This window comes from Meles meles, chromosome 15 (assembly GCF_922984935.1).
Source record: "Meles meles chromosome 15, mMelMel3.1 paternal haplotype, whole genome shotgun sequence".
Taxonomy (NCBI): Eukaryota; Metazoa; Chordata; class Mammalia; order Carnivora; family Mustelidae; genus Meles; species Meles meles.
In genome coordinates, this window is record NC_060080.1 from 1,856,609 (window position 1) to 1,913,011 (window position 56,403).

Consider the following 56,403-nt stretch of genomic DNA (forward strand, 5'->3'; position numbering starts at 1 on the left):
CTGGGGTTTTAGGACAGGCGACTGGGGGGCCACGGGGACTTCGGGGAAGTTTGTGAAAAATAAATACAAGCACGTTTAACACTGGAGAGGCTCAACTGTAGCGACAAAGGAAGGGGAAAGAAGAGGGTCTTGGAGAAGCTCACGTCCTTCCAGAACACGCCCGGCATCCTTGGGCGAGGTCGCTGTGCACACAGGCCCCAGGGCCCAGCCGCAGCGACAAGCCAGCCCCAGACCCTCTGGCCTGGGGTGTCGCCCGCAGCCGGGATCGCTCCCAGGGCCCTGGCCCCACTGCCTTCAAGAGGAGGCTTTGAAAAATCACGCCCTAAGGCAGAAAACTGAGAACAGAACAGGCAGAAATTCAGAAAAAGGCTCGTACTCCCAGGGACACGGACACGGGCCCCAGCTTCCTCCCAACTGAGCGGACAAGCGCAGACGCTCTGGGGCACCCTGTCCCCCAGCCCCCCCCCCGACCCAGCTCCTTCTCTACCCGCCCACGGGCCGCCTTTCCCTCCTCAGGCCCAGCCAATCTGACGGGAAGGACAGACAGCTGCGAAGTTTCAGCATCCTTGTCCAGGGCTGGGTGCAGGCACACACACGCGTGCACGTACACACACGCGCATACGGCTGGGGCAGGCACACACACACACACACAACCACTTGGGCATTTTTCAGACCGAGGATTTCCCCCGCAACTTCGTCAGCCTGTCAGGTCCAGGTAAGCAACCCGGCTCCGTCTCCGATTAGAGCAGGAATTATTTCTCCAGCAGCCAGGTGGAAGCGCTCTTGTTCAGGGAGGAATGTTCACACCTGGGGGAGGCCTGGTGGGCTGCCTGGAGGCAGAGGCAGAGGCAGAGGCGGGGGGGGGGGGGGGGGGGGTGGTGTTCTCACCAACTGAAAGAGCTTAAATTCCAGATTCCCAAAGGGAAGATTTCCAGCTTTTTTTTCTTAAAGATTTTATTCATTTGACAGAGAGAGACAGCGAGAGAAGGAACACAAGCAGGGGGAGTGGGAGAGGGAGAAGCTGGCTTCCCGCTGAGCAGGGAGCCCAATGCGGGGCTTGATCCCAGGACCCCGGGATCATGACCCAAACTGAAGGCAGACGGTTAGCGATGGGGCTACCCAGGCGCCCCGGCTTTTCAGCTTCTGCCGCTCATGTGCAGTGGGCTGTCGTGCGCCCCCCCAGACTCACACGGTGAAGGCCTAGACCCCGGGGGATGGTGTGAGGAGGCAGCGCCGCTGGGGGTGACGGGTTAGGGGAGGCCGCGAGGGCAGGGCCTGCGATGGGATTCCCATCTGAGAAGGGCAGTTCCAGAGCCACCGCCCCCTCGGCCACGTGAGGACGAGCAGGCAGTCCCCTGCGGGACCCCTGTCACCCAGCGCCCAGACCTGCAGGAAACCAAGGGGGCGGGCAAGCCCCAGCGTGGCGTCCTGCCCGGGCGGCTCACCGCCTGCCGCGGAGGCTTGCAGGCAAGTCGGGGCGGCTCCTGAGGGGCACAGAACGCGGAGGGCACCGGGGGCCGTGGGTTCTGCTCCAGAGCTGCGGCCTCCAAAGTCCGCGTGTAATCCTTTTTCTTTACATTTTTTTTTAAAGATTTTATTGTCAGAGAGCGAGCGAGAGCACAAGCCCGGGAGCAGCAGGCAGGAGCAGAGGGAGCAGCAGGCAGGAGCAGATCAGGGAACCCGAAGTGGGGTCCTGACCTGAGCCGGTGGCAGACGCTCCGCCAATGGAGCCCCCCCACCCGCACGTAATCCTGATGTGACTCTTTCTGGAAACTTTAGGATCGCCGTGGGGCTATGGGCTCAGTGGGCACAGGGCCCAGTGGCCAGGGCAGTGCACTGTGCCAATGGGTCTCTCGTCTCCCTAGACGGACCAGAAGCCCCCGTGCCGCCTGTGTGAGCTGTTTTAAAACCCGGGCAGACCAGCTCCCCAACAAAGCAGGAAAGGCTGGGTGGTTTCTTTTCCCAGGTGTGGAGCTCGGGACGCCTGTGCCCCGTCAATCCAGAACTTACGCCGTGGCTGCACGTGCCACGCTGGTCTGACTTCACACCCACAGGATCTGCACGATGCGGAGGGCACTGCCTGGGGTGTGGGCCCGGGCCCCGCCATGCGGCCCCTCCCAGCGTGACTGCTCGGTGGGCCCGTCCTCACACAGGCTGCCGCCCCAGCAGCAGCTGCCCAGGACCGTCGCGGGGAGCCACAGGGACCAGAGCTGGGCAGGCAGCGGGAGAGCACGTTCCCGCTGTGCAGAGACGTCCTACCTGCCGAGGACAGGTAAACCGGCCGGCATGCCAGAGCAAAGGCCGGAGCCAGTGGGGGACACTCCCGTCCCTTCACCCAGATGTGGTCCCTCGTGTCCGCCAGCCTCGCGCTCATGCTGGAAGCTCCCTCCCGCTGGGTGTGTCTCCTGCAGCTGGCATCATGCACGTTTTGTGGGCGAGACCAGGCGGGGGCCAACCGTGAGGGCTGAGCCTCGGGCGCGGACGTCCAGCTGGCCCGCAGGGGGCGCATCTCCTTCCAGCACCTTCTCACCAGCCAGGGTGCCACAGCCCCAGCCCTTGGCCCCCCGCTCCCCACCTCTGTTCCTGTCCCACTCACCCACGGCCCTGTTTCCACTGGTTTCCGCTGCCCCAAAGCTCTGGGCACCAACAGCACCCCCGCAGGCAGAGAGCTGCACCACCGTCAAGGACTTACTCTAGCTGCGATCGACCCTGTGCGACACGATTCCTCCGCAAACAAATGACTTCAGCCCAAGTTTTACGGTGGTAACAGGGGATACACTTACCCTCACCCACAAGGCAGCCCGCAGACGGCCTGGGGGCTGCCTTCCCCACTGGCGCGCCTGGGGCCCTCGCTGCCCTCGCACTTCTGTTAGCTTCCTCCTCCGTGACCGTCCAGTCCGCACCCCCCTCGGCACAGCCACCGCCAAGGAAGCTCAAGCTGCCTGCGGCTTATCCGCCCTTAATAATAGACAAATGCTTCAGGGGCGCCCAGGCGGCTGTCACTGGAGCATCTGCCGTGACCAGGTCATGATGCCAGGGTCCCGAGAAAGAGCCCTGTCCAGCTCACGCTCCGTGGGGAACCTGCCCGAGAGTCTCGCCCCCACGCTGTCTCTCAAATAAATAAATCTTCAAAAAATAAATAAAAATTTGAAAAGGACGCATTTGCAAAGTAACGTCCACGGAGATCTCGTGCAGTGAGCGGGCGTCTCTCCCAAGTGACAACCGCACGAACAAAGGCGGTGAGCAGGGCTGTTCTACTGGGGAGGCGGACCTCCGTGCTCCCCGGGAGGACTCAGGTCTGAGCCCTAACGGCGATGCCGTTACGAAGGATCCGTCCTCTGCAACATTCCCCTTGGACGAGCACCCAACCCCGCGGGAGTGCTGTCGTCAGAAGAGCCTCCCCGACTTCCCCGTCGGGGGTGGACACAGCCGGGTGGCCAGCCACCATCCTCCCGCTGCCTGCGCACGCCCCACTCCTAACACTGAGTTTGCGGGATCGTCGCGACTTGTGCCGTGGGCACATGGTCCCAAGACCCACGTGGAGGCAATGAAAAAGGCATTTTAATACGAAGATTTTTAATTCAATTTTAAAAAATCTTTAAAACAATCTGCCCTTCAAAACATGAAGTTGATTTGGGATTTTCTATTATTGTAACAAATTAGGCAAAACTGTATCTCAGAATTATTGAGGAAAAAGATAATGCAGTAGTTTTCCTATTAAAGTCAACATTTGCTTGTAGAAGAGTTAACAGGCAAATCAACCCAGAAATCCCCGTGAACAAATGCTAATGCGGATGAAATATAAATTTGTTACAGGACCGCGGTGACTAGGACCACAAGCCAAGAGTGTACGATTCTGGCAGCTACTGAATTTGGAGCAGGAAAGTGCCATCGGCAGCTCTGAGTATGCCCCCACTCACAGGACAGCTCACCCCGGCAGCACTGCCCACCCAGTTTCGGGAGACAGCGTCTTCTATCTGGCCAGTCCTGTCCTCTCCTGTGACACCTTCTCACGAGGCCGGCACCGCGCGGGCGGACACCTGCTTACAGTTCCAGAGCCGGTGGGAGGGAGCAGCCCCGGCTCACCCACGGGCGGGAGAGGACCCTCGTTCAGGCTGACCTGGAATCAGGGGAAGGGAACGTGGCTTGTCCACCGTCCCAGGGTCGCTGCCACTAACAATCACTTTCATAGTAAAGCTCCTTCGATAAACACCGGAGAGTCTTGCGAGGAAAGCGCACCAGCCCCACACCCACGGCGAAGAGGAGGAGGAGGGCCCTGCGCTGGGATTCGGGACCGGCGGAGGCGGACCGGCCCGAGCGCCGCTACGCCGACTGAGCCAGGAACTCCAGGTACTGGCCGCGGGCCTCCAGGTGGTCGGCGGGCCGCTTGTGCGCCGTCCACACGGGTTCGCCCGCGAACAGCCGCATGGCCTTCACGTAGTTCTGGAAAACAGACACGGTGCATGCGGACCCCGCCCCAAGACAAGCCGCCGGCCACGTGCCTGGTCCCCGCTGCACGCGCTCTCCCCGCAGGGCCGGGGGCGCCCGCTGCCGGCTCGGCGGGCCTCAAGCCCAGGCAGCGGGGCCCCTGCCGCAGGGGTCGGTGCGGACCCCCCCGCCCCCCCACGACCTGCCGTCTCGCAGCCCCGCGCCGCCCGGCCCGCCGCACGCCCCTCAGAGCAAAAATGCAGGGCGCCAGCGTGGCTCCGCGGTTAAGCATCCGCCTGCGGCTCGGGTCATGCTCCTGGGGTCCCAGATGGAGCCCAGGACGGGTCCCTGCTCAGCGGCGTCTGCGCCCTGTCCCTGCCGACTTCGGAACTCCCGCTCTGCGTCAAAGTCTGCAGGGACAGGTGGACATCGCTCACTCCCATTCCGGCTTTGGGACACGGGAGCAACGACCCCGCACGGGCGCTGGTCGCACGGGTGGGCGGCTCCGGCCCGGCACCCACGGCAGGAAGCGCCCCAGCTGCCGGCCGTCAGCGGGGCAGGAGCCAGCGGTGGGGACAGCAGCCCCGCCGGCCCCTTGCGGCAGAGCCCGGGGGCCCACAGTCCCACTGTGGCCCGCGCGGCCGCGTCCTCCCACCTGCTCGTCCGGCGAGAAGCGGTGGTAGATGCCGGCGGGGAGCGTGATCATGTCCCCCTTCTCCATGAAGATGCGGATCCAGCGGTCCTCTCTGTCGCGCACGTCGAAGTAGCCGCTGCCGTCCAGGATGTAGCGGATCTCGTCGTCCAGGTGCAGGTGCTCCTCGTAGAACACCCTGACCTGGGAGGACGGAGGGGCGGCTCACCCGCGGCTCACCAGCAGCGGGCACGGGCCAGGCCGCGGGCTGCAGCGGCTCGGAGGCCTGGCGCCGGGGCAGCGGCGACAGAACGAACAGGACGCGGCCGCGGAGGTCTCCACGGGCAACACCCGGGGCTGCTGGCGCCCCGACCCCCGGGGCCCGCAACGGAGCGGGCGCCCGCGGCGGCTCCCGTCCCGCCGCACGGCCGGTCTCCCGCGCCTCACACAGGGGCACGTGGCCGTCACGTGGCTCAGACGCATGCGCAGTCATGCCGGGTCTCCCGCACGCGCGCGGCCATCGCACAGGTCACGCGTCCTCCACAGATGACACCGCGTCACCATTTCCAGAAACACGCTCCCCTGTGCAAAGTGTTGTCTTCAGGAAGTCCTCATCCCCCGAAAGCCGAGCCCCCCTCAGCGGGCCGCCCCTGCCAGCTCCCCGCCCCGCGGGTACCGGAAGCTTCCGGACGGGACGCGGACGCGCCTCTGGAAGCCGCCAACCGTCGGAGAATCGCCACCTGCTGCAAGGCCGCCCACTCACACGCGTCCTGAGGCGGCAGGCTGTGGGGACGCGGGCGTCACCGGCCGGGCACACCGCACTGACCCGCGCTCGCGGCTGCCCCCGTCCCGGAACCGCCCGGCCACAGGCCTCTGACAGCACGACACGAACCGCAGCGGGTCACTCCCGGCCGGGCCGTCGCGGACCGGACAGAGCCCGACGCCCAACCCCAGCGGCGCAGAGCACCGAGGGCTACGGGCGCCCGAACCGATGCCGCGCGGGCAGCCCCGGGAGCAGCGCGGCAAGACAGGGAAGGGGAGGCGCCCGCAGCGCGGAGATGCTCGAAGTCGGCTGTTCCACGGAATCAGAAACGAGCTGAGACACGCGCGGGGCGGGGAAGGCGACCGTGCTGACCCGAGCCAGCCTCAGGCGGACAGACCTGCGGACCCGCCTCTCGCCCCGCCTCGGCAGGACCGTCGTCTGCGGAGACGCAGCCGCAGAGGCCGCAGCCAGGCTGAAAGGACCGGCTGCCGCCGAGGAGAGGGTGTGCGGGGGTGGCCGGGGCCGGGGCCCTCACGGCGGGACCGGAGGTGGCCAACACCGAGTGACGGGGGCCGGGAAGTCCTGTGGCGCCGACCGAAGGAGAGAAGGAGAGGCGACCGCTCGCACCAACCGTCTCTCCCTCACACGGAATTCACCGCCTCGTCCCTGAAGGGACCCGGGGAGTGACCCCCAGGCAGCAACGAGGGCCTGTCTGGGTGTCCAAGCGCCAGTGACGGGTACCAGGAAGGGTGGCTGATTCCAGGCCAGGTCAGGGGACGCGGGGCGCCGGTGGCTCCACAAGTCAAGTGGTGTTGAGGAAATGACGGCCACCTGCCCACAGGACAGAAACCCCTCAGAAAGGCTCCTACTTGCTACGTCTGGGACAATCCGAACATCAGCATTACTCACTGGCCTGCAGTCCGTGGCCGCCGCGAGTCAAGGAAGAAGCAGGAGCCCACACTGGGGTAAACAGAAGGGAACGGGCAGCCTCTCCCTGCAGACCGAGGCCAATTCAACACCGCGGGACAAGGTCACCACTCTGAGCTCCCGACAGTGCGGCTGGGCCAGGCAGGGTCTACCAAGGTTTACTGCAAATCTGAGAAGTCTGAGAGTGCAAGTCTGAGAAGAAACATGGTGTCCATAGACTCAAAATAATTCTCCACAGATTTCTTATCAGTTATGAGGGGGAGATGGAAGTTCACAAGGAAGAACCCGATCAACAAAACCTGACCAAGTTTCCTGTCAGCCAGGAAGGGTCCTGTGACACCACACGTCTCCCAGCAGCGCACACGAAGCAGACGCAACACCTTCTGCGTAGGGTTCCGGCCAAAACAAGGCTTGAATCTAATCTTGGAACCTAACACAGACATGACACATGAGATAGTAGAGGTTTGTTTCAGAGAAACACGAGAGAGAAGCCTGTACCAGCAGGTGTTTTCTTCCGGGGGGAGAAGCCACTCTGGGGACCAGGATGACGGCAAACACAGTTACTACCGTTAACAGCACACGGGTCTCTGCGATGCAGTAAGACAAAGTCATGCTGGGGCTCGTGGGCGGCTTAGCCCGCTCGGTCCGCTAGGCGTCCGACTCTCGATTTCGGCTCCGTTCACGATCCCAGGTTGTGAGAGAGCAGAACACAGGGTTCTGCGCTGACCGTGGAGCCTGCTTAGGACTCTCTCTCTCCCCCTCCCTCTTTTCCTCCCCATTCTCTTTCTCTATCGCGCGAGGGTGCGCACATGTGCACTAAAAAATAAAAAATTTAAATTAAAGACAAAATCACTGCTAAGAAGATGGGTAATCTAAAAGTCATGACAAAGCACACCATGCAAATCTGAGAGAATTCATGACCCGTGAGGGCACCCAGTGAGAAATGCCATCATCTCCTAAGTACCAAAACACTCATGGTCCGCCCGGCGGGCACCATCGGACGCAATCATAGCACGCGTGTGTCTGCCCCGCCCGTGTTCTCGCGCCACTTTTGTTCTCAGTCCAATCTGCTGGTGCACCTGCCGGTTTCCTTCCTCCAACACGCACACACAAGACATCCAAGCTGATGGAAGAACAGTCTGGGAGACTTTCCCTAGATCCAGCAGAGGACTGAAGTCAGAGGATAAAATGCCACCCTGAGCTCTGAAACAGGTGGACGCGGGCCCCCACGCAGGTCAATGGGTGCGACGCCAAGCGGTCCTCCTGGCAAACTGCGGCAGGCTGAATGTGTGCCAGCTCTGAAGTGCAAAACTCCCGGGAGCCCAGGATTAAGGGAAGCCCCACAGTTCTGTGGCTTTTGTATCTAGAAACCCCATCAGGTTCTCAGGATGAAGATCCCAGAAATATCCTTTCACGTTGCAGGCAATGGGAGGGGAAAAGCAGCCATTTTTAAAAACTCCCAGAACGTCCTGCACCAAAGGCCAGTACTGCCAGGGAAACAACTGCATCGGAGCCTTATCTGACTTGTGGGAAGACCCTCTCCAGTCCCCTCCAGCGTAAAGAGGGAAAGAAAAGGCCACAACAGAAGAACCAAGCCCACTGAAGACTGGCCTGAACAGTAACATCACAGAGCACTTCTCCTCCCCAACAGCTGACCGCATGACAGGGCTCCAGAAGGTAACAGTGACTTAAGGCTTTGAAAGAACATTCTGTGTGAGACAAAGAATCTACGGGAGGAAGAGCACTTAAAGAAACAAACACCCCAGGGGAGAAGAAAATCCAGGGAACCAGAAGAAACCAAACCCCTGGCACCAGCAACAGCAAATGGAACTCCCACCCAGATAACACAAACCCTCACAGTAAAGGCTGACTCACCTTGGTTCCTCTTAACAGACGCTACACTCTGGCTTTAACCAAAATGACAGGGCGCTAAAAGCTAAGAAAAAATCCATCTCTAGAGACAAAGCAAGCATGAGAACCAGACAGAGGTGTGACGCACATTATGGAAACTGAAGCTCAAGGTTACATAGGCAGTAAGTGCTGGAGCCAGAATTTAAAACTTTTATTTATTTGACACAGAGAGAAAGGGAGAGAAAAAAATTTTTATTTATTTGACACACAAGCAGGGGGAACAGCAGGAAGGAGGAGAGGGAGAAGCAGGCTCCTCACTGAGCAGGGAGCCCGATGCAATCATGACCTAAGCCGAAGGCAGACTCTTAACCAGCTGAGCCACCCAGGCATCCCAAGAAACCCACTTTAAAACAAAGACAAAATGAGTTAAAAGCAAACTTTTAGAGAAAGAAACATCATGTTAACGGTAATCAAAAGCAAGCTCTGGGAGCTACATTAATTTCAGGCAATGCAGACTTCAGAACAAGGGAAATCATCAGGGATAAAGACAGATACCATGTGATGACAAAACGGTCCAATCTTAAGAGGACATGAAAATCTCGACATGTATGCACCTAACAACAGACAACAAAATACACAAGACAAAAAGTAACAGAATGAGAAGAACACACGAATCCACTATTTTAGCTCGAGATTTCAACACCACCCACTGATAAACAAGTTCAGTTAGCAGAAAATCAGAATCGTTGCTGAGTAGCACCACCAGTCGACATCTGTGGAATGATTCAACCAGCGACGGCAGATACACAGTCTTCTCAAGCCTGCACGGTGTGTTCACTAAGATAAACTGTGCTCTGGCCCATGAAGTAGCCTCAGTGTATGTCCAAGGACTCAAGTCTCATAAAATATATCCTCTGATTACCGTGGAATTAAAATGGAAGGCAAGACTTTCCTCTGGGAAAGTCCCCATATAATTGGAAACTAACACATATCAAAAACTCACAGAGGTCAAAGAAATCAAAAAGGAAATTAATCTGGAAATATTCTGAACTGACTGAAAATGAAAATCATTTGAAATTTGTGTGGCGGCACTAGAGAAGTACTTGGAAGAAATGTACAGCACTGAGCACCTATGTTAAGAAAGAAGGCTGCAAGTCCATGACCTCGGCAACCACGTTAAGGAATGAGAAAACATATGGCTCAGTTAGGTGAGCATCTAACTCCTGACTGCAGCTCAGGCTGGGATCTCAGGGTAGGGAGATCAAGCCCTGCATCTGGCTTCCTTCTCGGTAGGGGGCCTGCTCGGGACTCTCTCCTCCTTGTCCTCTACTCCTCCTCCCCCCACCTGCATACTCTCTCAAATAGATAATTAAATCTTTTAAAAAAGGAAAAAGAAAAAACAAAGAGAAGCTTGTGTTTAATAGGAGTGAATGTAACAATTCCCCTCTTCAAAGAATTTAGAGCTCCCTTACCTTTTCTTCATAATCTGGTAGTTTATCCTTGCATATGGTTATTATGTCCATCCAGCAGTAGTTTCTCTCTTTTCGGATCTTTTCTAATTCTGGGTCATTCTCATATTTGTCAGCATCCAACTATTAGAGTCAAAACAACAAAAAGGAGGTCACATTAATGCAAACAAAGAAATGTCCTCTTACTGGATTTCCAGTACGATTCGACTGTAAGTTTATCATCCAGTCCTCTGTAAACTGCAAACTAACCTTCCTTCCCTTCCTTTCCCCATTTCTCTGGAGGGTTCCCCATTCCCTGTCACGGCGAAGGAGAGTGCAGTTGTACTTAATTCCTGCCTCCTTTTCCCCGGCAGTTTTCTGGGGGATTCCATATTCGCATTCGAGTCCCACTTCCAGGAGCCCAGGTAAAGCACCCATGACCAAGCCTGTCCAAGGTCACCAACCCCACGTCCATCCCAGTCCTGCTCCTCCAGCACGAATCCTCTGCGGGTCTCTGATCTCTCTGGGACATCTCTTTGATCAGCTGCTTCCCTGGGCTGGAAGCTCTGGAAGCCTGTCAATAAAACCCAAGTTCATTACACCGGGATGAGAGCCCTTCCATCATGTGGCCCCCGTTGCCTTTTCTACTCCTCTGTCCCTATCACCTGTTTAAAAAAAAACAAAAAAAAACTTCATTCTAGACCAAACAGAATTATTTGCTCCAAAAGAATCTTCACATCCCCACACCCTTGCTCCTGACAGCTCCCTACACCCAGAAAGCTCCATCATCGTCAGTCATCACAACCCTATCTACTCAAGGTCCCATTGAGTCAAAGGCAGACACTTAGTGACGGAGCCACCAAGGCACCCCTCAAGGTCCCATTCTAACATGTCTGTGACGAAGCACTTGCCAGGACCCAAGCCAGAGTTCACCTTACTCCTACTTCAAACTACTGGCGATGAACTGAGCTCACCTTGCATTATGCTGCGATAAAATGCACATTTTACCACAACTCCTGAACGGCAAACTTCAGAATATCTTAAAGCACTAGTCATCAACACATTAATTTCTACGCAGATGCCTCCCAAAGTTACCAAACCCACCTCGTGATACGCACAGGACTACCCCACACTAAAACCATCTATCTGCTGCGTCCCTACTGCTCGCTGCTCCCGGCACCGCGCCGCTACAGCTTCTGCTCTTGCTAAAAAAAAAAAAACTCTCCCATCCAGCCTCCCAGACCATCTTTTATAGTGGTGGCTGAGCCCCGCCCACACACAGGTGGCCAATCGGATTTCAACCTACCACAGTTAATATATGCACACCCCTCTGACTGAATACACTTATCTGGCCTGGCCCACCCCTATATCCGGGGTTTTTTTTAAGTAACTTCTTTTGCTAACCAGGCCCTTACAGTCCCTAAGAACAGATGCGCAAAAATCCTCCATTGGTTCCCACTGATCGAGAACAGCTAATATGAAGGAAGTATATAAAAATACACAGGACACAGAACCCAGAGAGTAAACATCATTTACTTATTTATGTTTAAGTATACGTCATGCCGCACACAGGGCTTGAACTCACGACCCTGAGATGGAGAGTTGGAGGCTCTGCCGACTGGGCCAGCTGGGCGCCCTGACTTATCCAGAGCAGAACTAGAAGGTCGCAGGAACTGGGTGTGACCCCGCGGAGAAACTGGAATATGTCCTTTAAAAGGTGGTATTTTATCCTTTGGATACATTCCCAAGTTGACCAAGATCTCATTCTGCAAAAAGATCCAAATCCCCAAAGCGCAGTAACGTAACTCTGTTTAGCTGCAGATAAACTGACTTTGTGAGAAAACAGAACGTGTTTCCCCGTCGCAGCAGGCACCGTGGACCATCAGAGCCTCAGAGATGGTCCCTGCCCGCAGGTACGTGTTTGGTCTTGGCCTGGGGAGAGAAATAATCCCTAAAACTAAGGAGGCGCCAAAGCAGAGCATTCCGTGGAGGCGTCTTCGGGGTCAGAAGGCGCCCGGCCTCCTGATCGCCCAGGGCCGCAAGCAGGAGCCCGGCGGCGGGCGGGGAGCGTCCACTGCGGACCCACTACAGACCGGCCCAAAGGCCTCATGGCAGGGCGGCCCCACGCTCCCACACCCGCCCCCTGCACCGCTGCCCCCGCCCGGCGCAAAAAGCGCGCGCCACTCGGGGCCCCGCACACTACCCCAGGCAGCCTGTCCCCGGCCTCCGGCACGGCAAGTGCACTAACAACGTACCCGGCGCGCCCCGGCGGCCCAGACCCCAATGCCGATCCCCCCTGACTGCCCAACTGCGGCCCTCGACGGCCCGCGGAGCGCGCGCACGGCGGTCTGGGCGGGCCACGGTGCTGCGCATGCGCACGGCGCGCCCAACGGCTGAAGCCCGGCTAGCGCAGAGGGCCCCGGGGTTGGCGACCCCCCCCGTCCTCCTACTGCGCATGCGCGCCGCTCCCAGGTCGCGATTCCCAGCGCCGCTACTGAGCATGTGCAGCATGCCCAGGGCGCCGCCGACCACCCGGCGCCCCCTACTGAGCATGCGCACTGGTCCCAGGTCGCGATTTCCCGGCGCCGCTATGGAGCAGGTCCCGCGTGCCCGGGGCGCCGCTAACCACCTGCCGCCCCCCTCCCCCGTTACTGAGCACGAGCAGTCCCTCTCCCTCACCCCCCGGCCCAGTCCCGGCCGCGGTCCCCACTCGCTGCAAGCTGGGGCGTGCAGGGAGCTCGCGACACCACATGGGGGGCCGCCCCCGCCCCCGCGTACCTTCCAATAAAGCACCCCGAGCCGGCGCAGCTGCTCCAGGCCGACCGGGCGGCTGGGCTCGGCGCGGTGGGGCCGCCTCGGGTCGTCGGCGGACTCGTCCATGTACCAGGCCTGCACCATGGCGAGCCGGGGCGCCTCGAGCACCCCCTGCGCACCCGCCCGGCCCCGTCCCTGAACCCGGCCCGCGGCGGCGGCGGACGGAGAGCGGGCGCGCCGCGCGGGGAGGGCCCTGATCCCAGGCCGCTGGGCGGGGCGGGGCGGGCCCGGCGGGGGAGGGGCGGCGGGACAGGGGGCGGCTGCGGGGAGGCGGGGGCCAGAGGTCACGGTGCCCGGAGCAAGCTGGTGCAACAACTTACGTGTTAGAGAAGGGAGATGACATGCCACCAGGGAACCCACGCGGCCCCTGTGGGGAGCAGCGGGACTTGAAGTCAGGTCCCGTCCCCACGGAGGACCCAGGGTCACTCGGGGGGGATGCCCCGTCCTCTCCTTCCCGCCCCCATGGGTGCAGTATCAAGACTGCCCCCCCCCGCCCCCGTTTGTAAACTGGCCAGCTCCTTCCCCACGTGACTTGTTATGTTCTAGGGGGAAAAACAAGCTTGCCCTTCCCAGTCCTTGAACCGATCCTCTGTTGAGCAGATTAGAAAAGTTTCGTTTCCTCAAAGCAGTCAGCCAGAAAAGATCCAATCACCTCACCATCAGGCACAGCCTCCAACAGGGAACCAGGTCACTCGGAAGCCCGCGGGATTGAACCTAGACCTAGGACAGCACATCTCCAGAGTGAACAGCCCACTCTGAACCCCGGGAACCACTGCCCACGAAGCCCAGGTAGATTTCGTGTCCGGTCTGCTGCTGCCGTCCCCCGTCTGGTGGGAGCCCACCTTTCCACGCGTCACCCGACCAGCTGCTGCTGGTCCCCCGGGGGACGCCTTCCACATCATGGCCCACTTCCTCCTGCACTTCAGATAAGACTGCATGATCTTACCTCTGGTGGGGATCCCAGCCCCCAGGAAAGCTTCAGGGTCACCCCTCCCCACAGACAGCTCTCACAAGATAACCCAGGACCCCCCAGTGCCGCACCCAGTCACTTATCTCTGTTCTTGTCCGCCCTTCCTGAAACGCTTCCTTCTCACTTCCCCCGCATGAAGTTCTACACACAGGTGAGGTTAGGTGGGGTGAGGTCTGGAGCCGATGACCAAGAAGAAATAGAAGAGTAGAAGAAGTTCATATCTTTCAGATAGGGAGACCTAGCTGAAGAAGCCTGCTGAGGCCATGCGCCCAGAAAAGTAAAGAAGGTCCATTACCAAATCCCCCCTGACGCCTGGGTGGCGTCCCACACAGGATTTGTCAGAGGTTCCCCTGTGTCAAAAGCGACCAGAGGCGTCCCTCAAGATACCGCTATTGATCACAACCCTGCCTTCCCCAGGAAGGCATACCTGCCGTAAAAGACCCTGGAGGGCTGCCGGCTCCCCTCTTCTTCCCCATGGCATCCTAGGCTGCTGATGGGTACTTGGTGAATGAACCAAAATACTGTGCCATGCCATCCTCTGTCCTGGAGACTGCATGCTGTCTTTCCATTTTAACCCATGGAAATACTAGGAAGGTTTTACAAGGGGAAATTACCCAATTTTGTAGTTTTAAGTAGTTTGTAGAAGACATGGACAAGAACAGTAAAGACTGAAATCCATCATGGTCTATGAGACATTCCAACACATGTGGTCCTTACAGCCAACTTCCCTAGGAAATGGTCCCCCGTTGCCTTTTAATTCAAGCGGGTACTGGTTTCAGCCGGTTCCCAGTGGAGGTCTCGTGGCCAGAAGTGGCTAAACCAGGGATGTGAAGGGGATCACATTAGATCAATCAGGAGGAAACCTCGCACAGCCATCCTGGTGACTTAGGTGGCTGTCCTGTGCCCAAGAGAGACAACTTTATATAAGAACAGGAATAAAGAGAGGGCATCAAGTTTCTGGGTCTTATTACCATTCCGGCCAGGGTACTAACTTCCAGTCAAAGGGCAGACTTTCTCCTCCCCATAGAGCAGCCATGGGCTAGAGGGTTCCAGCCTGAGCAGTCGACCTGCAAGTGTTCCGATAAGACGGCACTCGGTGAAAAGCCCTGAAGTGAGAGTAAGGGAAGCAGAGAGAAAGCACTCAGCAGTTTTGCCCCGGAGCTCAGAGTCCAAATGTAAAGACTCACAGCCCCACGTTCGGGCGCCAAATGTTGGAGTTCTAGAACGTAGGTGAGGTTCGGTGGGCTGAGGTCCGGAGCTGATGACCAAGAAAGAATTCTTGAGACATCTCTGTGCGAAATGGTGGTTTCTTAAAGCATGGGGACAGGACCCGTGGGCAGGAAGAGCTGCTGCCCGCTGTCCCGAGGAGTGGCTGATTGTGCACACAGGAGCTGGGTAGGTGAGGACAAAGGGGGTGTTCAGAAGGGCTGTCACGGTACAGAAGACCGTCAGGATACTGGAGGCCTGGCTACTGTCAAGCCGAGGCTGTTTTTCGCTCTAACGAGGCACTCGCACGACGACAGTTGGGAGTTTCCTGGTGGAATGCCACATCTCTCCTATCAGGCGACCGTGTCAATGAGCTCTGGGTTTAGAAGAAATTTAACTTCATTTCTATTTCCTCTCATCTCAGTCTCCTTCGGGTTTATGGAGGGGAGGGCGGTGTTAGGGCTTTAGGAACTGCGTTGTTTGTCTCTGGAAGTGTGGATAAGACAGCTTCTTTGTTGTTAATCACGAGGACATTTGTAATTCGAGGGAGACTCCTGTCTTGTAGGATTGTGATCTCCGCAAGTTAACTCTTTGTTTTTCTTCTAGGGCAGCTGGGGGTGCGTGAGGAATGTCTCACACGTGACCCAGGGGAGCGAGGGGCTGCGAGGTGCCGGCTTCTGCTTTGTCCCCAGCTGACCTCCAGCTCCCTCTTGGTTCCTCTCCTTGGCGTGGCCACAGAGCTGTGGAGTGTCCTGTCCTCTCCCCACACACACCCTAGGTGACCTCGTGTCGTCCAGGATACACAGTGACTTCCGCAGTCATCTCCAGCCTGGACCTCTTTGAGACCCGAGCCGGTGTCCAACTCGACATGGCCACACACGTGGTGAATTCGCGTGTCTGACCTAACTCAGCCGAAGCAGAACGCAACTCCCCACACGTCCAGATAGGTCTCCCAGCCCGTCCCGACCCTGTCAACAGCCGCACCAACCAACCAGTGCCCGAATCCCGAAGTCTAGGGGTTTTCTGTTTCCTCTCCCTCGCCCTCAACGCCCAGCCCAATCCAGCAACAGCGCAAATGTACACGCTTCATCTCTGCTCCTGCCCTGTTCTCCGGACTGGCAACAGGGACCCTACAGCGGAGCCCGCTCCCACCTCCGCCCCGCTGCAAGCCCTTCTCCGCATGGCACAGATTTAAAAATACAGATGGGGCACCAGGGTGACTCCATGTTGGGCGGCCAACTCCATCTCAGCTTGTCTCGATCTCAGGGTCGTGAGTTCAAGCCCTTCATTGGGCTCTATGGGGGTGTGGAGCCTAATTTTTAAAAAATTTAAATAATAAAAAGTAAATAAAAATACAAATAAGATCTTGTTACTTGTCTGCTCAACCTTCTTTCTTGACTGCCGTGGCTCCTGACCACCTCTCCAGCCCGTCTCCCTCCTGCCTGTTCTGTGCCCTCCGCGCACTCAGCGTCTGAACCTGCCGTCCCGCTCTGCGCGCTTCTGTTCCCGTCTTAGATCCCCCTTCCCTGCAGAGGCCTTCTCTGACTCCAGCCCTTCACCTCTGGGGAGGTCAGCGTGTGTCTTATTAGTCTTCCAAGGACCGGTGCCTGGCTCATCATAGGCAGTAAAAGAAAGTTTGCTGAACGAACATGGAAAGGATGGGAAGAGGACACAGCATCGAGTTCTCACGTTACTGCCACTGGCCTCCTAACTCAAACCAGACCTCGTGCCCTCGGAAGTAACAGCACTTGGGCTGGGTAATCTCGCAAAGGCTTCATGCCTGCCCAGCCTTCCAAGCCATGTGGGCACGACTTACCACCCACACTTTAGAGACGAGACAACGGGACACACACAGCTCAAGTGACTGCTGGTGGTCCGGGGGCCAGGAAGGAGCAGGGCTGGGTGTGAGGTGGGGAGCCGGCCCCAAAGCCTGCAAACGCTACCACTGCCGCACAGTGCGGGAAGGAGCGAGGCTGCTCTCCTTCGGTCGCGGTGACGGCTGGAATGGGAACAGGGACAGGGTCTCTAGCGCCTGCTGGGGCAGCGCACAGACAAGCAGGCTTCACCATCTGGGGGGCCTCCATCTTACTCAGATGCTTTTTCTAACTATTGGGGAGGACAGAGGGAGCTGTGTTATGTTGTTTAAGAAAAAAAAAAAAACCAAAAACACCACATACTTTGGAAAAACAAGACCATTGGGATGCCCCGAGGAACTGTTCCCCAGCCCAGCCCCTGCGGCCAGGACAGGTTCAGGCAGGCAGATCCAATCAAAAGGGCGCTCATTACATTCGTGTGACCATTGCTGGCCCACGGGATTCCTCCTTTGAAGGGAAATCCTTTGAAATTGAACTACTTCCAGGAGAACAGCCAGCAGCAGTCAAAAAATATGTTTTGCGACCAGAATTTATCACCCTCAGTAGGCAACTTGGGAAGAATCCGTTTAGATGTTCTGAAAGACATATGGTCCCCCTTGCCGCAGCCTTGGGCGTGCAGGCCGTCATCCATCCCGGCGCCATGCAGTGCTCCTGGCCAGGGGCCCCCGAGCCAGCAGGGCAGGGCAAGGGCAGAGCGGAAGGCCAGGCGCCCCGACACACGGCAGCATGAAGGATGTGGACGTGCACCTGTACCGGGTGGCAGACATCCGCTGCGAAGGCACTGGGAGTAGCTCTTTCCGGCTTTGCAGGCCAAGAGGCAAAGTCGAGAGAAATAGATCAGTCCTCTGGCAACAACCATTTTAAAGTGTAAAAGCCATTCTTAGTTCACAGAACATACACAAACAGGCATCAGGCTGGAACCTGCCGACCCCATTCTATCCCATTAATACTACTCGCATTGCATCTGGCCACCAAGCACTTTATGTCCCTGGCCTGGGGGGACAGCTCTGAATGGGTGTGGGATTGCGTGCTACTGAGGAGCTATGGAGCGAGCCTACCCTTAGCTCGCCAGCGACGGCCGAAGACACGCGTCTCCCGGGCCAGGCGCGAGCCCCAGCGTGGGGCTCCCCAGCAGGAGCCGCTGTCAGCACCTCTGACAGGTTCCCCAGACACCAGGTCCTGCCAGGGATGCGAAGAGACACCTGCGTGGTCCCCGAGTTGCGCTGTAGGCAAAGAACCCTGAGCTTAGGACCCAAGACCTTGATCACCCTGGGCAGGAAGCACACCTGTCCTTGCTCCAGGGAGACACTGCGTCTACCTCGCAAGGCCACCACGAGACAAACTTCCCAGAGAGGAGCGCTGGGACCTCACCTGTGCACATGCAGAGACGTCGGAGACCCACGGAGACGTGTCTCCCGTTCCAGCTCTCCGGAGACTTCTTCTGTTTCATTTGCATTCGGGGGATGGTCTTAGCAGTGTGGCCGACGGCTCACAGCCCTGCACGTCGGAAGTGTGGGCACGCGGCTCTTACTCTGCTCAGTGTCCCACACCGACTCAGGGGTCACTGGACCGCGTCCTTTCTGGAGCACGATTCCTGGCAGAACCCGTGTGGTCAGTCCAAGGTCCCCGTTTTCTTCCTCGCTATTGGCCAGGAGTGGTTCTCCCCGTCCAGAAGATGCCCTCAGTCTTCTGCCCATAACACAGAAGCTCATTTCTCCAACCCAGCAGGAAAGGCTTTAATCCCTTTGAATTTCTTCTTCTAAGAAGACCTCACCTGATTAGTTCAGGGTCACCAAAGATAATCTCCACTTTGATTAGCTGAGAGTCGAGTGGTTTGGGGCCTTAATTACATCTGTCAGTAATTTAACCAGCGGTCAGATGCACCGTTCCCCCTGCACTCAAGGATCGGACACACTGGGAGGTGGAAATCTCAAAATGCTGCCTGCCACGTGAGTTAGCCTACGTATTGTCCTTACTGCGGAGTGCCTGAGCAGAGACTGAAAACGGTTAAAACCAGTGTTCCTCTACTTTTATTTATTTACCTGAGTCCGTGCTTTAGATAGAAGCACAATGAGTGAATGTCACTGTTTCACTGGAGTTGGGTTAAGGGGCAGTAAAATGAACCCTACAAAGGCAGAAGGATCACCTTTAATCAAGCAGAACGGTTCCTGACGTTTCTAGGTAGGCCTTAGAACACGATCACAAACTCTTTTTCTGGAAGGGAGGGTTCTGCTCACAACTCGCAGCTGATATCACTGTCCTCAGTAAGGGCTGCTTGTTCAGCGCTCCCGTGTCCAGTCCAAGCCTGCATGCCTGGCTTCCACCCCGGTGCTGAGCACGGTCAGACTCCGCCGAGGCGGCCTCACGTAGTTCGTTCTTGAGAAGAAGTCTGCCCAACAGCTCGCTGGCTCAGCCCGGTGACCTGGTGGCCAGCTGGGCTTGCCGCTCCGTCCCACAGGTCTCCTCGCCACCATCACGCTCTGGTTGACCGTAGCAATGCTTTCGGCGCACTTCCCAGTCCGTCACAGAGAATGTTAACAACATGTCCGCTCAAAGGTCGAGATTTAATAAAACTGAGTTTTATGGCTTCATCCAGGATATACTTTTCTTTATTTAACAGAGAGAGAAAGAGAACGGGCACACGAGCAGAGGGAGGAGCAGGATCCCCACTGAGCAGGGAGCCCAACGCGGGGCTCGATCCCGGGACCCTGGGGTTGTGACCCGAGCCAAAGGCAGAGACCTACCTGACTGAGCCACTCAGTGGGTTAAAGCATCCAGGACATTCTTTTTTTTTTTTTTTAAAGATTTTATTTTATTTATTTGACAGACAGAGATCACAAGTAGGCAGAGAGGCAGGCAGAGAGAGAGGAGGAAGCAGGCTCCCTGCAGAGCAGAGAGCCCAACGCGGGGCTCGATCCCAGGACTCTGAGATCATGACCTGAGCCGAAGGCAGCGGCTTAACCCACTGAGCCACCCAGGCGCCGCCATCCAGGACATTCTTGAGGGAAGTTGCCTCGTTTTTGTCGCTGCATGTGTGTACAGAGCAGTGACCAGTGGCAGCGCTGAGCCAGGGTGAGTCGCGCACCGGCAACCCTCGCTGGCTTTGCCTCCTCGCCTGGGGCTCAGCACACGGGGGCCACACAGCATCCTAGTGCTATTCCAAAGCTCCTCTCCACGCTCGCACCCTCGCGCTCTAAAAAGGAAGCTCCCATCTCCAGTGCTCTGGGTGTGCAGGCTGCCAAGTGCGGCACACTAAGCAAACAAAACAGATGCGTCGGCTCGGGGAGTCCAGAAGACTAGGCGGAACTGCCTGGGGCCGGGCGGGACTCGGGGCCCCAGAGACTGGTTACAGCTCCCTCCTTCCCGCCTCCGTTCTTTCTTCTGTGCCTGGCTCAGTTCTCGTCTACCGCCACGAGCTTTCTGCAAGCACAGGAAACACGGCCAGCAGCGCTAAAACCATGCTTGCTTGGAATTCAAGAGAAAGGAGCTCTTGTATGTGGTATCTGGAGATCCGGTATCATGGAAGATTCCAGATGGCCCAGTTAGAACCACATGTCCACCCCTTGGATCTCTGTGGAGCCCGAGGTCCTCCTGGGACCTGTGTGGGCGGCCACCGGGGGAGGCCAAGCCTCACAGCCCCCATGGAGCCCTGGCCCTGGAGCAGGGAGAAAGCCAGGTTCCCACGCGATGCGGGGGCAGACAAGAGGCGGTGCTCGCTAAGTCAGCTGCCGGGCTTTCTCGGGCAGTGAGCGTGCAGGGCTCGGCACACTGCTCTGGGCACGGTCCCAGGCCTCGAGGCCGTCCTGGCTGCTGAAACCCCTCCCTGCGAGCCTGCCCGCACAGCTGATGTCTTCTACATGGCAAGCCTGGAGGGCTTTCTGGAAGCAGCGAGTGTTAAGGGAGAAAGGGCTTCGTCGGTAAGGGCCGGCAGCCGTGGCTGGAAGCAGCACAGGCCGGCACAGAAATGACTCTCTCAGGGCACGTGGGAAGAAAGAGCTGAGAATATGTACGCTGTGAGACACAAGGACTGTCTATAACTAGATGGAGGGTCAACACGAAGACCTCGGGAATGAAACCCAGTGGGACTGTCCCACATCCTCCAAGTCAAGAAAACCAGGCAGGTTCCCTGACAGACTTGACTACAATGGACACTCATGAAACTATTCTTTCTGTACATATATTTGAAAAATTCCAATGATATTTACAGAAAGTATGGTATTTTGAATTAAGAAACAAGCCATTTGTACATGAACTTTTCTTAACCGAAAAAAGGGAGTATGGGTCTGGATTTCTTTTCTTTCTTTCTTTCTTTTTTTTTTTTTTTAAGATTTATTTATTCATTTGACAGAGAAACACAGCGAGAGAGGGAACACAAGCATGGGGAATGGGAGAGGGAGAAGCAGGCTTCCCGCGGAGCAGGGAGCCCGATGCGGGGCTCCATCCCCGGACCCTGGGATCATGCTGAGCCAAAGGCAGACACTTAATGACTGAGCCACCCAGGCGCCCCTGGATCTGGATTTCTCAACCAGAGGAGCAGTGCTCAGACGTCACTGCCTGGAGGCCACAGTCAGCAAAACCTCGTTCACGCTAATTAAAGGAGAGCATGTCTCTCTGTCTCAATACATCTTGGAAATAAGACAGAAGACATTCATAGGACTCTTGGCTCTGCAACGCAGGCTTATTTGCAGCCTCTCAACGAATTATCCCCCATCCCTGTGCTTCCAAGATGAAAATAAAGCCGCATGTTCATTCCCGTGTGCGGACAGCTGGCTCGTGCTCCAGGTGTCTCCCTGTCCGGGATTGCACAGCCCCTGAACACCTGCTATTCCCCGGGTGTTGCACGTCACATACACTGAGAGAAATGATTAGGAAAAAGTGTTTTGAGGTCAAAAACTATAAGGAAACTGGAGAGCCTCAGTGGCTCAGTGGGTCAAACGTCCAACTCTTGATTTCAGCTCAGGTCAGGATCTCAGGGTCGTGCGATCGAGCCCCGTGTCAGGTCCCACACAGGGCATGGAGCCTGCTTGAGAGTCTCTCTCTCTCCCTCTGCCCCACCGTCAACCACTCGCCAACATTCTCTCTCTCTCTCCAATAAGTAAATAAGTAAAACATTATTTTAAAAACTTCAAGGAAACCTCCTGTGCCTGCCATCTCTCTTCTGAAGAGTGGTAAGGCTCAGAATGGAAGAAATGGTTTATGGGTCACAAAACTTCTCCCCATGGGGGGGGGTGCAGGCACTAATCCCGAAAATGTCCCACCCAACTTTCTTTAGCAAACACTGTCAAAGGCGCAGTGAATCGCCGAACAGTAATTAGCAGAGCTTTACTGGGTATATGCCAAGAAGAACCTTTCCAAACTGGGAGCACGTCACCAGAACAAGGACAGGGCTTAGGGAGTGAACACAGAGACTTCCCGACTCACAGTGAGTGGTTACGATATTAGCATTTTACAGAATTGATTAGTGGTTACCTCATATCAACTTTTGGGAAAGAGCATAGTTTCGCTCATGATTTCCGGGGGCATAAGAGAGAAATGACTCAGGTCAAGCCAGATTAATCTTTGTTTGCGTGACCCAACAAGCTTTGTCTGCTCGGGGAATGTTCAAAGCAGGTCTCTGTTTGCTTTTGACGTTAACGCCAGCATGCTGGGGGCAGGGACAGAAACACGAGAACCGCAAGCAACCACCACAAGCGTCAGGACTAAATCTTCTTAGTGACGAAACCCACAAGAATGTACGTCGTCGGTACCGGTATCTGGACTCCAAGGAAAGCGAACCTCACTCCGCTGGAAAATAAACTCTGACCGAACACGGGGCGGTGAGGAGCGCCTGACTCCCGCACACTTGAGCCGTTAGATGGCGAGTGTCCTGCACAATGGGGCTAAGGGTCCGAAGTCACTCCTGGAGGAGTTGGCGGGGGAGGGGGGGTGCTGGTCTCATCCCGGAGCCCGCCGAGTCCCCTCCCCCATCCCCCTCCATCCTCAACCTGCTGCCTCTGCCCTGCGCCCCCGTCCAGCGGAGAGCCTGAGCCTACCTTCCTGCACGCTCAGACCCTTCAGATCGATGCTTTAGCGATTCGTCCAGCAAATATTTACCGGGTACCTGCTCTGCGCCAGGACTTGCTCCAGGCCCTGGTTAGGCAACAGGGAGTCAACAGGGACCAAATTCCCTGCCTTCCCAGAACTTAAAACCCACTGCGGGAGACAGATGGAAAGGCCACATACGGTAGTCAGAGGGTGGCGGGTGGTAGGCAGGACTGTACTGTAGGGAAAGAGGAGCAACAGGTGACAGCTGTGTGTGTGTGTGTGTGCGCGTGTGTGTGCCTGTGTGCGGCAGTCAGAGAGGGAGATGGGAGGGGGACGGGGAAGCGCAGCTGCCCAGTGTGACCCGGCGCCAAGGAAGCTGGGACGTGGGAAGGAGCCCAAGTGTCTGGAGGCACCACCGGCCCAGCGGAGGGGACCGTAAACACAGGGCAGAGGCCCAGGGTCCTGTGCCACAGGCGTGCATCCGCACGGGGTCAGGAGAGAGAAGGCTGGGGGCGGGGTGCACGGGGGCGGCGGTTGGGTCAGAGGGTGCAGCGCTCGCCTTCGTCACAGAGGCTGGGGCATGGGTCGGGACCTCGTGTGTGTGTGCGCTGGGAATGACCAGATTCTGGATCCATCTTGCATGGAGGCCAGCCAGGTCAGATGACGCAGTGGCGGGAGGCGCGGCGCAGGGCGGCGGGGCGTTCTGGGTGCAGCCTGAGCTCCCGGGAGGACAGAGCCGAGGCGCGCTGCGGTGGAGGAGCCCGGGGGCTGCATGGATTTGAGGTGGGGCTGCGGCCGTGAGGCTGGGTTTGCAGAGGTCCAAGAGGAGAGCTGCGGGATGTGGGTAGAGCCCACACTGGGGACACAGCTGGCAGGAAGGTGCCCAAGTCTCGCAGAAGCTGGAGCGAGTATGAGCTCAACCTGATGAGTGCAGCTGGGAGGGTCAGGGGGTCGGGTTCCAGGGTTCCGAGCCAGCAGCGGCTCCCTGCCGTGGTCGGGAGGAGACCCAGGACCCCGCATTCCACCGCTGCCTGGCTTCCTCCTGCCTCCTGTCCCGCCCCAGCCCCAGTTTCGGTCTTCGTGGGCTCCGGGCTCCCTCCCAGCTGGCCACGAGTCCCCGCCCCGGCCAGTACGAGCTGCTCACGTTGCCGCCTGTCGGAGAGTGGCCGGCTGAGGGAGCAGCAGGGGCAGAAACCCAGGAACTCCACATCCACTCTCGGTCCTTAACGCTCAGTCTGTACACATTTAGATTAAACGCAGTATGTGAGTTGCTAAAAACCAGAACAGTAACTCCGGGCTTCCATGGTGCTCTCCATTCACATCCCCGATGTCTCCGAAAATGCTTTCGTGGAACCCCAGAGCGAGACAACACCTAATAGCTCCACAGACGATATAGCACTTGGGTCCAAACACCCGAACACTAGAACGGTCCCGCCCGAGCAACGTGATCATTTGAGAAGACGGTACCCTGAGTCAGGGCCGTCCGCGCGACTCAGGCCGGTGAGGACCTGCCTTCGGCGCCTGTCGTTCCTCAGAGCCCCACGTCGGGCTCGCCGCTCAGCGCGGAGTCTGCTGCTCCCCCTGCTTGTGCTCTCTCTGACAAATAAAGAAAATCTAAAAAGAGAGAGAGAGAGAGAACACACGAAAATCGAGAGACACACTAGTTACCGAGCCCTCTTGCAACCGCCACTGCAGACGAGTGGGCGGCGTGCATGCGGGGCCCGTGCGGGGCGAGTGTGCTGGCCTCCTGCCAGGCTGTCATCCAAGCACCCCCTCTCAAGAGGGTGAGTCATCGAAAGGACTGTGTGCTCTGATGTCTAGTGTGAGCCACCCACGGTGGCCATCTGGGCTGTTTCCCTTGGACTCTTAAGCCACCCGGGGGCGACTGTGAGTCCCCGGCAGCACGTCGGTTGCCTCATGCACACCTCCAGGGGGCCCGGGTTAACCGGGCTTACTTGGGTAAGGGGGTTCCCCTGCAGCCGTGCAGCGTGGGGGCGGGGGGCAAGGAAGGTTCCCTGGGTGTGGAAGAGTGGAAAGAGCATTTCAGAAGCTGCGGGGAGGCTGGTGCACGCGGGAAACCAGATGAAGCCAGACTCGAGGGCGGGGGAAGCAGAGGCTGGAGGTGAGGGGTTGGACAGGAGCCCTGGGGCCATGGAGCTTCCAAAAACCTAGCTCATCTGTACTGTTCTTTGTGCAGCGCAAGCACAGAAAGACCCCACGGCGCATCTTTGGACAGTGGGGATGTGCCAAAGACAAGCACGAGACGGCACTGCAGCTTTTACAAGGGCGAGACGCACGCGAACTGCAGAATCTTTTCGCTCCGATGCATCCCACCGCCGCCGTTCGTCGGAGGTACAGCAAGTGTCGGACGAGGCAGTCAGACATGGGTTGTAACAAGGAACGTAAGGACGGGGAGGAAGAAACGAAACGGTCATCCTTGGCAGGTGACAGGATCATAGACCCAGAGAAAAGAATGGGAGCGGTTTCAGGACAGGAAGACCCCCGAGTTGGCATCACAGAGTCAACGTTAGGAAAGACAGAGGCTCTTCCGTATACAAACAACGATCTGTCTTAGCAACAGCACTGAAACTTGAGCACACTAACTTGGAATAAACAGCAGTTTTTGTGTGGACCTGAGTTTTCAGCTCCTCCGGCCGAATACCAAGAGTGTGGCTGGGGATCTTGCGGTGAGAGCATGTTCGGTTTGTAGGAAACTGCCCAACCGTCTTCCCAGGAGGCCGCACCATGCAGCGTTCCCAGCAGCGGGCAGAGTTCATGCCGCTCGGCGTCCTCGCCAGCATCTGGTGTTGCGAGCGTTCTGGGTTGTGGCCTCTCTCACAGGCGTGCAGGGCTGTCTCACTGCGGTTTTAGCCTGCGTGTCCCCGACGGCGTGTGCTGGACCGTGTCTTATCCTGTGCTCCCTTGCCATCTTTGTACCTTCTTTGGTGAAGTGTCTGTGAAGGTCACTGGTCTATTTTCTCGTGGTCGTTTCCTTATCCTGGAGTTGTAACAGTCCTTTGTGTATTTTGGGTAATAGTCCTTTCTCTGGTGCGTCTTTTGCAAATACTCTCCCCCCCGGCCTGTGTGTTGCGTCTCATTCTCCCCACGTCTGTCACAGACGGTTTTATTTTAACAAAGTCCAGCTCATCAGTCCCTTCCTGGATCACGTCTTCGGCATCAGCGCTAAGAAGGCACTGCCATGCCCAAGGGCATCTAGGCTTTCTGCCACGTCCTCTTCTAGGAAGTTTTAGGGTTTTGCATTTTACATTCAGGTCTATGATCCATTCTGAATTAATTTTTGTGAATGGCGTCAGGTCTGGGTCTAGATTCATTCTTTGACACGTGGATGCAGTTTTCCAGCAACATGTGTTGAAGAGACGGCCTTCATTCCATTGTAATGCCTTTGCTCTTTTGTCAAGGATCGGGTGGCCGTACTTATACTTTTGGCCAATTGATGATTTGTGTATACATTGTAAAATGATTATTGTGATCAAGTTAATTAACACAGCCACAATCTCACACGTAACATTTTATTTGTATGTGCGTATGACGCTTAAATTTACTCTTAGCAAGCTTCCAGGATACAAGCCAGTACTACCAACTGTAGTCACCATACTGTGTAGTCACCAAACTGTATACCCGTTTCCTTCCCTGAAGTACCTTTAAAAAGGCTTAAAGAAATTGATGGGAAGCCATATACACAAGTGACCAACAGATTTATAAAAAGATGATGCCCAACCTCTACAGAAATCTCAAATGTAAGTCAGAGCAAGCAGTCTGGTAAAGGCCTCGGCAAAGAGAAAAAAAGAGTATTTCAAATGAAGGTTTGGGAAGACTTAATATTAGCAAGGGTACGTCCTTACAGATATTCTTTTGGAAAAATGCAAACTTGTGTCCAGTTTTCTGAAAAGCAGGATGGGCACACATACACTGTACATTTAGCCCGGAGTTGCCTCTTTCTCTCTGGGGACCGCAGAACAAAGGAGGAAGCCTTCCCCTACAGCAGATGACGGGACAACTGGTCCTCCCATGGCCTCTTTCCAGACAAACTGTTCTCCTGCCCTCACTGCAGAGCATAAGGAGACCCTCATCTCCATGTCTCAGTGTGCACTCAAGGGACAAGAACCAACGGGGGGTTAGTAGGAAGAGAGACATTATGTCCCCCAACCACAAGCTATTCCACGATGTCGTTTATGGAGAGGTCCTAGGTGAGGCCTAAGCAAATTCACTGTGACCAGTAGTGATAGACAGATGGCCTCCGGGGGGTGGGTCAACCACACAGCCCTAGGGAAGGTCAAGGGTTATGCTGAATCATGACACTGTGGTGGCCAAGGAGCCATAACGGAATGATCCAAGAATCTTTTTCAGAGCCTTCTTACAGAAAACCATAAAGGGGGTGCCTGGGTGGCTCAGTGGTTTAAGCATCTGCCTTTGGCTTAGGTCGTGATATCGGGGTCCTGTATCAGGATCTCTGCTTGGTGGGGCGTCTGCTTCTCCCTCTCCTCCCACTCACGCTCTCTGTATCTCTGTCTCTCTCTCAAATAAATAAAATCTTTAAAAAAAAAAGTAAAATCATAAAGGATTTGCTTCTTTGGTTATTATGGGGAGACGAGCCACATAACCTTTTAAATCCTTTAATTCCAATTTCTCTTTTTACATTTCATTCTCTTGCCACCCAATAATCACCAAGGACGTCCCCATACATTTTAGCCGACACCCAGAAACGAAGCCACAGGAACCCTCTCACTCGGGAAGTGACAAAGGCCCTCAACGGGGAGGCCCTGCAGGAAGCCCGCGGCTCCGAGCGGACGGCAGGCTTGCTGGGGTTGGGAGCGAGGTTTCTGAGTAAGAAGCCCATTTCTGGACCAGCTGAAACTCCTCGGCAGTCTTCGGCCTCACCAAGTTCTGTCATCCCCCGCACGATTCTTCAGATCTGGCGAACTTCCTCCGGAAAGAAACATACTGTTCCATTAATAACGAGGTGCCTATTAGAGAGGAGACTTTTAGCCTGTGTAAACATTTAAGAAAGCCCCTGAGATTTTTTTTTTCTTTTTGAGAGAGTGAGCAAGTGCACATGTGTGCAAGCCAGGGGAAGGGGTAGAGGATGAGAGAGAGAGAGAGTCTTAAGCAGGCTCCGTGCGTAGCAGAGAGCCCGACATGGGGCTCGATCTCACAACCCTGAAACCACGACCTAAGCTGGAATCAAGAGTCGGACGCTTCACGGATTGAGCCACCCAGGCGCCCTGAGAATTCTCTAAGAATTGAACAAGATTACTTACAGTTGTAGAACACACCAGAGCCAAAGGGTCACCAGACACTTTGTCAAAAGCGCAGCCACTCAGGCCCGGCCAGCAGAGCCTTCCACTGCACTGGGGTGTGAGGTCCTGCCTGACAGGGAGGCATCACAGCTCCTTACAGGTGTGTCTCAGCAGATGGACCCTTGGGCCCTCCAAGCGGCAGGGCAGGGACCCTGAGCCCCAGCAGCTCTGTGCAGAGATCGGGGGAGGGGATCGGGCAGCCCCTGGAGACCCACACATGGGGCAAGTCACAGACGGCGTCCCAAGGGCACAGGCGGCCTCTCAGCAGCTGGCCCAGCACACACGGTGCCCTCAGGATCCGTCCTGGAGCTGGTCACGAGGGGACTGGGGGGGCCCGGGCAGCCCTAGGAGTGAGATCGTCTGATGTTCTGGCTGCTGCACGGCGGGGGGAGAGGGCAGACCCGTCAGGAGCTCCTGCTCGCAGGAGACGATGTGCCCACAGCAGGGCTCGGACGTAGGAATGAGAGGTGCTCAGACTCTACTCTGAAAGCCTCTGACGACAGAATGAACGCGGCATGGGACTGTCACTGCTCACAGCAGACAGGTCCCCAGGTCTGGTCCCAGGTGACCAGTCACCTCGGTCAGCCTCAAGACAGGGGTTTCGTGTACTGCTCAGATATTTAAAGCAAAAAGTGGGGACACCAGCAGAGGCCCAGACACCAGAAAGGCTCTAGCTGATCATCAGTCCATATCTTTGAACACAGAAAGCCAGGACTCGCTGGAGAGTACTCATTTCACTGATCTCTGCCTCTGAGTTTCCTGAAAGTCTGAATAACTTTAAGAAGATCAATCAACGAACTAGGGCCTGTCACACAGAAGGAAGGCTCCGCAATGTCAAGATTCCTAACTCTAAATAGACCTTTTTCTGGTTTAAAAAGAAAATTGCGACCAAATATAGGAGTCATAATTTCATTTCTCTATAGTTCTGTATCTTCATTTTCATTTTTGTTCTTCTGGGCTTCAGCAAAACGATGTGGATGCCGTGAACTTAGTTCCATTTAGGAAAACCTGTCACCTAACAAAGTCGTCTCACTGACACAGTCACACAGCGGAGTCTTGGAAGAATCACGCACACGGCCTCCGCAGCAGAGGACCAGACCCCAACTTCATTTCCTCCCCGAAAAAGAAGAGACTGGACTGCACCAGGCATCCTTCACTGGGGACCCGGCTCGGGCTGCCATCCACAATGCCACCGATGGGGCGGGGCAGGGGCTTATATATTTATTTCTCAGAAGTCCGGAGGCCAGAAGACCAAGATCAAGGTGTCAGCTGACTGGGTTTCTGGGGAAGGCTCCTTCCTACCTTCACTATGTCCTCACGTGGCCTTTCCTGTTGTCGGTGGCAAGAACAGGGAGGGAGTGAGCTCATTTGAGCGTAATTACTTCTCAGACGCTCCATCTCCAAACCCAGCCGCGCCGTGGGTAGGATGTCAACACGGGAACTTGGGGCCACAGCCATTCAGCCCGTCACAGCCCGGACTCAGGTGCCGGCCTCTGGGTTTTCAAGTGTTAGGTTAAAGCACGTTGTGTACCCACAAGAGGCACCACTGTGCCTGTTCTGTGCCCCCCAGTACCAAGGACGCGGGGGCCTGAGGAGCCCGTGGGACTCGAGGACGTGGATGCGAAGGCAGAGGCTGGAATTCAAAACCGCAGCGAGCCCTGCCCCGGGGCTTTCTGCCCCGGCAGTCCTGCGGGTGAGCGCACCATGCCCTCCCGTCTCCTAGGAAAACACTCCTCTAAAACCGTTCTTGTATTTGAGCATTTATTCCGACGTGACTCACAATCGAGACGGCAGGCAGGGGTTCGCACGTGAGAGGTCCTTCCTGCATCAGCTCCCGCCCGCCCCGCACCCCCGCAGGTGCCCTCTCGGCGCTCCGGCACCGATGCACAGAGCGCAGCAAGCCCTCCGTGCACGGCTTCTCTGTGAGCCGCCCGAGGCCTCGTCGGTGAGCCCCGGTATCCTTTCCTTCTCAGACACTCCGAATCCTGTCTCCACTCGGATGTCTGCAGGCGGACCTGCCGCGCAAGTTCCAAACAGCAGCAAAGGCCGGGTCAAAGCTTCTCGCGCTCCTCCTTTCGGCAGGCGGCGACCTTCTCCGTTCTGTGCTGCCCGCGCCGGCTCGAAGCGCGTGGTTCCCGGCAGCCCCCCACTGCTGGAGTTCTGCAGTAAGTCCTGTACCACAGGTGTTACTAGGCTACAGGAGAGAATGTCTGTGGTGTCAGTCTGCACGCTCTCGGGACGGAATCGGCGTCCTTCCTCGCTCGAGGGCACGAGCATCTGAGTGATGTGTGACTGGCCCGTTCTATCATTAGGCCTTTTCTCACTTTCTACTAGTTCTTTACGTGGCAGAGAAATGAGCCTCCTGTCATAGCAGTTCCAAATTCTTTTCAGAGTTTGTCCATGTTTAGGTCTTTTTAAAGTTTTTTTAGTTCAAGGGGTGCCTGTGGCTCAGTCGGTAAAGCATCCAACTCTTGATTTTGGCTCAGGTCACGATCTCAGGGTCAGGAGACTGAGCTCCACATTGGGCTCTGTGCGCAGTGCGGGGCCCGCTTGAGGTTCTCTCCCTCCCTCCATCTTTCCCCCCTTCTTCTGGCGTACCTACTCTAATAAAAAAAAATAATAATAATAAATAAATCCGTTCGTAACTTTTTGATTTTTATGTAGTCTTTAATTTTCTTCTATGGTTAATGGATTTTGAGTCCTGGGTAAAAAGGCTGTTTCCACCACTGGCGATACGGCCCTTTATACCAGATTCTTGTGTACCTTTGGGATTAAGAACGAGAGCTCTAGGAAATGGGGCCAGAGCCGGCGCCGTCCAGTCCTCTCCCACTTTACTGACCCTGTTTGTATTCGTCCAAGATCTTCCTTCCACTGTGGCTCTCCAGGAAGCACCAGGGAGGAACCCTAATTTTGAGGCATATCTTGATGAAAGCTGAAGATCCCGCCAGTGTTCAGACCAGAGTGGTCCTGTGCCGCTCTCTCTCCCTCCCATCTCCTTGGCAGACAAACCACAGCTGTTTTCACAAACTGGCACAGGTTCTCTTAAGTATCTGAAGGCCTTCCAGGCGCCGGGAACACAACACGGACAGGAGTCCCTGCCCGCCTGCTCCCCTGCTGGAGGCTGCGTCTGGGCTCCGGAGCTGGGCCAGATGGAGAGCCAGACGCCCCGCTCCGACATCCTGCTCGCACCAGGTTCTGCAAGTCCCATCAGCACAGGACATGGACAGGGGCCGTTACTGAGCAGACTCGCCTCCTTGTTCCAGAGCTACTGGAACAGGAGCACGAGGGAGACATGGAGCACGGAGGCCGAGGTCTTCCTGTGAAGGCCCCGGCTTACCTGGCCGGGGACGCCATCACTGCAAACGAGAGGAGCCTGTTTGCGACCCCGCGAGCTGCCCGCCCGCCAGCACTGGGGTTGCGGTCTGGTTCTACTCAGCTCCGCTGGCACGTGCCGGTCCCCAGGGACAGCAAGGCCCTCTGCACTTTCTCAAAGCCCGGCAGTGAGCCACCTCATCGCGCTGGCGTGGAAGCGACAAGTAACATGTCCACAGCCTCCATCTGCCAAGCGTCAAGCTCACATTCTGAGAGCAGCAGCGGCTCGGAAGCTTCTGTATTCCACGACGGAGCACTATGTTGTACACCGTAGCTGCTCAACCCTCTCCAGCTGTTGACAAAGCTGACAGAGGTCACATTTCTCAAGCTGTTACGCAGCTTCGTTATGCAGCTACTTCTGATTTATTTATTCTTGGCGGGGTGAGGAGGGAGGATCTCAAGTGGGCTCCACGCTCAGCGCAGAGCCCAATGCAGGACGCGATTTCACAACCCTAAGGTCATGACCTGAACCAAAGTCAAGGGCTGGCCGCTTAACCAACTGTAAGAGCACTTTTGGATCTTCCCAAACCTTCACCTGAAACAGAAGTAGAGTCGTTTGGAAAAAACCTAGGGAACCAGTGGCACGGGACAGGGACGGGGCATACTGGAACCCTCCTGTCCTGCTGAGGGAGAAGTAAAATGGTAGACGAGGTCGGCTGCCGTTTCTTAAAATCGAATCCACACCTGCCGTGTGAGCCCGCCATTCCCCTCGAGAGGTAAAAGCACATGTTCGGGAAAAGACGAGCACATACACGTTCACAGCAGCCGCACCAGGAGGCCACGCAAACGCCCGTGAACAGGAGGGCGCATGGGGTGGCGTGCCGAGCCGTGGCTGCTCTGCAGCGACAGAAAGGAGCGAGCGACAGACAGACGCAGCTGCGCCGACGCCAAAATGATGACGCGGCTGAAAGAAGCTCCGGACACGGAAGTTTATACTGCAGGACTCCGTTTATATAAATACCTGAGAAAATACAAATTATCTACAGCGACAGGAAGCAGATCGGTGGTCGCCCGAGGATGGGGTCCGGGACGGAAGGATTTCAAAGTGGCGCGAGAAAACCCTGGGAGGCGACAGGCAGTTCTTGCGGGGCTTCACTGGGGAATCCGCGGTCCGCTTCACACACGAGCCACTCGCTGTCATCAAGCGCACCTCTACAAAGCTGTTCAAAAGCAAAACGGTACGGTGACTGCACAGAGCGCACAGGGAAATGAAGGACAGGGTCTGCCCACCGCAGCCTGCACGCCTGTGGCACAGAGCACGGTGCGGCCACGGGGCCTCCACGGCGCCGGCGGTGTCCACTGCAGGGTCACAGGCCAGCTGGAGGCCAGCGGCTGGAGCGGGACAGTTGTCCCTACCGGGTGAAGAGCCGCTGCAAGAAGGTCTGAGGGCTGCAGCTGACCCCGCGGGGACCCATATTGTGGGGACAGAGCCAGCACCAGCAGGAAGGGACAGTGGACAGAGGAAAGAGAAGGACTCGATGCAGGTGCGGCAGGGCCAGAGTGGGGAGAGCCCCGGAAGCTAGCCGCCATACTTCTAGCATGACTCAAAGTTCAACAGAAAAGAGAACCCTGTGAAGTGAGAAAAACTACCTGAACTAAATGTTTAGGAAAATGCACGATGGGAAAGTACCAATCCCACACAGAGCTATTCTAAGAAAAAAGAAAAGGAGGAGAACAAACACCCCTACAGAGAGTGCGGGCACGCCAGAAAGACGTACCCACAACCTGACCAAATGAGCTGCTTCAAAACATGAAGAAAGAAGATCCAAGATGGGAGGACGACACATCAGCCTGAGAAAACACCGGAAATAAGGCGACAGAATTCAAGGAAACTACAAAGACGAGAAAAGTAATACCAGAAATGAGAATCAGAGCAAACAAACAGAACAAATAAAGCTTTTAGAAACAGGACATCAACTGGAGAACAAATTTTAGAAAACAAAAGGAACTTAAAAAGAGATGAAAGAGATTCAAAAAGAAGAAGAAAACACAGAGGATGGACAAATCTGACTTTAACACAGAGAAACTGAGGTTCCCCAAAACAGAAGGCCAGAACACGGAAACCGGAACACTAAGCCGCAGTTCCAGGAAACCCTCGTGGAACAGCAGATGTGAACACGCACAGACGGAGGGCCTGTGTGCTCCCGCAAACACTGACCCAGCGCGAACACCACAGGACACCGTCTAACACAACCGTGGAAAACAGACCTCGGAACACTGAGGCCAAAAGGAGACATGACTTGTAAGAAAGACTCATTGGGCTTTTCACGCTGAGAAAAAATCGAAATAAAGATTTCAGATACTCAAGGGAGGAAAGTGTGAGCCAAGGATTTCATACCCTACAAAACTGATTTCAAACATAAAGCAAACAAATTAAGGTCAACGTGGGGAGGTCCGGGAGGACGGTTCCAAAAGGACACTGACCCAAGGCTGGCTGTGTGACCACGGACTACACAAAGTGAGACGAGATGAGGGCAAGGTGGGAGATTTCACCGTGCAACGACGGACCATGTACAGGCAGTGCTGCTTTCACTATCTGAGCAGAACCTGAGTATCGGGACCCTGCACCGCGTGTCACAGCGGAGTAAAGCAAGTGCGTAATTAAGGAATTTCTATCCCAGGATTCTCAGAGTGGAAGGACACACAGACACAACACGAAGAGCTGAGTACTCTGAAATCCCGAGTTCCTACTGGAAATATCAATATGAGCTCAAGTATTTTATCTTTAAATGTGTGGACACGTGTAGGTTTTCTAACTCTGTGCACTGAAAAGCCCTAGAGGCAATGACCAACCCTACAGCGACAAGCACCAAGCATTTGAAATACCTTTTCTGCCATTCAAAGGAACTGGGATTCTAGGGAGTCTGGCTGACTCAGTCAGAATAGCATGTGACTCTTGATTTCGGGGTCGTGAGTTCAAGCCCCACACCGCGTACAGAGATTACGTGACTTACAAAACAAAAAGAAAGAAAGAAGCTGGAGTTAGAGAAAGAGGCAGTTCCAGATCTGGAGCAGGAGAAGTACCAGATGGGTCTGGAGCACCTGACACACCGGACTGCAACGGAGCTGAGGACTGCGTGCACACGCGTGCAGGGTCTGCACACACGGACTGCGAGTGAGCCGGCGGTGTGCACCGGGGTGGTCAGTGCATGTGTGTGCCAACATGAACATCAAAACAAAGGGCCAACCTGAAGATCCTCCCTCCTACAGGCCAAAGAAGCTACAATCTGGGTTCAATAAAGAAATCGCAATGACTTGATATCTACCCAACAGGCTCAGGTAAGTGAGTTCATGACACACACGTGTTATAAAACATGAATACGATAAAGTGGAGAGGCAACGTGGGGGGTCTGGGGGGTAGGAAAGGAAGAAATGAAACAAGATGGGATCAGGAGGGAGACAAACCATAAGAGACTCTTAATCTCACAAAACAAACTGAGGGTGTGGGGGGGGCAGGGAGAGGGTGGTGGGTGATGGACACTGGGGAGGACATGTGCTATGGTGAGTGCTGTGAAGTGTGTAAACCTGGCGATTCACAGACCTGTACCCCTGGGGCCAAAAATACATTATATGTTAATAAAAAAAAATTTAAAAAAAAAGTATGGGGGCGCCTGGGTGGCTCAGTGGGTTACAGCCTCTGCCTGCAGCTCAGGTCATGGTCTCAGGGTCCTGGAATCAAGTCCCGCGTTGGGCTCTCTGCTCAGCGAGGAGCCTGCTTCCCTTCCTCTCTCTCTGCCTACTTGTGATCTCTGTCCAATGAATAAATAAAATCTTAAAAAGAAAAAAAAAGGATGAATAAAAAAACCTTAAGTGGCCACCTTCTAAGGATGACAGGGAACTAATTATCTTTGCATTTGCCCTGCCTTTCCTAAATGAACACCACTACTGGGTAACCAAACAGCAGATGAGAGCACGCATCTTCTAAAACCAACCCAGGCAATAAATGTGAGCACAGTCATGGCGTATCACCATTTTAGAGGCTCCGAACCATTAACAGACTGACGCACGGGGCACCGGCAGCCGCCAACACCAGGAAGACGCGAAGAGCCTGCACCCGCGGACGAGAGCAAGCGGCTATTTACCACCCACTGGACGTGTGGAACCCGATTCTCGTCAAGCCTCTGGGTCCAGCTGCCAATTTATGGGAAGTACAGAGGCAAGAGAAAATGCTGGACCGAGCCGGGACAATGTATGTGGCAAAACCTAGACTGTGGGAATCAACAGGACCAACGGCCCAGGCTCCTCAACAGGTAACCCTCGCAAGGAGACCCATACATGCAGTAAAGGGACTTCAGAAATACGGAGTCTAAAAAAAAGTAGACAAGGTTCAATTACCAGGGAGAAACACAAATAAGTCATTTCTATAAAAGTCAGGATTTGCTTCGGAGGGAAGGAGGGGCTGGGGTTGAAGAAGCACATGGACAGCCTTCTTGAGTGTCTGGCCAAGTTCTAGTTCTTGGCCCGAGTGGTGGTCATCAGGGCATTTACCTTATAGTAATGACACTCGACGAGCTAAACATTTGTGTCATTTTCTGTACCTTTTCATGATAAAGTAGTAAGAAAAAAAATTGGGGCACCTGCGTGGCTCTGCCAATTGTCTGCCTCTGGCTCGAGTCATGATCCCAGGGCTGTGGGATTGAGCCCCAGTCAGGCTCCCCGCTCAGCAGGGAGTCAGTCTGCTTCTCCCCAAGCTTCCCCACACCCGCCTTGTGTTCTCTCTTACTCTCTCAAATAAAAATAAAATATTTAAGAAAAATAAATTTAACAAATTTAAAAATGATCAGACCAAACTTTAACTTGCATAGTGCCTTTTTTTTTTTAAAAGGAGGTGCCACACCCAGTGTGGAGCCCAATGTGGGGCTTGAACTCACAACCCAGAGATCAGGACCTAAGCTGGGATCCAGAGCCAGATGCTTAACTGCCTGAGCCCTTGAGGGGCCCCTGCTTGCACAGTGATTTTAACAAAAATAGCCCAAGGAATTTTAGAAGATTTGCTCCTGCACCTTCCTCTGTAGATGCTCCCAGACGGCAGTCAAGCTGCCGGGGTCGTGTGCAGGCCTGCCCTGTACCCAGGGCCAGCCCGTTAAGACCCAGCCCACACTCGCTTGGCCGAGGCCTGGGCCCTGGCACAGGCTGCAGCCACCAAGCAGCACCGACTTGCTCTAATCCACAGGTACGTACAAGTCAGCCGGCACATTCTGAGACTCAATCCTGCCAACGAGAAGGTTAATGAACACTTCCAGACCTCGTCTGTGTGTTTAAATCACTGCTGTATCCGTGCCGTATTAAATCAAAGTCCTAAAATTTCTGTCCAGATGGCAATGAAACTATGAATAGGGTCAAACCCAGTAAAGCATAATGCTGAAATTTCAAGTCGTGCTCAAATCCTGAAGGATGTCAATGTATTAGAATTTAACCACTTTCTATCACAGGATATCCCAGAACGACCGATTTATTACTTTTTTGCAGGTTGTGTCTGCCCATCTAGTGCAAGTTTTATTTTTCACACCAGTACGGAAAGGCAAGAAAATAGCGACTCACTCAAGTTGTCCAAGAGTGACGACGACCTCACTCAGTCCTCACATCGCTTTGCTCCTTCTCGTGCTAATCTGTCCGCCTCTTCATTGCCTACAAATCCCGAATGACCAGGAACATGCATCTGTTAAATAAATTTTTTTTTCCTTTTACCTTTACTGGTTTTTTTACACAAGCAACACCCAAGTACATCTGGACTCTTCCCAGGGTGGGGAGGGGGAGAACGCTCCTCCCCAGGGCCCCCCCACGGTTCTACATGGCACAACCTGTATGGCCAACACACGGACACAATGCAGGCACTTACACAAATCCCATTCTGATTCTCCACAAATTGTACTGTTTTCCCCAATTTTTATAACCTGAATGATGGGACTTGGAAAGCTTTCCAAGTAAAACGTATGTATGTATAGATGAGGACAGGTATATATCCAAAACACATGCTTTATTTTCTTCAAATGCTGTCAGAAAGAGGAGACAGAATGATGTGATTTGGGGTTTTTTTCTAAGTAGGCTCTACAACCAATGTGATCCCAACGTGGGACTTGATCCCACGACGGTGAGATCAAACCTGAGCTGAGATCCAGAGTCAGTCACTCAACCCGCTGAGCCACCCAGGCCCGTACTTCTGTGCTTTAGCCCCCATTTCCATCTATACTGGGGAAGGGCAGATTTAACCCTTACGTCACCAGGCCGTTCTCAGCGTCCTGGAGTGGAAGAGCAACACAGGGTTAAGACGATGGCTGCAGTTTAACTTGCTCTGTATTGTTGGACCCAAGTTTGTTTGCTTGTTTTAAAGATTCTATTTATTTGACAGAGACAGAACAAGACAGCATGAGCAGTGAGGAGGGCCAGAGGGAGAGGGAGAAGCCACCTTCCCGCTCAGCAGGGAGCAAGACACAGGGCTCGATCCCAGGACCCTGAGATCATGACCGGAGTAGAAACCAAGAGTCAGACACTCAACTGACTGAGACACCCAGGCTCCCCTGGTATCTTAACGCTTTTGCTTTTATACAGGACAGATTCATACGGAGTATGTATGGGTAGATATTTGTAATTATAGATCTGCTGGAAACTGTATTTCCTAAAAATAATTTTTTTAATAGATTTTTTTTTTAAGATTTATTTGAGAGAGGGGCGCCTGGGTGGCTCAGTGGGTTAAAGCCTCTGCCTTTGGCTCAGGTCATGATCCCACGGTCCTGGGATCGAGCCCTGCATCGGGCTCTCTGCTCAGCAGGGAGCCTGCTTCCTCCTCTCTCTCTCTGCCTGCCTCTCTGCCTACTTGTGATCTCTGTCTGTTAAATAAAAAAAAATAAAAGAAAAAAAAGAAAAAAAAAGATTTATTTGCGAGAGAGAGCACCAGCGGGGAGGAAAGGAGGGAGAAGCAGGCTCCCCACTGAGCAAGGAGCCTGATGCAGGGCTTGATCCCACTGGGATTATAACCTGAGCCAAAGGCATTCACTTAATTGACGGAGCTACCCAGGTGCCCCCTGAGAAAACAGTTTTAATAAAAACTATCTACTGGGGAGCCTGAGTGGCTCAGTCGGTTCAGTGTCTGCCTTCAGCTCGGGTCATGATCCCGGGGTCCTGGGATTGAGCCCCGAGTCGGGCTCCTGCTCGGCGGGAGGCCTGCTTCTCCCTCTCCCACTCCCCCTGCTTGTGTTCCCTCTCTCGCTGTCTCTCTCTGTCAAATAAAGAAGTAAAATCTTTAAAAAGAAATAAAAATAAAATAAAAACTATCTATTAATGAGAAAAATATTTCCATTTTGGAAAAAAAAAAAGTCATGTTCCTAAAGTCTTATCACACTTTATTTTTAACAACATACTTTATAAATTAGTTTTATTTTGACATTATGGTGGATTTTAAAGAAACCAACAGGTCGACTATCACCAAGTCACTTTAACAGTGATGAGGTTAACGAAAGGTAGTAGGGACAAGTGTCCTGCCCACCACGCAACCAAGAGGAAACAAGCGTTAAAAGGATTTTACACCACTCTGGAAAGAGCCCTCCACCCTTTCCCAGGCTGACAAATGACAAAAACTTGATTGGGCGCCAGGCACAGGGAGGGTCAATCAGATTAAAACAGCCGAGGACAAGCCCATAAACCCCCTAGACTCAGAGACTCCAGTGGCTACCCTCTCAGGTCCCCTCCCTCTCTGGGAGCTTCGTCCTGTCCATCACTCTGAACTTTGCCTGGCTGCCCAGCACTCTTCATCTGGTCTACCTCTTCATTCTCCCAAGCAGCATGACCACAACTGCAGGCACTGAAGGAAAAAGAAATCCTGCAACGTGAGCCCAGACCAGGCCCTCCCAAGCACCGCCGAGACAAGGAGAGGAAGACTGAACACCCCTCAGTGACGCTGCGCGAACGGCGTGTTCTACACACAATCACACCAGTAACAAGCAGCGCCACTGAGAGGATGATCGAGATTCAAATATGTTGCAATTTCTAATAGTGCTATGATACAATTTTATGTAAACTTTAACTTAAGTCATTAAATCACCTACAGACAGTGCTAATGTCTCCAGTTACCTCAGAATATTTGGTCCTAGACACCTGGGTGGCTCAGTCAGTTAAATGTCCAACTCTTGATTTCGGCTCGGGTCATGATCTCAGGGTTGTGAGACTGAGCCCACATCGGGCTCCACACTGAGCGCAGGGCCTGCTTACGGTTCTCTCCCTGCTCCCCCCCCACCTTCTCTCACGCGAGTGTCTGGTCCTCAGAGCCATGGAAGAGGACCGGTTCGGACAACACGCACCCACTGGATGTCCATGCCCTGGGTGAGCTGCTCCAGCACCACAAAGTCCTCCTTGTTGATCACCTCCTTCCCCGTGCTCGTCTTCCACCCATTCTTCTTCCAGCCTTGAACCCAATTAGTGATACCTACAAGAAACGCACTCACAGTCCGCTGAGCCTGAATGTCCTGGTCTCCTCCTCCCCAGACCTCCCCCGTCCACCGGCTCTACTCGTCTTCGCAGTGGCGTGGACTTGCCGCTGGCCCGCACAGGCTGTACTCCGGCCGGGGGCACACTCCTCTGCTTACCCCTGACGGGACTGGTGCTGACCCACAGCCCCCAGCGTAAGAGGACGCCGCTCTGCTTCTTCAACCCCCTCCCCGTGTCCTAAGCATGACGATTTCTCAAAGGAGCCGTCAGCACACCACCTTCCGTTACTTATGAAGCAGGGACACAGCTACCCGCTGCCCTATCTTAGGAGCCTGAAGAAGACATGTCTATGTGGCAAACTCCAGAGCAGCAGATCTGGGCTCCAGAATCCCTTGTTTTCTCTTTATACCGGACAAACCAACGGTTGTCTTCATTCACCATTTGGGTCCTGCCCTGATACACTTCCCATAGGAGAAGGAAACACCCATCTTCCTTCACGTTCACCAGGAAACACTGACAGTAAAATGTAAAAGCTTACCATTTATAGTAAACATACTGTCCGTATATAGAACCAGCTTCTTGATGTTTTGAGCCTTTGCTTGCTCGATGGCTTTGCAGGCTGCCTTAAAGAAACAGGTCCATCATCATGCTACAGAAGTTGTCCAATTTTCAGCATTACTGAAGTTCAAAATCACTTTGCTATTTAAACATTCTTTCTTTTTCTGTGCTAAGTGTAATGATTATACGCTCTGCATGAAATAATGCCACACATACGGTTCTGTTTGCACATCTATCTGAAATAACTTTTAAAACTTTTCTGGAAAATTCCTATCCATCAGTCACTAGTAACCCCAGACCAAGTTTCTTCTGGACTTTGAGTATCCTGTGCGCACACAGTGTACGCGGTTCACTGCTACGATGGTCTTACTCTCAGTGGGAAACGTGTCTGACAACTTACATGAATTTCTGCTCTTTGGTTGGTCTGCCGCCCGGGAAGCCTAATGCCTACATTCCTGGTTGCAAAACAAAACAAAGGAAAATGAAATCAATTAAAAAAGCTAATTCCCAAAGTGATTCCTTAAGCCTCTCAATGGAGGACAGGCTTGATACATTTTTTTTGACATATGAAAGCATCATACAAATATACAGCCTTTAAAAATCAAACCAAGAGTACTAGCATTTTATGGAAAAGCACCATGGGGTGGTCTTGTGAAGAATACTGGGCCAGAAATCAGAAGCAAAGTTTTCTTTCTGGCCCGGCAATTCATTAGCGTGGGGTCCTGGTGAGCACTAAGCCCGCAGACACTCAGTGCCACACAAGCTTGTTGCCTCTTAGAGGGTTTGCAGCTAAAATGAGATCTCAAAGGGAAAGAACTCTGTAGACCACAAGTTGAGAGAAATACAAAGCCTTACTCAACAGTTTATATTCCATTATGCCCAGCACTGCTGTGGGCACCTGGAAATGCTGGAGACAAAGTTCAGAGCTGATGTGGCTACTTCACAAGCTCAAATTCGTCTTTTACACTGAATCCTAGGGCTGCCCAGGGTATCTGAATGATCATACTTTGCATCCCCCTAAGCTCGTGCCTTGTGAAAAACTAGAGGTCACCTCTAAGCTCACACGTCCTCAGAAGAGTCTTGGGAACATGACAGGTTCCAAGTCTGGCAACCTTGGACGTCCTTGCCAGAACCATCCCACAGGAGACATGTGACTCCTAGGGGGCAGGGAAGTCACTTTGGTAGAAGATGTCATCAGCGAGACACAGAAACTCCTCTAGATTCAGGGTGAGGAAAGCAATGCTGAGGTAATTTGCATTCTGAAGAACAAAGCTATCAGTGTCGACATGAACCAAAGCTGTTCCTTTGCAAGGTCGGCCAAAGCTAACCAGATAATCGGCACATCTCAGGTCATTCCTTGACAAGTTTTAGAATGTGACTCACTTAGACTTGAAGCCTTTTTTGTTTACTCACAAAGGATGGCCGGGCCCCCAGTAAACACCGATGCCTGCTCGTGCCCTCCTCCGCCCGTTACTGGAGCAGCAGCCATCAGTGTAGACGACAACAAATTCTCCTAAAAGAGGGAGTTTCGTGAGTGGTACTGGAACCAAAGCACAAAAAACCGAGGTTCATTTCACAAATTCACTAAGCTCGGATTCACATTTTAACTGAGAGCATGTACAATATGATCTATATTCTCTACCTAGAAAAACAGTATCAATTCCTTATAAAAGGGGCCCTCAACATCTTCCGATTAGCATGCCCTCCTATCTCGGATCTGGCAATTTAAAGGTAAATTAAAGGTAAAGGAAGGCATTTTGTGAACTCAGAACCCGCTGCTGTTGCATCCCCCACTACAGAGGTCAGAACAGTGTCGCCATCCCTCTCCCCATGGGAGCAGGGCTCACACTCACTCCCCAGAGCTGTCTTTGCAAACAAGTAGTGTCTTGGCATGATGAGAACCTGTCCCCTGGAAGGTCTAGTCCTCTGACAAATGTTGGTCTAATTTTTTTTCTTAGTATATTTGCCTCTAATAAACTACAGTACCGTGTTTGCTTTGTTCCATCAAGACAGAGACTCAGGGGCACCTTGGTGTCATGATTGTTGTATGGAAAACTCAAAAATTCAAGATATATACCCATATAAGAAAATGTGTCTTTGTCAACTGAAGGCACGGACTCTGTGGTCTGTCTTGCCTGCTTTGCACAGGGCTCTGCATTTTCATCTCCATCCGAGGGCTCACGGAGTCGCTTGCTGGCTTTCACTTGTGATTCTTGTTCATGCTTGTTTTCTGTCCCTGAAAGATCAAGTCTACTCAGAAAGCAGGAAAAAATGAACATAACATGAAATGCTTAACAATCCAGAAATTCAGTATGTGACGCAGTATCACTAAATCAGACTTAAGTATGCTCTGCGGCCTTACGAAGTGGAAGTCGCTTAGGACAGTTGACACCGTGTCAGATTTTCACGTCCTAGGAAATTACTCTAAAGTTTCCCGAAGCTTGACAAGGGCGGTATAAAGACTGGAGCAACATCCCTGTTAAAGCAGAAACCTGGTTTTGACAGAGACAGCAGAGAGAGCAAAGGTTTAAATCCCACTGGGATGGTGGGCAGTTGGACCATCTGAGGGACTCCCCCCAGAAAGGAAACTCGGACTCGAATTTGGCAGGCGCGATTGCTCTAGTGCGTCAACTCCATCAATACCAAGTTGAGAACCTCCGGGAAAGCTGAGAGGGCGCGGGTGACTAGACCTTCAATGAGGAGACAGTGGGCCACACTGAGAAAAGGAAGCAGAAGCCCAACAGCAGAAGGGACTGGGCCCCTTCAGGGCGGCGGCGGCAGAGCCGCCTTTGGGAGCTCAGCCACGGGATGCAGGGTTAATCCCAGAGGCTTCTCACATACTCCCTCAGGTTAGGCGCGAGCAGCGTTTCCTGCATATTCTCATTTTACGGGGTGGGGACAGAGGCACAGAAGGAGCAACCAACTTTATCTGCAAGACGGTAACCAAGCCCCACACTACAGAATTCACTTTAAGCTCCTCCCTAAAGCAGGGACGGAGAAATGGGGCTCCGGGGTTGACTGACACTTCCCACATGGGTCCAAGCCAGAACGTCCTGCAGGAGCTTCTTCGCCCACACCTGTCAGAAGCCTGCTACAGGTCATCTAGGCAAAATCTGACCGGAGCCCTATGGAGGGCAATGTTGGGGTTTCCACTCTGCTGTACTGACCTTTAAAATATTCCTGGGGGGGGGGGCGTGCCTGAGTGGCTCAGTCAGCTCAGGTCACGAACCTGGAGTGCAGGGACCTAGCTCGGCATCCAGCTCCCTGCTCAGTGGAGAGTCTGCTTCTCCCTCTCCCTGCAGCTCCCCCTGCTTTGCTCTTTCTCTCACTCTCGCTCTATTTCAAGTAAATAAACTCTTGAAAGAAAACTATTCCTCCAAGGACTCTACGTAAGTAAATCCCAAAACACAAGTACAAATCAAAGGGTAATTCTGTAGAAGTTTAATACCAATACAAATACTGACTTTATTTGTAGTAACATAAAAGTTAGATTGGAATCCAAGTTTTTAAAGGACAGACAAGACTTTGAAGGAAAAGGAGCCCACTGTTGTCAGATAATTTTCCCTTCACAAAACTGGGTTGAGTAAGTTAACCCCAAATCAGTTTACAAAAATCATGGTAACTGCCAAATAGCTCAAGAATCCCAAAATAAAAATATGCGTCACACTAAGAGGAAATTTGGGAAAGGGGCTACCACTTTTACTTTGACACAGTTTTAAACATTAAAGATGTTAAACCCCAATTTATATATACGAGTCACTAACTTGGAGATCTAGGAACTTTTCAGAAAGAGGATTCATAAAGAACTATCTTGCCTTAGGCTTTAGAGCATTTGATAAACAGAAACATACTTCTAGTGCAAGACTGAAGTATGAGTAAATTACTAATTGGTTAAGACAAAAGAGCAGTGAGAAGGAAGCATTAAGAACCCAACTAAGACAAGAACCGTACTTGCACATTTGTTTTCTGTCCCAAACTGATTTCTCCACCGGGGAAGAAAATGCTAACAGTCACATTGTAACTTCCTTAGAAGCTGCTGGGGAGACAGAGGGTGAAGCAGATGCAGTGTGAGAGGTTCTGCCCTGCCATGTCATGCAGGGTTGTTCCTAAACGTGACTCCTCTCTTTGACCACAACTGTCACGGCCTCCCAGAGGAGCCGCTGTTCAGAGCCGCTGCATCTCGGTGGGGCTGTGGAGTGCCTGGCCGAAAAACAAGGATTCGAACTAGTCTCTCATCTTAATACACTAGTACAAAAATCTGTGAGAAAAGCTAATGAGACAATTTACCCCCGAACATGGGGGTCTGAAGGCCCGCTCGGTCGAAAATCGGTACCATCTGTGACTCCTCCAACACGTACCTGCTGCTGACAGGCTGCTGTTAACCGCGAGTGCCACTGGGAACAGCTGACCCGCATGTGTGTCTCACACGCCGCAGGGTCACAACGAAGTACCAGAGAACAGAAAATGTTACTAAGGGGCGCCTGGGTGGCCCCGTGGATTAAGTGTTTGCCTGGAGCCCCGAGATCCAGCCATGCTGGGCTCCCTGCTCAGCAGGGAGTCTGCCTCTCCTTCTTCCTCTGCTCGTGACTGTATTCTCTCTCTCTCAATAAATTAAAATCTTAGAAAAAGAAAAGAAAATGTTAAGAAAATCCTAAGGAAGGACACCTAGGTGGCTCAGTCGGCTGGGCGTCTGCTTTTGGCTCAGGTCATGATCCGGAGTCCTGGGATCGAATCCCACAGCAGACTCCTTGCTCGGCAGGGAGTCCGCTTCTCCCTTTGCCTGCCCCTGTCCCCACTCGTGCTGCTTCTCTCTCCTTGACAAACAAAATCTTAAAAAAAAAAAAAAAATCCCAAGGAAAATTTATAATAAATGTGTATTTTATGATAAACGTAGTATAATGAAGTCCACATATAAGTTTCCTCATGCAGCTCAAACTCATGTTGTTCAAAGGGTAATTATATTTTAAAAATTCTGTGCTCCCAAGCAGTCACCCCTCGTTCTGTATTTTTGATGCTCGAGGCCTAAACTTCAACTAACTGTACTTTCTGCAACGTGTGCACGTGTAGGAGATGCTGACTGTGTAAGCCTGTCCTGCGGAAGAGGAAACCCCACACATGTGCATGCCGGGAAACAAACTACATTCGTCCCCTTAAAACTGGAGCCCGTCCAATCCGGGAAGAGAACAAGTATTTTTTGAAAGACAGAACTAGGGGCCGCCTGGCGGCTCAGCTGTTGAGCATCTGCCTTCGGCTCAGGTCCCGTGGGATGGAGGCTCCCTGCTCAGCCGGGCCTGCTTCTCCCTCTGCCTGCGTCCCCCCTGCTTGTGCTCGCTTTTTCTCTGACAAATACATAAATAAATGTGAAAAAACACAGTTCAAGATAAAAATAAACGGAAGCATTGCGTAAAGGGCGGACCGCAGTGGAACGGCAGACCACGGACCCCGGCGGTGCCCAACGCTGTTACAACAGACACCGCTAAGCTCAACTGCTGTCTGCCCGTGTCAGCAGTGAAACGGGGCTTCCCTGTGTTTGGAGGACAGCCGCGCACACCAGGCGGCCCGGGGACGAGGGCGGACGCTACCTTCAAAGCCGCCCGGGCTGGCAGGCTTCCCGACGAAGGCCCAGGCCTCCTCCTCCGTGGCGAACTTCTTAAAGCGCGCGGCCGGGAAGCGGTCCACCTGCGCTCTGCACTCGCTCCTGCAACAGAGCGCCGGTTACTGCCCTGCTCCCTCTCCGGTCCCCCCGACGGGCCGCCCCCAGGTCGGGAACAGGGACACGGGCTGGGCCGTCGGCTCCGCGGCGCTTGCAGGCCGCTCTCCTGCCCCGCCTTCACCCCGCGGAGCCCCGTACCGGCCGAGGGACGCCAGCACGTCAGCGTGCGGCGGGGACAGGTCTGAAGACGGGGTCCCGTGAACCCTTCCGCACAGCTCAGGGGCGCCTCCGTGAAGCCTGCGCTCGTGAACGCAAGCCCCGGGCCTCCACCGAGCCCGGCAGCCCCCGACAGAGCGGCGACCCCCGCAGGGCGCAAACCCAGCTCCAAGGGCCGTCCCAGGGATCCGAATTTGGCCCGCGAGAGACGGGGCCAGGTCAGGCACTGCCGCCGTCGGACTACGTGCAGCCGCCGCGGAACTTCCCCCGACGCGCACGGGAAGGGTTAGGCGGGGCCCCGGGCGCGCTCAGGCTCCAGGTGGCCTTTCCGACACCGCGCACGAAACGAAACCGCGTCGGGGCCGGGACCTGCGAGCCCACGTCAGCGGAGGCCGGCGGCGGCGGGGCTCCCGGGCGCTCCACCCCAGGCCGCAGGCCGCGAGCCCGGGGCCAGTCCGGAGAGCCGCCCGCGGCCGCCCCGGCTCGGCCTCGGGGAGCGCGGCCCACTCACCAGGTCTGGAAGACCCCGGCCTTGCGGCCCCTCCTCACGGCATAAAACATGCTGAGGCCGCTGCGGCCACAGGTGCTGCAGCGCACGGCGGCCAAAGCAACTCCGCGCGCCACGCCCAGAAGCCTGGTCATCGCTCACAGCCGACCATCGCCCCGAAGCCCAGCTTCGCCGCTCGCGCCTCCGCCACACCGACCCAACTTCCGGCGACGGCGCGGGGAGATGACGCGAGACCCCGCCTGCGGGGCGGGGCCTAGGGGTGTAGGGACCAGTGCGTTTCCGGCTCAATTTCCCGGAAATCAGGAAGACAGTCGGTCTGGGCGGTCCCGGAAGGGGTGGGAATCTACGAGGTGGGTGGGGACTAAGGTGGGGTGGGCGGGGGCGGTGTCGTGTAAGGGGCGTGGCCTGGGCAGTGTAGGCGAGAAGGCGGCACTTGAAGGGCGGGGTCTGGGGCGGTTCCGCGTGAGGGGTGGGATCTAGGCGGAGGGGTCTGGGCAGGGCCGCTCGAGGGGCGGGGCCGAATGAGGAGCCGTGCCCCGCCTTGAGGGGCGTGGTCTGGTGAGGGCCCGCGGGAGGGGCGTGGTCTGGGCGGCGCGGAACCGCTGGAGGCTCTTGCGCTCGCCGCCCCGCGCCCCCGCGGTGGTTTGCCGGCCGGTCCCGGTCCCGGCCCCTCTGCGCGCAGTCCGGGCTGTCCGGCCGAAGCAGTAGGTGGCTTTCCTCCTAACTGCCAGAGGCCGGGCACTCGGCGATGGAAGGGAGAGCCGAGGCCGGAGCGACAGGGAGCGCCCCACCCGCGCGGGTGCGTGGCCGCGGGGACGTCACAACCTCGTGCCCCGGGGACCCAGGGGACAGTTCAGTTGCAGAAGCGTTTTGTGAGCTTCTGCCTGTGTCCTGACTGTCCGCTCGGTAAGAAAACGACTTCCTCGGAGAGCCCTGTCCACCGACCAGCCTCGCTCTTCCGACGACCCGCGTTTCCTGCGGCTGCTCAGTCGGGTGAACCTCAGCGGCCGTCCGCGGCGCGAGCCCGGGGCGGCGCGGCCGAGTGCGCCGGGCGGAGTGCAGGGACCCGCCGGGCCGGGCCGGCGAGGGCAGCGGGCGGCGCGGGGCGGACTCGGACCAGCAGACTGCGGGAGCGCGCGGAGGGCGGCCGTGGCGGGCGGGGAGTTCGTCCCCGAGCGTCAGCCGCGGGCGGGAAGAAGGGGCAGCAAAGGCGAGACGACCCTGCTGCGCTCAGGTGTGTGTCCAGGGCTCAGAGAACATCCGTTTAAAAATCTCCGCTTTCCTCATTTAAATGTAAGCGGGCTACGGCCCATCCCTCGGTTCCATTTTTATTGTGCTTCTGGACAGCCTCTTAGTCGTCCTGCGGGCGCTGGGCGGGCTCCGTCGGAAGAGCGTGGCTCCTTGATCTCTGGGTTGTGAGTTCGAGCCCTACGTTGGGTGTAGCGCTTACTAAAAAAGTAAAAATAATTTAAAAATTGTCCCTATAAGTCATTAATGGTTGATCATGATCTCTCTTCTCGTGTGGCCGTGAGGCCCGGAGATGCCCCTGCTCTCGGGGGACGGCAGGCCCTCTTTTCACTGCGGTTCCTTCTGTCTTCACTCGAGGCGTGGAGCACCAGTGGCCTCCGAGTGAGCTCAGCTACACTTGGGACACTTTATTTCTAGACTTGCTTTCCTCAGAGGCATCACAAGCTCATCCTTTCTGGGTGAGGACAGGTTCAGTTAGGGACACAGGTTCCAGGTTAGGAGGCTGACGAAGATGATCGGGGCAGTGGGCCGAAAGCAGAGGTCTTCACTTTGAAACTCTGAGCTGGCACAGTCAGTCCGCGCTGACATGTTGACAGTAGTACAGGCTATCGGCACAGCTGAGCCCGGCGTCTTCCCTCGCGGCGGGTTAGCCCGTCCATGTGCTCTCCGTCCCACTGCTTTGATCCTGCGGTCAGACGCACCTGGGACTTTCTTCTCAGCCCACTGGCTGGCTGTGGTCCTTATTCGCAGGGCACTCATCATCCTGCTAGAGCTGTAGGTTACATCTGAGTATGTTAAGAAAATTGCCCACGTGGCTTTCTATAATTCCCAAACTGCTTCTTCCGGTGTTTCATTAACCAATTACTCATCTGATTTCAGATGAGTAATTGGTTAATGATCTTTTTTCTATCTTAAACTCTGGCTCCGAGTGTATGTGATTTACCCATCCTGGGCAAACGCTGGCCCATTCTCAAGACAGTACTGAGCACCGGCCCAGAAGTCAGTGAGACTCGACGGCATTCAAAATGAGTGAACTAGGTTTCACGGACATACACAATTATGGATAATTATTAGTAATATGATACTAAGTGAATAAAGCAAGTCCCCAAGTGGAGATAGGACGTCCTTTGTATAAATGAAAACATGCATTCCTTGAGTTACACATGCAGAAAGCCGTAAATCTAAAGGAAGAGAGGAGTGTCCTCCAAGTCAGAAGTTACTGACATTTGCAAAACGTAAATCCCTGCTACTCTTCTCACTTTGGGGGTAGGGGATATGGTTATTTTTAATAAAACATTTTACTTATATTAACTTGAAGAGGGTTTAGTGTTTTAATGAATAATTTAAAAATTTTCTCCATTTTATGTTGCATGTGGTAAACATCACTAGTCATAATCTACAAAAAAAAAAAAAATTCTTCAAGGTCTCCGATAACCTTTGGAAGTTCAAGAGTCCTGAGGCCAACATCCTAGGAACTGCTGACCTAGAAAATAATTATAGATCAATATAGGAACACATGAAAAACAATATATTCAAACTATGTGCTTGTAATTCCTGTTTATACTTTGCCTGCAAATTGTATTTTTTGAATAAAAACTTCTACCAGTCTATAACATGCTTCTGTAAAACACATTAGGATTTCCCAAAATGTGCAGTTTGGGATAGGTAAGAGTATGAAGCCATCCCTCGCTTCGGAAGAAACACTTTTGTTCATTAGCTCCCTGCAGTGTGCAGACGCCGTGGACTCATCAGAGCGGATGCTCGGGAAGCCAGCTTGATGTCCCAGGCACTGTATGCGCACAGTCACATACGACACGACGCGGTACTAACGTCATCTTGTTTTCCGATGAGAAAGCCAAAGTTTCGAGTGATCAAGTACCTTGCCCACAGCCATGCAGATGGGCAGGGCTGCGGCCAGTACTCAGACCCCAGCCCAGCACCCATCCTGGAAAACCTAAGTCATGGCTCTCACAGTGTGGCCCTCAGACCAGTCGCGAAACCATCACCTGGAGCTTGGCAGCAATGGGGATTCTGGGTCCTGCCCCACAGCAGCAGGGTCAGAACTCTGCCAGCTCTGCAAGGGGAGTAGGGGAAGCAAGGGGGGAGCCCAGCAGTGTGTGTTTTGGCAGCCCCCGCATCCCCGGGTTTGAGGACACCCCTCCCCCTGTAGCCAGCCGCACTGCTTCATTTCTGGGACTCTGTTTGCTTCCCACCCCAGTCCTGGCAGACCTTAGGTTTATTTGACAGAGACGGCAGGCTCAAGGAGCTTTTGATGACTTGCCCAAAGTCACCTACTTCGTTCTGGAACTGGAACTTGATCTGCAATCTTCTCGCTGTTAACTTGAAGTTGTGACCAGCATCAGCAAGGAATCCGGGGGCAGTCAGTTGAGAGCAGAAGCCAGCGAACTCATTTTGCTGCCTTTCATCAAGGAAGAGAGGTGAGCCCCAGAGCCGGGGTCTCTCCGTGGGCCTGGCCACTCTGACAGCAGCCCACCAGACTCCATCCCATATGAGCCACCCATGGGGCACAAGGATCACCTGCTGCATTCAGGATCTTGCTGCATTCAGGATCTTACAGCTCCCCCACTGAGGTCCTGGGGTTAAGACAGTCACCCCCTAGAAGTCAGGCTCATCCAGAATCTGGATGGGGTGTGGTTTGCCACAAACCACCATGTATGGCTTCATACATGGTTTTGTCAGTTCCTCATCTCAATACTCCCGAGAACTCACAGTGACCCAGTCGGCTCCCGCAGGCATGCACTCCCCGACAAGGGCACCAGCTCAGGGACTCTGGTCCTGCGGCAGGCACGGCTGGGTGCAGCTCTAGGCGCCGAGTCCTCCTGCGTTTGGACCATACGTCTGAAGCCAACAGGGGCAGCTCGGTGACTGTGAAGACAGAGAAGTCAGACTGGAACTTGCGTTACTTTACGGTACCATTCCCTGTGACCACTTGTGTTCTAACTTAGTGAAATGGCCGTGACGGATTTTAGGGGCACCTGGCAGGCTCTGTGGGAGGAGCGTACAACTCTTGATCTCAGGGTTATGAGTTCCAGCCCCATGTTGGGTGTAGAGATGACAGAAATAAGTAAAAATGAAGAGCAGATTTTAGTTTGTACATTATTTTACTGAATTTGAACGATGCCTTGAAGATTGACATTTACTCTTTTTAGGGGCGCCTGGGTGGCTTAGTCATTAAACATCTGCCTTCGGCTCAGGTCATGATTCCAGGGTCCTGGGATGGAGCCCCGCATTGGACTCCCTGCTCGGCGGGAAGCCTGCTTCTTCCTCTCCCACTCCCCGTTCGTGTTCCCTCTCTCACTGTCTGTCAATAAAATCTTAAAAAAAAAAAAAAAAGCAAAAACTAAACCAACAGTTTTCTAAGGTTTAAAAAATTATTATTTTTAGACGTTAATGACTGATTTTAGAAGAGTGAATTAGGAAGATAATGATGACTATGACCTGGTGATAACTAGAAATACTTTTGACTGGAGAAGGATGCTAACCACAAACCCCTCGGCATCACACATGTGGGGGACGCCCCTGCCCCCTGCTCGCCCCTAACACAAGTTCCTACTGGTTGGGGGTCCTTGCCAGTCTCAGTCTGAACAGTTGCAGGAAATGCCCCCATGTGGCCCCAGGAACATGGTTACTGGGCAGAGGGCATTTCAGCTGCAGTCTGTTCCAGAGACGAGGACCCCTGCTATCTCCCTAAAGATGACCTGTTACCAAGAACAATACCAGCCAAGTGTGGTAGCTGAGGACCAGCAGGCCCGCAAGGCTGTCAGTAACCTTCCTCAACCTCCGGAGGCCCTTGGTCATAGGGGTGTGGTTACTGGTGTGCTAGCCCCGCACAACAGTGGAGGGACTTGTGGAGCGCATGGGATGAGCACACTGGAGGACGGAGAGTCGAAATGGAGCGCGTGTGGGAATCCTGTCCCCCAGACCCCTCCTGCTCTCCCCCAGCCCTGACCTGTGCGGCTCACACACACGGACGGCAAGTTCCAGCTCTACAGTTTTCTACCTGTATACATTCGGTGAGTTGCCTCAAGTCTGTTCTCTCATTTGAAAACTGGAGATAATGATGCCGCATGGAGGGCGTGAACACTGCGTGCAGCTTCTAATCTGGTCTGATACACTAGCGTGTTCCCAATGTCACATTATTTCTTTCATCCTGTACATGTTTCATGAAGGCTCATGAGAATGGTGTTGCTTTTGATGAAATATGTTGAAGATGAACAGATTATCAGTTTATGATAAAAACCAAGCGAACTTCTCTGTATCTTAAACATTAGTATTTGAAAGATTACCTCTCATCCACCTGATAGGTCACCCAAGTCTACAGATCAGATACTGCTGCATGGGAAGAGTGACTGAAACCTTCCAGAAGAAGCCAGTGACCTTGCTTCATTCTACGCAGCGGGTTTTCACATTCATCGCAGGCTTGCGCCTTCACTTCCTTCCCATGCTCCCTACCTGTCGCCGGGTAATGATTATGAAAACCCTGGCATAAGTGGTGGGGAGAAATGAAATCTTTTGCTAAATTCAATCCATTGATTCTTGATCCGTCAGACAGGTCCATAACTTTGTTTTACTTGCAGGGACTCTGTGGCAACTCTCCTCCTGTCACTTTATCATTAACACCGGGAGTAGCCTTGTGGAAGGGAGCGGCTTTGCAGTCTGGGTGCTCCTGTCTGACCTCTAGGCTTTCTGCCTCAGGTGCTGACATCCCCAGCATAGGGTCCCTTTGAATAGGGACTTTATGCACTGGAGAGCTAATATACATAAAGGAGAACACATCTTTGGTGTTTAACTGCACCCCACCCCTGCAATATTCTGTCCTGAACCAGAACCACCCACACAGAGTCTCTTGGTTCCTCTAGGACGAAGCTGTAGATTCCCTAATTCATTTCCTTCATGCTGAAAGGGATCTTTCTTGGTTCCCTGTTACTACATCTACTGCAATTCCTCTCGACACCTGGCCCCTTGTTACTCACTGCGGTCCCTGGATCAGTCTCACGGGCATGATCTGGGAGCAACTTACAAGTGTAAAATATGGAGCCCCAGCCCAGAACTTCTGAATCAGAATCTCTATCTTCCAATGATTACCAGGTGATTCCTTTGCATGTTAAAATTGGAGAAACATTGATTTTTAAAAATATTAATTTTGTGTTTTAGTGACAAATGAATACGTAGTTGGGGAATTCAGGACATGACATGTTTGATTTCACGTAAGCATTTTCTTTAAATAGCTGAAGATTTATGTAATTGTGATGTAAAACATGAGATTCAAATTGCAATTACATTGTGTTATAATTATACATATTGGTGTCTTTTATGAAACAATTCTAACAGGATTCAGACAATCTGAAAATAATGTAAACCTATGGAAAAACTTCCACTTGAAATGCTGGATATGATTTAAAGGTATAATATATACCATATTTCCCAGGTATTTAAAAGATTGATTTTATACACTCTGATCATACTTTATAACATCCCTAATTGGCTTTAGGAAGTTTCAACTGGATTAGCATTAAATACTTATGTTTATCCAAAGTCTTCTGAGAAATATAAGTTCCACATTTATGACTTTCTTTTATGATCTTATTTATTTGACAGACAGAGATCACAAGTAGGCAGAGAGGCAGGCAGAGAAGAGGGGGAAGCAGGCTTCCCGCTGAGCAGAGAGCCTGATGCGGGGCTCGATCTCAGGACTCTGAGATCATGACCTGAGCTGAAGGGAGAGACTTAACCCACTGAGCCACCCAGGTGCCCCAACATTTATGACTTTTTTGAGATTTAAGGGAGCGAGAACATACACATGCAAGTGTTGGGGGGGAGGGACAGAGGGAGAGGGAGAGAGGGTTGTGTTAAGAGATATAAAATTCCTGTTCTGTGACACGTGGGTTGTTTTTTTTTTATTCTCCTCCTAGAAAGGACTATAAGGTTATAGATACACAAGGAGGGCTAGTAAATCAGTCATACGAATTTAAGAACACTTACTGACGATCATCGTACCAGTTATGAAGACCAAGGCGGCCTCAAGAGGACCCCCATGACATACCCTTGTGCCAAGATTCTGGTCTCTAATACCATTTTTCCAATAAAAGGAACCAAGGCTTTTTGGAGAAAAGATTAATCCCATGTCTGAGAATGGTATAAAACTAGCCTCGGTTACCTTGTGCTAGAAAAGCAAGATATTCAGAGATGAAGAAACTCATTTAAAAGGGGCTAATGTCCACAGTACTAACAGGCTAAGAAGAAAAACTCATGTGATCCTATTGATTAATGCATAAAAAACACCTGACATAATATCACTCAAGATAAACTCTCGGGAAAATAGGAATAGAGGGGATCTTCCCCAACCTGATAAAGCACATCCACAGAGAAACCTAATGCTAACATTACCCCTATGGTGGACAATGCTTTCCCTGAGCTGGGGAACAAGGCGAGGAGGTCCGCTCCGACCACTGCTATTCCGCAAGCACTGGAAACCACGAGAACCCACTGAATACGCTCCCCCAGCCACTTTGCTACAGTGTGGCAGGGATGAAAGCCAGGCATGTAGCAAGGACAGGACACGGCTCGGCAGGCATGCTCAGAAGGACTCGCCCAGGTGCCATCAGAGGAGCAGCTCTACTTTTCTTTCTCTAACAAGTTTCAAGCTGACTCTTCATTTTGCAAGGAGACAGTGGCTTTCTTTTTTTTCAGCATTAGCAAAACAGATCTAACTTTACAAATACGATGAACGTGGGGCACCCGGGTGGCTCCGTGGGCTAAGCTTCTGCCTTCTACTCGGGTCATGAACCTGGGGTCCTGGGATGGATCCGCACCAGGCTTCCCGCTCAGCGGGGAGTCTGCTTCTCGCCCTGCTCAGGCTCTTTCAAACAAACAAGGAAAATCCTTAGAAGAAAAGCCGATGAACGCGACAGTACCTATCACCTAGTGCAATGTTTTCAGCACCTTCTAGTGCCTGGGCTGTAGGGGACAGCGACTGCTGAATGCGACACAGGAGTCTGAACCTCGAGCAGACGAAATCCTGCGACCACAGGCAGAGCATCCGACACAGCTGTCCCCCGTCTGGAAGGCCCTTCTCCCCGGTAAACAGTTGCTCCCTCTCTTCCAAAAACTCCCCTGACTTCTTAAAGCATGAATTCGCCTCCTCCCTCGGACGTGGGAAACAAAGGCAAAATGAAAACTAAACTCCCTACTCGACAGCCCAGTGGCAGTCCCCGTGACAACAGGGAGAGGGGCTGTCCCCCGGGAGCCTGCTGCCTCGCACTCTGCTGAGGACGACGCTGGCCGGAGCCCCGAGCCCTGGGTGGGGTCTGGCCCACAGGAATCCCTTGGGAAGCCCCGCACCCATGTTGACAACCGCCCCCCAGGCCTACGGCTCACAGGTCCACGCGGGGCGGGTCTCAGGACTCGGGTTTCAGCGGGCCGAAACAGAGGACCCCAACGGCGGCCCCGGCAGGTCCCGGAAACCTGGCTGCTCTGTCACGGGGCAGCGCTCCGCCCTTGCGTCCTGCCGCCGCTTTAGCAAACTCACCCGCTCGCACCAAAGCTGCCTCGGGAATCGTCCTGGCCGCGGCCCGGCCGGCATTCCAGCCCCCGCCCGTGCGACTGCGGCCGTCACACAGCACCCGTGAACTGCGGTCGCGGTCCCCTCGAGGGCACAGTCCACCGTCACGCGGGAACGTGAAGCGGCAGCGCGGCGGCGGCGGCCACACTTCGGTCAGCGCGCGCGGCCTGCGGCGGGGTTTCCGCGCCATCCCCCAGGCTCCCCGCGTGCGGGCCCGGTGGGGGACAGCAGACGCCCCGCACCCGCCGCCGCGGACCGACGGCCGACGGTTTACGGCCTGAAAAGCACGTCCAGTCGTAAAGCACTTCGCCTCCGAGGCGCGCGGACAGACGTCCGGCCAATGGGTTCTCTACGAGCACGAGCGGACTCCGAGTCTCTGGTTCCTCCCATGGCTTCAGCGGGGAGATGAGTCCTCGAGTTAACTTTTTTTTTAAGATTTATTTATTTATTCGACAGAGAGATCACAACTAGGCAGAGAGGCAGGCAGAGAGAGGAGGAAGCAGGCTCCCCGCCGAGCAGAGAGCCTGATGCGGGGCTCGATCCCAGGACCCTGAGATCATGACCTGAGCCGAAGGCAGAGGCTTTAACCCT

General features: G+C 54.1%; 2 protein-coding genes across 3 annotated transcripts; both read right to left on the bottom strand.

Moving 5' to 3' along the window:
- Nucleotides 1-3,559: 3,559 nt before the first annotated feature.
- ADI1 (acireductone dioxygenase 1) lies at nucleotides 3,560-13,046 on the bottom strand. The gene is made up of 4 exons (XM_045979118.1): nucleotides 12,827-13,046; nucleotides 10,073-10,192; nucleotides 5,084-5,263; nucleotides 3,560-4,443 (listed from the first exon to the last, which is right to left on the bottom strand). The coding sequence occupies exons 1-4, from the start codon at nucleotides 12,944-12,946 to the stop codon at nucleotides 4,324-4,326; spliced, it is 540 nt and encodes a 179-aa protein (XP_045835074.1). The 5' UTR covers nucleotides 12,947-13,046; the 3' UTR covers nucleotides 3,560-4,323.
- Nucleotides 13,047-32,527: 19,481 nt separating this feature from the next.
- On the bottom strand, nucleotides 32,528-47,199 carry RNASEH1 (ribonuclease H1). 2 transcript variants are annotated; one of them, XR_006815093.1, is made up of 10 exons: nucleotides 46,986-47,199; nucleotides 46,188-46,303; nucleotides 42,683-42,841; nucleotides 42,019-42,118; nucleotides 41,006-41,060; nucleotides 40,586-40,670; nucleotides 39,921-40,045; nucleotides 37,466-37,619; nucleotides 37,168-37,285; nucleotides 32,528-32,786 (listed from the first exon to the last, which is right to left on the bottom strand). XR_006815093.1 is itself a non-coding variant. In XM_045979394.1 (9 exons), the coding sequence occupies exons 1-8, from the start codon at nucleotides 47,114-47,116 to the stop codon at nucleotides 37,199-37,201; spliced, it is 858 nt and encodes a 285-aa protein (XP_045835350.1). In that variant the 5' UTR covers nucleotides 47,117-47,193; the 3' UTR covers nucleotides 32,537-32,786; nucleotides 37,168-37,198. The 2 variants fall into 2 exon arrangements, 1 of the variants encoding a protein (XP_045835350.1); XM_045979394.1 differs by lacking the exon at nucleotides 37,466-37,619 and having other exon boundaries at nucleotides 32,537-32,786; nucleotides 46,986-47,193.
- Nucleotides 47,200-56,403: the final 9,204 nt, after the last annotated feature.

Excerpts from the sequence above, each read along its gene's own strand:
- ADI1 (XM_045979118.1), bottom strand. The coding sequence starts at position 12,946 with ATGGTGCAGGCCTGGTACATGGACGAGTCCGCCGACGACCCGAGGCGG. Across the intron at positions 5,264-10,072 it reads TACCAGATTATGAAGAAAAG|GTCAGGGTGTTCTACGAGGA; the intron begins GTAAGGGAGCTC and ends CCGTCCTCCCAG. Across the intron at positions 4,444-5,083 it reads GCTTCTCGCCGGACGAGCAG|AACTACGTGAAGGCCATGCG; the intron begins GTGGGAGGACGC and ends TCTGTTTTCCAG.
- RNASEH1 (XM_045979394.1), bottom strand. The coding sequence starts at position 47,116 with ATGACCAGGCTTCTGGGCGTGGCGCGCGGAGTTGCTTTGGCCGCCGTG. Across the intron at positions 46,304-46,985 it reads GCCGGGGTCTTCCAGACCTG|GAGCGAGTGCAGAGCGCAGG; the intron begins GTGAGTGGGCCG and ends GCTCTGTTGCAG. Across the intron at positions 40,671-41,005 it reads ACCAAAGAGCAGAAATTCAT|GCAGCCTGCAAAGCCATCGA; the intron begins GTAAGTTGTCAG and ends TGTTTCTTTAAG.